The sequence below is a fragment of the Zalophus californianus genome, chromosome 2 (assembly GCF_009762305.2).
Source record: "Zalophus californianus isolate mZalCal1 chromosome 2, mZalCal1.pri.v2, whole genome shotgun sequence".
Classification (NCBI taxonomy): Eukaryota; Metazoa; Chordata; class Mammalia; order Carnivora; family Otariidae; genus Zalophus; species Zalophus californianus.
The window spans coordinates 44810394-44881984 of record NC_045596.1 but is presented as its reverse complement, the minus strand read 5'-3'; the positions used below and the strand labels follow the sequence as shown (position 1 = coordinate 44881984).

At 44.2% G+C, this 71591-nt stretch overlaps 1 protein-coding gene and 1 long non-coding RNA gene across 11 annotated transcripts; one reads left to right on the top strand and one right to left on the bottom strand.

Annotated features, from left to right (window-relative positions):
* Nucleotides 1-14949: 14949 nt before the first annotated feature.
* On the bottom strand, nucleotides 14950-42449 carry LOC113924424. 5 transcript variants are annotated; one of them, XR_003520673.2, is made up of 4 exons: nucleotides 42311-42442; nucleotides 27431-27691; nucleotides 26304-26367; nucleotides 14950-15656 (listed from the first exon to the last, which is right to left on the bottom strand). It is a non-coding gene; the product is annotated as an uncharacterized LOC113924424 (long non-coding RNA). The 5 variants fall into 5 exon arrangements; XR_003520671.2 differs by having other exon boundaries at nucleotides 27435-27691; XR_003520674.2 differs by lacking the exon at nucleotides 42311-42442 and adding an exon at nucleotides 39037-39371 and having other exon boundaries at nucleotides 27435-27691.
* Nucleotides 39503-71216, top strand: HOPX (HOP homeobox). 6 transcript variants are annotated; one of them, XM_027598250.1, is made up of 3 exons: nucleotides 39503-39877; nucleotides 63723-63879; nucleotides 70428-71216. In XM_027598250.1, exons 2-3 carry the CDS (start codon nucleotides 63736-63738, stop codon nucleotides 70503-70505), a joined length of 222 nt encoding a protein of 73 aa, XP_027454051.1. In that variant the 5' UTR covers nucleotides 39503-39877; nucleotides 63723-63735; the 3' UTR covers nucleotides 70506-71216. The 6 variants fall into 6 exon arrangements, with proteins under 6 accessions (XP_027454051.1, XP_027454052.1, XP_027454055.1 ...); XM_027598251.2 differs by lacking the exon at nucleotides 39503-39877 and adding an exon at nucleotides 39920-40136; XM_027598254.1 differs by lacking the exon at nucleotides 39503-39877 and adding an exon at nucleotides 42552-42684.
* Nucleotides 71217-71591: the final 375 nt, after the last annotated feature.

Sequence of the window (71591 nt, the reverse complement as noted above, 5' to 3'; positions counted from 1 at the left end):
AAGCTATCAGTACCTGCTAGCTACTTCTATTGGAATTATATTTCAGAGGCACCCATGCCATATCATTCTTGTTCATTTCTCTGTCCCCAGCACTTAACAGAATGCTGGTTCATAGTAGGTGTTGAATGGGTATTTTTTTTTTAAAGATTTTATTTATTCATTTGCGAGAGAGACAGAGAACAAGCAGGGGGAGAGGCAGAGGGAGAGGGAGAAGCAGACTCACCGCTGAACAAGGAGCCCAATGCGGGATTCAATCCCAGGACCCCTGGGATCATGACCTGAGCCAAAGGCAGACGCTCAACCATCTGAGCCACCCAGGTGCCCTTGAATGGGTATTTGTAGACTTGACTTGATGTAACTTTCCTGTTTGACATGTCCTGTGCCACATTCCCTCTGAGAGTGGTAGGTGACAGGGTTGAAAAGCATGAGGTCAGGTTAGTTAAAAGCATTGCTCACTAGGTAACACCCAGAGACTAAATGCTCATGGACCTTGGTGAAATGTAAGCTATGTAATGTACATAACCATGACTGCCCAGGTCAAGGGCCTCTACAGTTCTTTTCTTCATGCCCTCCCTCTTTAAAGGAATGTGTCTTGCTTATTCCAACAAAAGATGTAAAATGATAAATTAGATAATAAATTAGGACCAGAGAAGTCCAAACTTCAATTCAAATACTACTTACTGAATGTTTAACATGTACATGTTTAAGACTTCTTGCTGGGCACTGTAGGATATGTGAAGTTCAACAAGAAAACACTTCTCTCAAAGCATGTACTTTCTAATAATTGAGTGGCATATGGATTATGGTATAAATATGAGAAAAATGCCATAAAGAAGATAAAATGAATGATACAGGAAATGAAAGAAGGGAGAAATCATATTAAGTTGAATGATACGGGAAATGAAAGAAGGGAGAAATCATATTAAGTTGTAATTATCTGGATATGTTTCTTAAGGGAGGTGGTCATTTCTGATGGTCTTTGAATTTGTTACCATGGGAGGGTGGGAGGGAAGGTTTCGGAGGCGAGAGGAATGATAGGGGTAGGAGGCATGGGGCAGAGAAGTACAGAGTGCTTGGCAATCAGTGAGTCATCTATTTTAGATAGATCATACAATACATGTAGAAGAATATGTCTAGAAAGAGAGCTTTGGGGATCTTGAAGTTTCTGATGAGAATTTACAGAGAAAGGGGAGCAACTGAGATTTTGAGCAAAGGGGTCATAAGATTAGATTGGCACTGGGGAAGGTTAAACTGGCAGTGGTAGGTAAAATGGATTGAGGTGGAGAAAAAGACAGGAAGTGGGGTATGACTTAGGGGACAGTTGAAGAGATCAGTGCAGAAGTTATGAATGAATGGAGGTGTTGGCAGCAGGAACAGATAAGAGGGACCATTGGAGGAGGGACTTTGCAGAGGAAGCTACTGTAGGATTTAACAGTCCTGTTTTACTTTGAGAGAAAATGAAGCATGGCTACTTCATCTTTCCCGAATCAGTTCTTGCAAGCTTCTGGTGAACTGACTCCAGGCTTGGAAGCAAAGTGGGGACCCGGGGTCTGTTGGTTGGCAGAGTGGGTTGGAGAACTGGAAGCATCTCCCATTCTCCCTGATTCTCCATGTGGTTTAACCCAACTCACAGTCTCAGAGGAAAGAGCTAGATGAGTGAGATCTGAGAAGGAAGGTTCTCCGCTTGGCAGCCTCATCTGTGACAGAACATTGCACAATAGTCACGTATCTCTTGGAATGTGACAAAGACCAGGATTATCAGCTTATGTGTTCCTAGCCTCCTGCCCTCCACATCCTCCACCACCTAAAGAGAATTTTCTCTTGATTGCTCAGCTTCTCCCTCTCCTCTCCTCACTTAGGAGAATTCTGTCTACATGTTCTGTGTTTTCCTTCTGACACAGAAATAGGGAAAGAGAAACCAGATGGGACAACTGTGGCTTGGTTAATTCCAGGATTACCCTTTGCTCTGTAAAATTCAGGTCATGGGCTAAATGAACAATATAATAAAGAATGAAGCCAGAAGACCAAGTCAACCTATATAATAAGTAGCTAAGAGAGAAATAGGGAAAAAGAAAATGAAAAATAGCCTGGGCTGGGTTTCAGAGAACATTTGAAGGGGAGACTTGGCAAATGAAGGGCTCTGAACACAAAACATGTTGCTGGAGAGTTTCAACAGAATCTTCTAATGATAATTAAATGTTGGAATTTCTGTTTTGGTTACTCAATGTTTTATGTTTTTAATGTTTTGTTTTAATATCATAACATGCTGAGACTGGACAACATTGCACCCCCCAGCTTATATTCAAGTTGTAGACTAGCAGAATGGTTACCAGTAGGAATTCTGGAACCAAACTCTGGAATCTCAAATCCCATTTCTACCACTTAATAGCTGTGTGACCTTTGGCTAGAGACTTCCCTATGACTCAGGTGCTTTGTCTATAAAATGAGTTAACAACAGGGTCCACTGTTGTTGTGAGGACTGAGTTAATTTTTATATTAATATTATGCTCATATAATGCTCACGGTAAATCCTGGCACGCAGTTAGCACCAGATAAGCATTAGCTATTCTTTGTATAGCAAAATTTAAGATTATAAGATTTTTCTGCTTTAGCTCAACCAAGATGGTGAAGATGACTACCAGAGAATTATCCTCAGCAAAACAGATCCTAAGTTTAGGGGAAGAATAGAGGTTCTAGGTGGTTGTGATAGGCAGATTTCTAAAATGACCCCCATTTCTAAAATGACGGCTGCACTCAGCTGTACCTTTCATACCCGTGGCTTATTCATTCCATAACTGGAAGCCTGTATCCCCACTCCTGTTAACCCTTTTGCCCATCCCTCCATGCCCCTCCTCTCTGGCAACCACCCATTTGTTTTCTATAGTCACGTGTCTGTTCCTGCTTTTTGTTTGTTCATTTGTTTTGTTTTTTAAGTTCCATGTATAAGTGAAATCGTATAGTATTTGTCTTTCTCTGATTTATTTCACTTAGCATAATGTCCGCCAGGACCATCCATGTTGCTGCAAATGGCAAGATCTCATTTTTTTCGGCTGAATACTATCCCATTGTATATTCACAGACATAATATTGAGAGAAAGAAGCCAAACACAAAAGATTCCACTTATATGAAGTTCAAGTACAGGCAAAATAATCTATGGTGTTAGAGGTCAGAGTAGTGGTTTTCTTTGGGGAGTTATGATGAGAAAAGGGCGCAAGAGAGACTTTGAAGGTTCTGAAAATAATACTGATTTGGGTGGTGATTATCCAAGTGTGTATGTAAAAAGTTATCAAGCTGTATGGTTAAGGTTGGTATAGTTCACCTGCTTTAAGTGATACCCCAATAAAGAGTTAAAAAACAAGCGTGTGCTGTAGATATGTTGCTTTTACTATCCAGCATTTATTTATCTTTTTCTTAAAGTAATTTCACCCTGATTTACCACTGGGCTTCACCTTCAGGGGTTGTAGACAAGGCTGATATGTATAGGTCACATGAGCTAGGACTCTTCAATCAGAATCTTCCACACCCTGGCCACAGTAACTGGTTCAGGGATGGACATGTGATTTTAACCAAACCAATGAAATTCAAATGCAGAACTTTTTAAATTTTTTTATTTTTTTAAAGATTTTATTTATTCATTTGAGACACAGAGATACAGAGAGAGAGAGAGAGAGAGAGAGCATGAGCAGGGAGGGAGGCAGAGGGAGAAGCAGGCTCCCCGCTGAGCCAGGAGCCCGATGTGGGGCTCGATCCCAGGACCCTGGGATCATGACCTGAGCTGAAGGCAGACGCTTAACCATCTGAGCCACCCAGGCGCCCCGCAGAACTTTTTTTTTTAAAAAAGACTTATTTGAGAGAGAGAGAGAATATGAGTGGGAGGGGGAGAGGGAGAAAAAAAATTCCCAAGCAGACTCCCTGCTGAGCACGGAGCTCCACCACAGGGCTCAGCCTCACAACCCTGATGATCAGGACCTGAGCTGAAACCAAGAGTTGGTCACCCAACCGACTGCACCACCCAGGTGCCTCAAAGCCAGAACTTTTTAAACAAATCCTAAGTTTACATATACATTTACAAGAAGATGAGAGGTTCTATCAAAACATGTCAGCTTCCTGTTGTTAGGTCTAGCTCCTCAGAGGGAAAGGAACAGAAGAAGGATCTCCTAATCCTCACAGTTCCTATGCTGACGCTGTTGCCTGACTTTGAGAAACAACTCCCTCCTATGTCCATCCTTCACTGGCCTTGAGGTTGTTGCCTCCCTGGTGAAGTGGATAGGAGTAGAAAGAGTACGGTTTTGGGTTTGTCAGATGCCTCCAAGAAGACTCAAGGATCACATGACCACAACCTTGCTGCAAGAGAGGCTGGGCAATGTAAGAGTGCTGAAACAAACATATTTGGTGGCCCATGTTCTGTTGCCTTGGCTACCTCTGAGCTCAGCCATGGCTACTGTTCTCACCAACAGCATCCCTCTTGTAAGCGTGAGGTCTTGTCCTTCAGCATCCTGCCCCAGGGCCTTCTCCAACACCATGAGACCTTGCTCAGCCCACAGCCCACAGGTAAGACTAACCCCAGGTACAGGAGAATTCATGTCCCTCTCAGTAACTTCCAATCCCTGGGAGATGAAAGCTGGTGATAAAGGCTCACCTTTAGGTATAGTGGTAGGAAACCTGTACTTTCTCATCTTGATAACATACTTTCCTTCTTGACATCACCTTCCCTCCTCCATCACTCCTACTTCAGATGATCTCTCTGGTAAATTCCCTACGCCAAGTGCTTCTGTCAGATTCTGCTTTGGGGTGGAGGGGGGCTCAAACTAAGACAAGAGCTCATGGAAAATCTGGGGAGCACTAACTTTTCTCAACCAGCAGGCTGCAGGGCTTTGCCAACATAAGTAAAGAAAGGTTTGAAGACCTGGGAACCTCTTACAGAATTACAAGTTAGGCCTCAGGGGTTTATAGAGTCCTTGGGAGAGGTAGAAGTACCACAACACCTTGGCCTCCCTCCTTCATGGATACATCTTAGATTTTACTCCAAAGTTATTTTGGATTTCCATTTATTGTCTTATTGGCTTCTGTTAAAGCAGATTTTTGCTGAGAGGGCAGCCCAGGGCTTAGTTCCTTCACGCAAAGGGCAGTGGCATGTTGTAATTCTGTTGTTTTCTTTTCTGTTGAGATAATATGATCGTGTGGCTTTGATTTTTACATAAGATTATGCCCTCATTTCAGCCCTAATCTATAGCAAATCTGGTTGACACATATAAAGTCTAATTATTATTACTTAGCTGTTATCCAATTTTGGCAAGGCATGCCTCAAAGGTAATTCTAATCCCATGAGTATCTAATTGGGCCTAGAAGTTTCTGGGCTTTGCCAAGTAGATTTAAAAATTTAGATCCCACTACGTTGGTTAAATCCCACTATGGTGGTTAAATAGCTACTTCTTGATAGGAATTTCCGAGTTTCTCTGATTAAAAAAAAAAGGCAACAATTAGAAATATGTATTTAGCTTTTACTCTGTGCCAGCCCCACTGACATTGCTAATCCCTGCAGTGTTCTGGCAAGGGGGTAGTCATAATCTCCCCCTTATAGCCAAGGAAGCAGGAAGCTCACGTAGTCTCTGGTCATACAGCAAGTACATTGACAAAGCAGAGATCTGAATGTGGATTCAGTGGATTCCAGATTTCTTGCTCCTCCCTCTGTAGGTCATACTGGTATATCTCTAAGTAAGAGAGTCTATGGGAAGGAGAAAAGGAAGGAGTGTCCCACAGATGAATCAGAAGATCAGAGGGTCTCAGACTTGGAAGGAAGTTTAGAGGCCATCTATCCATACCTATGGGCTGGACACATGGGTCTGCAGAGCTGTGGGCAGGTCAAGAATCAAGGGAAGGAGTCTGGCCAGGATGTAGGGCTGGGACTATGTCCTGGGCAGGTGGTGGTGGTGATGGTGGCAATTATAAAAAATGAACCAACTGTGCTGGCTTTCCCCGAATTTTTTCACAGCCTCGAGTTGTGTGTATGTGTACGTGCACACTTGCACACAAATACACAGAATAGAATTCACCATTTTAACCATTTTAGAGTGTATAATTCAGTGGCATTCATAGTATTGTGCAACAATTGTCACTATCGAGTTCCAGAACATTTTTATCTTGCCACAAGGAAGCTCACTTCCTTTGTGAGCTGAAGAAGTCACTGAAGAAGTCACTCTTGGGGCACCTGGGTGACTCAGTTGGTTAAGCATCTGACTTTTGGTTTCAGCTCAGGTTATGATCTCAGGGTCATGGGATCGAGCCCCACTTCCAGCTCCATGCTCAGTGCAGAGTCTGCTTGAGATTCTGTCTCCCTCTCTCTCGGCCCCTCCCCTGACTCACATGGACTGTCACTAAGTAAATAAATAAAATCTTAAAAAAAAAAAGTCACTCTTCATTTCCCTCTCTCCCCAGCCCCTGGCAAAAACTGCTTTTTCTCTATGGATTTGCCAATTCTGAACATTTCACATAAATAGAATCATACAGCATGTGGTCTTTCTTGGCTGGTCTTTCCTACTTAGTGTAATATTTTCAAGGCTCATCCGTGCTGTAGGTGTAGCAGTACTTATTTCTTTTTATGTTCACAGCCTTGTCTTTTTTTTTTTTTAAGATTTATTTATTTCAGGGATGCCTGGGTGGCTTAGTCAGTTAAGTGCCTGCCTTCAGCTCAGATCATGATCCCAGGGTCCTGGGATTGAGTTTGGGCATTGGGCTCCTAGCTTGGCAGGGGAGTCTGCTTCTCCCTCTGCCTGCCACTCCCCCTGCTTATGCTCTCTCTCTGACAAATAAAATCTTAAAAAAAAAAAAGATTTATTTATTTCAGAGGGAAAGAGAGAATGAGAGAGCAAGGGGAGGGGCAGAGAGAGAGGGAGAAGGAGAAGGAAACTCCCCCGAAGAGTGCAGAGCCCAAAAGGGGCTTGATCTCCCAACCTGGAGATCATGACCTGAGTTGAGACCGAGAGAGTCGGATGTTTAACTGACGGAGCCACCCAGGCGCCCCTAGAATCATTACGTTGTACATCTGAAACTAATATGTCAATTATAGCTCAATTTTTTTAATTTAAAGTAAAAAAAATAAATAAATCAACTAATCAATCCATCATCATCCTTCCTTATCTGAGCCCGCACCTGTGCTGTTCTGAACGTGAACAGCGAAACACTCCTAACCTCAGTGAGTAACGCCTATTTCTGTGGGTTCTTGAGCTGCCCAGTGACACTTCCTTCCCTACGTCCCTGGGAAGGGCTTTCTTTTGCTCCCCTGGAGCTATTTCAAGGTTCTCTTGTCAAAATTCATTCCGTGAGAGCATTTCCTCCTTTGCTTGCATGGAATGACCTTGCCTCCAGCTTCTTAGTGAAAAGACACCATTTGAGGGAAAGCCCATGGTTCCCTGCCTTTCCGCCAGTGCAACTCTCACCCTCCTCTTCCCCTCTAGGTCAAATGAAAGAGACTTCCCTCCTTCTGTCAAGAAGCATTCTGTTCTCTGGATCCCACCTCTTCTAGCGTCTGAAAAGATCCCGCTTTCACAAGGCTCTCGGATTTCTAAATCCATCTAGGCTCTCTTTGAAGATTTTACCAATCCCTTCTTACCGCAACCCCTGAGGATTCTGAAAGATTTTCTCTCACAAGGTGTGCTCTGGCACCTTTTTCAGAATCCCTTTCTCTGCTCTATGTCCTCACCAGGTAAGGATTTGTGGAGCATCATTTTGGGTCGTTTGTTTCACGTAAACCTTAAATACACGTTGTGTACTGTTTTTCGAGTGTGGCAGGATAATACGTTGAAACTTTGTCCTGGTATTTCCTGTCACTCTTTCCTGGCCCCACTGTTTAGGCAGCCAGGCATTTTGTCCCGTTGTCTCAGGGAAACGATGACACAGCAGAATGTGAACAAAGGACACTCATTTTTGGCTTTGGAATTTCAAAATCCCAGGCCTCAGGGCAAACACAATAAATTGGGAAGAGAATATACAAAAGCCAGGCTATCCCTTCGAGACTCAATAGTCTACAGTCCAATGGGTGAGGAGAGAGAGGGGCCAGGGGCACAAAGAAAGCTCAGAGGCCAGTGGGGGATGCCATGGTGGCTGCCCACATACCCCCTTCAGGACTGAACACTCATTCCCTCCAGCTTCCAGGAACATGGACTTCTCACCAGGAGTCCCTCCCCAGGGCAGGCGAGAGGCTGCCTAGCCCAAGATTACACTCCCTCCCTAGAGACAACCAATAATGATTCTTCTGGCCTACTAGCTTTACCTGCGGAGGACTCTGAGGGGTCATCCACCTTCAGAGCCCCCTTAGGAGCTGGCAGAAGCCTCTGCTGCATCCATACCCTGATTCAAGCTCTCCCTCTGCTCCATCACAGCTGTCGTTCCGAAAAAATCCCCACCCCCACCAGCTCCTGGCGCACAAATATTCATCCACCTACAAAGGTTTTTCAGATAGGGCTTCCTAGGAAGATACACCTGTAAACTAAAGAATGAAAGGAACATGAAGAAGACCCCAGAGTTCCTGAAGCTCAGCCTCGTGCAGGAGAGGAAAGGAAAAATGGTGTGTGGCTCATATAGGTTGAGAAGGCCCGAGCTGGCCTCAGCATTCCCCACAGGCCCGAACATCTGCCAGAATAAGACAGGATCAGTGATGTGACCAGGAGGGTCCCAGTCATGGCACTGGCAGACAGTGGACCTGAAGAGGCCTTGGGTTAGGATCTGCATGGACACAGAACTGAAGACCAGATGGGAACAAGGACATCTCAGAAGGTGCCACCGTGATGGACCGGACACAGAGCACCCAAATCCAGCCCCTTTCCTCAAGATCTTGATTCTATCTACACCCCCCTGAACTTTTTCAAGAAAAGGAAATCAGGCTGGGTATGAACAGAAATATCACTCACAGGGGCACCTGGGTGGCTCAGTTGGTTAAGTGTCTGCCTTCGGCTCTGGTCATGATCCCAGGTTCCTGGGATTGAGCCCCGCATCAGGCTCCCTGCTCAGCGGGGAGTCTGCCTCTCCCTATCTCCTGCCCCTGCTCATGCTCGCTCTCACTCTCTCTCTCAAATAAATAAAATTAAAAAAAAAAAACATATCACTTACATAGGCTATGAAATCATGTTTATCAAACCTCCATCAACCTCCAAGCCAACAATCAAAACAAAAAATAAACAACAGATTGGGGGAAATATTCAACAAATAAAGACAAAGGACTACTATTTTTAACAGAAGGAGTTCACACAAACGGACTAGAAAAATTCAAAGACCCCAAACAGGAAGTGGGAGAGGAGAAATGGGCACCAAACAGTTGTAGTGAATGTCTTGGGTGGTGGGGGTGGAATTACGGAAGATTTTTACATTTTTGTAATGTTCAAGTTATTACAAACTGTCACAATTTTGTTATAATCAAAGCCAATCTTTTATTGAGTGTTTACAGTCAGACATGTTCTATTTGCATAAACTACATCAGCTTGTCTCAATGGTCTTTAGAAGCATATTCTATCTTTTCCCTGTGTGAGAAAAGTGAAGCATAGGGCACCACACAGTTAGTGGTGGAGTTAGAATTCAAACCCAGAACCACACTCTAGCCTCTGTCTTGACCAGTATGTTACATTGGCATATATTATATATGCCAAAGCAGCATATTTACCATTGTATATTTTATATGTATATATGTTTTATATATATTTATCTATAAATATATTTACGTATAAAACATATTCTATGCAGGGGAGGCATATATATAAACATGTACGTGTGTTTTAATTTGCAGTTAAAATATTTATGAGGACAACTATAGACACTAAAAATGCCAAGGACATATTACCTGAAAGGTGACCCACGAAATGTGTGTACACAGTGATATGTAATTTTCTACATACGTAACATACATCTCTGAAGAGGCTCTCATCATGGCATGGAAGACAGTGATCTTTTCTCTTTACTTGTCCAAGTGCATAAAGTAAGTACCACAAGCCAAGGGTTGAATCCGTTTATACGCAGTCCCCGTGTCCGGGCTAGACCAGTTCCCTCTCCTTCCTACACCACCACCAACCCCCCACCCCGCCCCGGCTCATCCCGCCATGCTATCATGGTCAGGGTCATTGTTCACTTCCCCCAAATGGCACTAGGAATTTGTGAGGGAACTGAATATCAGAGAGGTGAAGTGTCTTGGCCAAGGCTGCGCAGCTAGGAAGGAGCCAAGCATGGACTTAAACCAAGCTTCTCCAGGCTTCACTCTAGTTTTCTGACCCCTATTATAGTTGCTGTTTCCATTTCATCATACCACTTCCTTCTCAATCTAGGAATTGAGAGTTTTTGAGAGAGAGCAAGCTTGTGCACAAAGCATGCACAAGCAGCGGAGGGGCAGAGGGAGAGAGAGAGAGAGAATCTTAAGCAGACTCCATACCCAGCTCAGAGCCTGATGTGGAGCTCGATCTCACGACTCTGAAATCATGACTTGAGCTGAAACCAAAAGTTGGTCACTTAACCGACTGAGCCATCCAGGTGCCCCTGAAAGCTTTTTTTTTTTTTTTAATACTTTTTATTTTGGAATAAGTTTGGACCTCCAGGAAAGCTGCAAAGATAGCACAGGTTCTGTATACCCTTCACCCAGATTACCTTAATGTTAACATCTTTCATAACCATGGTACATGTCAAATTTAAGAAATCGCTGTTACTATGATTATTAACCAAACTCCAGACTTTATTCAGATTTCACCAGTTTTCCCACCAAGATCCTTTTTCTGTTCTAGGATCCATTCCAAGATACTACATTTAGTTGAACTAATTTTTCCTTTTTTTTCTCTTCTAATTTTTCTTTCATACACTAAAACCATCAAAACCCACTCTTTAATTCCAGTGGAAAAGACTGCATGAACCTGCCTGTGGTTTCCCAAGTGTGCTCAAGGAAATTTTTGCTTTTTCAATGACCATCCTCAAGAATATACAATCCAGTCAGCTCTTCCAAGTACAGGGAAAAAGAACCCCTCAGTTTAGCTCAAGGAAGGCTGTAGGGGAGAGCTCATGGGGGTTCATGGACAGGCAGCAAAGACTCAAGGCTGGGGACTGGAAGAGCACTCAGGAATGGAGTCCATTATTCCTGGTTTGTCTTTGAGTCTCTCTTTACCCCCTGCTCCCCACCTCCCCATCTTTGCCTCCTTCCACCCCTCCCTTCTCTCTCCTAACCCACTTCCTCAGCTTAATTGTCCTACAAATGCCCACATTGGCCATCTGGGCCCACAATTTTCAGGATTCAGTCTGTGCCACCAACTGTAATTCTCTCTGATTAAACCCCAGTTCATATATTCCAGCTAAACCCTGACTCTCATCAACCTTGTAAGACATTTATTACAATGTTCTGTTTACTGTGGCATAAAAAAACATTTTTAAAAAGATTTTATTTATTTATTTGACAGAGAGAGATAGCGAGAGAGGGAACACAAGCAGGGGGAGGGACAGAGGGAGAAGCAGGCTTCCCGCCGAGCAGGGAGCCCGATGCGGGGCTCGATCCCAGGACCCTGGGATCATGACCTGAGCCGAAGGCAGACGCTTAACGACTGAGCCACCCAGGCGCCCATAAAAAAACAATTTATAATGCAAGTTATCACTAATCTTTGACAATAGATCCATTAGAATCCACTCAAAAAATAGAGAAAAGGGATCAAAATGGAATTTTTAATTAAGGGTAAACTAGACAAGAATAAAATCTCTAGGGATTGTTAAATATAGCTTGCAGAGACTATCTCAAAGGATTTTGGGCAAACTGCATGGGATTCAAACATTTCTCAGAATTTCAGTGCAAACAGAATTGAGCTAATACCCTAGAAAAGAAAGTACACAGCTAATCCAAATCTGCTAATTAATCTAATAGAACATACTGGCTTTTGATGGTTTTCCCCTTTGGGAGAGGAAAAAATAACCCTGCTTATAAATCAAGATTTCCTTAAACAGACAGACTGAAATTTACTACAGTTCTTCAGGGATCTTGAGCTTCAATAAACCAACGAGAAAGTTCTTCATTGAATGTACTTACACACCCTGTTCTGCCATTGACACTTTCCACACTTCCTCTGTCTCTCCCTCCCTCCTTCACTCCTACCTGAGGGCCTACCACGTTCTCTTAGGTTTTGATGAAATAGCAGCAAACAATAAGTAACAAAGGGGTTCAGAACAGGTCACCTCAAAATATGCTGCTTTAGAATATTATTTTGAAGCCACTTGAAAAACGACAGGTACAAGGAAAGCACTCTAACCTTTCCTTTTCTTCCCGAAAACGGGAGATGAAACTCCCAGTGTGAAAGATGCCCTCCTGATACCAGGAGGAAAAAGAAAATTTTTATCACCAAAGACAGGGAGTCGAGGTTGAGGGAAATTTGTACACATAGGCCTTATTAAAATAACTCTTATCTTCTTCTAGTCTCTCCATATGTTTTAGTTACTTTTCCACAATTGAAACTCTTTTTTCCAACTTAGTATATAAGTGCACTTGGGCCTAGATACTTCTCTGGGTCTGTGTTTTCCTGTGAAGACTCCTGTGTACAGGCAAACTTTTATTAAAATTTGTACGCTCTTCTCCTCTTAATCCGTAAAAGACAATCCCAGCCAGAAACCCTAGGAGGATAGAGGAGAAATTTTACCCTCTACATAAACAAACTAGAATATTAGATATGTAACATATTTGGGGAAATATAAACGAGGGAGGGGACAGTGAGTGCTGGGGAGGGACACTGCTACTTTAAATAGAGGGTCAGGGAAGGCTCATAAGAAGGGGATACTTGAGCAAAGCCTGCAGCAGGTGAGGGAGAAAGCCTTGCTGATATTTGGGGCAAAAGCAAATGGGAAAGTGCGGGGAGTTTGAGAGCAACAAAGATCAGACCTGGCATTAGCGGGAAGCGGGCTGTACAAATGCAGGGTTGAATCCTGCCTTGTGTCCAAGTTTTTATACTTTGTGTACCATGGACTATTTTGCATTAATTTTGGTATTTCATTAAAATGGTCTTTATCTTGATTACTGAATTTTTTGGCACCTCAAGGCTGATGCCTCATGAGCTTCAGTCTTGTCCAGGCCCTGGAGTGGATGGAGGGGGTAAGGGGGGCCTGGGGGAGAGTAGTAGGAAATGTGGTCAGAGAGAAGGGGATTCTGAGGAGCTTGGTTTTTACACTGAGTGGGACTGGAAGTTGCTGCCAAAACATATTACTACAAATCTAGTGGCTTAAACAACATACATTTGTATCTTACAGTTCTATAGATCAGAAGCTCAACACTGTCTTACCAGGATAAAACCAAGCTATCAGCAGGGCTGCATTCCTTACCCTGGAAGCTCTGTGGGAGAATCTGTTTCGTTGCTCTCTGAGTGGTGCTAGAGGAATTCAGTTCCATGAAGTTGTACACCTGAGGCCCCCTGTTCTTGCTGGGGGCTTGGTGGCCCCGTCCTGCAGTTTCAAAGCCAGTAGTGAAGGGTCAAGTTCTCTCAGTCTTTGGCTTTCCTCTTCCACTTTTAAGGACCCATGTGATTAGACTGGGCCCACCTGGTAATCCAGGACCATTTCCCCACCCCCACCCCGTCCCGTAAACACACCTGCAAAGTCCCTTTTGCCATTCAAGATACCAGACTCACAGGTACTGGGGATTAGGACATGGACATCTTTGGGGAACCATCACTCTGTCCATCACCAGGGCTTTGAACAATGGAGCAATGATCCCTCCAGCTACTCTGCCAAAAACAGTTGGGGGAGGGGGAAGGGCAGGGAGGATCAGAGCAGAAACAGGGAAACTGGTAAAGATGCTGATGCAGTGGTAATTCAGAGGAGAAATGATGGTGGCTTCGACAACGGGATGGCAGGTGTTAAGGGTCAACTTAGCTGGCTACAGTCAGCAGTTATTCAATCAAACACTAATCTGGGTGTTGCTATGAAGATATTTTGTAGATGTGATGGAAGTCCCTAGTGGGTTGACTTGAAGTAAGCGAAATTACCCTAGATTGAGGGTGGGCCTGATTCCATCAGTGAAGATCCCTCTGAGCAGACCACAGAACCTGAGTAGGTTCCCGGATGAGGAACCACCTCTGCGGGTGGACAACAGCTTCACCTGGCGCCTCAGCATTCCTGCTTGCCTTGCCTGAGGGCCCACCCTGCGGACTTCAGACTCTCCTAACCAGCCCCACAATTATGTAAGCCAACTCCTTGCAATGAATCTCTTACTATGCCTCTCTGACTGGTTCTATTTCTCTTGTTGAACCACATACGGGTATAGATACTGACTTTTATGACTTAGACAGTAATTGTTATAGATACCGACTGATACAGATGCTGAAGAAATTTTGAATGTGGAGCCAACGGGATATGCTAGTGGACTGGAAGTAGGAAGGGAGAAAGAGAGGAATCAGGGATGATTCCAGGGTTTTCTCCCTGAGCATCTAGAAGGATGGCTCACTTGTCTCCTTCTAAGATAGGGCATCACTCTATCATGACAGCCACTCCAAGAGCCCATTCAATTTCCCCCCAAGGCAGCCCCTTTCAGAGAGAGGACGTGCACGGGCAGGGATGGGTAGATGAGCCTGGCCAGCCCTGAGGTAGGCAGGCTCCCATCCAAAGGGGGAAATAGAGAATAAAGTCACTGCTGGGCTCATGCCACTCATCCAGAAATATTGTGGTTTTCCATTGCATTCTGGAAGAGCAGGTCTCTTTACTGTTCTCTACTCTGAACCTCACCTCCCCCGCTGGTTTTTGCTCTGTGGGAACCAGTTTGCTAAACCCTGAGCCAAAAACAAGCAAGGAGAGCTGAATAGAGACTTTATGAATAAATGTTGCTCTGTGGGCTTCTTTTCTCCTTGTGAAAGAACAGGGTGTGCTTGAAAGTAAAAAGTGAGTTGGGTTTTTTTTTTTTTTTTAATCTTCCTGGAAGGCGGAAAAGAAAAAGATAAAAAGGAAAGAACAGCATTTATTTGTCACTTGGTACTGCTCTGGTTAACACAATGGTTGGGTCCCTGACCCCTCTCCAGGCCTCCCAACCTGGCACTGAATAAAATTGAAGAAATGAAAGGAACTTTTCCAAGAGTCTGGCAGCTCAGACAGATAATGAAGTGGCAAAGCTGTGTAGTACCAGCCCACATGCACAGGCCCCCATTTCCTCCTACCTTCCAGAACGCAGCAACCAGGGCTCCATGAATCTGCAATCCTGTTCAGGCAAACCTCCACTGCGCATCAACTGTTCACGGAGAATCTGAACCCCTACCCCTGAAGCGGGCAGGGTGGGGTCAGTTTCTAGCCTAATCATTGCCAATATAAATGTTTGAGGGGCTCTCTGATAAGTAAATCAATAGAACATCTTTAATCTGAAGGGGGCCAAATATTGTGCTTCTTTGGTTTCATACAAAAGGCAAAAGATTTCATGTTAGGAAGTACTTGGTTATGCCAGCTAGTTTCCAGAGCCTTTTCCTCCTTCTCACTCTCTTCTGTATTGGCCCACCACTAGTCAGAATCTGATCCTTCCTCCCAGAGAAGTGTCAGGTATTTGTTGTTCCTTCAAAAGCCAAGTTCTCGAGTTTCTGGTGGACTTCCGGTGATTCCTGCAGGGTCTTTGCTTTCTCTCTCCTCAAATGTTCACTGCTGAGGTAAAACCAGATGAAGTCCTTATCACCTCAGACCCGTACTGCAAAGAAAGTGAAAAATTTTTGTCCCATCGCCCCCTGCCCTTGATCTCTACAGGAAAAGGAGAAAGCCCCCAAGGAGTCAGGTTTGGAATGAAAACATGCACCACACAAGATTTTTGTGAGGATTAAATAACTTGGGCCAAAATATTTTGGAAGCAGCCAAGGGCTCTACAGGTTAGATATACAGAAGTATTGGCTGAAAGCCAACCTAGATTGACAAGCATAATGCAGATGTAAGAAGCTGAAGCAGACTCTGAGTCCCTGGTGGGTGGTAGCCAGACAAAGGATGTATAATCATGGTTTCATGGAAAAAGAAGTCTCCCAAGAAAGAGAGACGAGATTCTTGGCCCAGCAAACAAGCTCAAGAAGAGGAGAAATGGCAAGTAGCAAAGATATAAGATCTGTGGGTTTTTCTTTCTACTCGGGCTATAGATGTATGAGAGACACACTCCATGCTAAGGGCACACCCCAGGGGCCTGTGGGACAAGCAACCCCCAGAGTCCTTGCCACCTCTATCTCAGTGCATAGGGTATAGGACATCCAGAGCATGGGATCTGGGGAGTGAAGGGAATTTGGGCTTCTATACGGTGTTTCCAGACAAGATATTTGTTACTTTCTCTTAAATTTCTTTTCTGATGATCTCGTGATATGAGTGCTAACAAGAGGATTGAGCTGACTGTGTCTGTCCCACATTTCAGCTATTCCCAGAAATGCTACGCAAAGGAAAATGTAGGTGGAAAGTGTGACAGCAAAATGCCTTGGAAACCTGGGGAAGGGCACAGTGCTGGGAGGATGAAAACAAAACTAATATTTGATTGATGACTTGCTGTGGGCCAGGCACTGTTCTAAGTATTTTCAATGTATTAGCTCATTGGATCCAATTTTAGGAAGCAGGATGATTATTTTCCCATTTAATGGATGATGTAACTGAGGCACAGAGAAGTTAATTTGCCCAAGGTCACAGAGGTAAACCAGGTTTCAAATATGGATTACTTAACTGTATAATCTTCCATAAAGTGGGTATAGCATATTTCCCTAACCTGTCTCCAGTTAGAAAATGGGGAAGAACATGCCAGCAAGGGCGAGATACATTTGTTTTGACTAGGGGTAACCTATAGAGACATAGCATTACAACTTTGAAGGTTAAAATGTTTTTGGCCACTGCACCAGTAAGGATGCTTTTGGTGACAAGTAACGACATATCCAACCAAAATTAATTAAACAGTAAAGACATTTATTACTTCATATACCAATAAGTTGGATTCAGTCCAATTTTAAAAGATTGGGTCAATGATGTCATCAGGAACCAGGTATCTTCCATCTCTTGGCTTTGCCTTCTTCAGTATGTCAGTCCTGTCTACCTCATACTAACAAGATGGCTGCAGCAGTTCCAGGCACCCCATGTCAACAAGATTATACCCAGTGGAGAAAGAGTTTCCCATCAGACTCTTAGCAGACTTTACAGGTTAATTGGACTAAGCTAGGTCTCATATCTATGCTCCAACTACAAGGAATCTGAGAATGCGAGTAGCTAGAACTCACAGCTCTGGTGAAAGGACAAACTCTTCCAACAAGCAAGAGGGAGGTGGGATGAGGGGGTGTTGTGCCACTGATTTGGGCACCTACTTAGTGTTTTTATGTTTTACTTTTCTTCTTTTTTTTTAAGTTTTATTTTTTCATTGTTATGTTAATCACCATATATTACATCATTAGTTTTTGATGTAGTGTTCCATGATTCATTGTTTGTGCATAACACCCAGTGCTCCATGCAGAACGTGCCCTCTTTAATACCCATCACCAGGCTAACCTATCCTCCCACCCCCCTCCCCTCTAGAACCCTCAGTTTGTTTTTCAGAGTCCATTGTCTCTCATGGTTCATCTCCCCCTCCAATTCCCCCCCCTTCATTCTTCTCCTCCTGCTATCTTCTTCTTCTTTTTTTTTTTTTAACATATAATGTATTATTTGTTTCAGAGGTACAGATCTGTGATTCAACAGTCTTGCACAATTCACAGCGGTCACCATAGCACATACCCTTCCGAAGGTCTATCACCCAGAGACCCCACCCTCCCACCCACCCCCACTCCAGCAACCCTCAGTTTATTTCCTGAGATTAAGAATTCCTCATATCAGTGAGGTCATATGGTACATGTCTTTCTCTGATTGACTTATTTCGCTCAGCATGACACCCTCCAGTTCCATCCACGTCATTGCAAATGGCAAGATCTCATTCCTTTTGATGGCTGCATAATATTCCATTGTGTGTGTGTGTGTGTGTGTGTGTGTGTGTATACCACTTATTCTTTATCCATTCATCTGTTGATGGACATCTTGGCTCTTTCCACAGTTTGGCTATTGTGGACATTGCTGCTATAAACATCGGGGTGCATGTATCCCTTCGGATCCCTACATTTGTATCTTTGGGGTAAATACCCAGTAGTGCAATTGCTGGATCGAATGGTAGCTCTATTTTCAACTGTTTGAGGAACCTCCATACAGTTTTCCAGAGTGGTTGCACCAGCTTGCATTCCCACCAACAGTGTAGAAGGGTTCCCCTTTCTCTGCATACCCTCCAACATCTTTCGTATCCTGACTTGTTAATTTTAGCCATTCTGACTGGTGTGAGGTGTGTATCTCATTGAGGTTTTGATTTGGATTTCCCTGATGCTGAGTGATGTTGAGCACTTTTTCATGTGTCTGTTGGCCATTTGGATGTCTTCTTTGGAAAAATGTGTGTTCATGTCTTCTGCCCAATTCTTGATTGGATTATTTGTTCTTTGGGTGTTGAGTTTGATAAGTTCTTTATAGATTTTGGATACTAGCCCTTTATCTGATATGTCATTTGCAAATATCTTCTCCCATTCTGTCGGCTGTCTTTTGGTTTTGTAGACTGTTTCTTTTGCTGTGCAAAAGCTTTTTATCTTGATGTAGTCCCAATAGTTCATTTTTGCCCTGGCTTCCCTTGCCTTTGGTGATGTTTCTAGGAAGAAGTGGCTGTGGCTGAGGTTGAAGAGGTTGCTGCCTGTGTTCTCCTTTAGGATTTTGATGGACTCCTGTTTCACATTTAGGTCTTTTAACCATTTTGAGTCTATTTTTGTGTGTGGTGTAAGGAAATGGTCCAGTTTCATTCTTCTGCATGTGGCTGTCCAATTTTCCCAACACCATTTGTTGAAGAGACTTTTTTCCATTGGACATTCTTTCCTGCTTTGTCAAAGATTAGTTGACCATAGAGTTGAGGGTCCATTTCTGGGCTCTCTATTCTGTTCCATTGATCTATGTGTCTGTTTTTGTGCCAGTACCATACTTGTCTTGATGATGACAGCTTTCTAATAGAGCTAGAAGTCCGGAATTGTGATGCCGCCAGCTTTGCTTTTCTTTTTCAACATTCCTCTGGCTATTCGGGGTCTTTTCTGTTTCCATACAAATTTTAGGATTATTTGTTCCATTTCTTTGAAAAAAGTGGATGGTATTTTGATGGGGATTCCATCGAATGTGTAGATTGCTCTAGGCAGCATTGACATCTTCACAATGTTGGTTCTCCCAATCCATGAGCATGGAACATTTTTCCATTTCTTTGTGTCCTCCTCAATTTCCTTCATGAGTATTTTATAGTTTTCTGAGTACAGATCCTTTGCCTGTTTGGTGAGATTTATTCCTAGGTATCTTATGGTTTTGGGTGCAATTATAAATGGGATCGACTCCTTAATTTCTCTTTCTTCTGTCTTGTTGTTGGTGTATAGGAATGCCACTGATTTCTGTGCATTGATTTTCTATCCTGCCACTTTACTGAATTCCTGTATGAGTTCTAGCAGTTTGGGGTGGAGTCTTTTGGGTTTTCCACAGAAAGTATCATATTAGCTGCAAACAGTGAGAGTTTGACTTCTTCTTGGCCTATTTGGATGCCTTTGATTTCTTTTTGTTGTCTGATTGCTGTGGCTAGGACTTCTAATACTATGTTGAATAGCAGTGGTGATAGTGGACATCCCTGCTGCATTCCTGACCTTAGGGGAAAGCTCTCAGTTTTTCCCCATTGAGAATGATATTCACTGTAGGTTTTTCATAGATGGTTTTTATGATATTGAGGTATGTACCCTCTATCCCTATATTCTGAAGAGTTTTAATCAAGAAAGGATGCTGTACTTTGTCAAATGCTTTTTCTGCATCTATTGAGAGGATCATATGATTCTTGTTCTTTCTTTTGTTAATGTATTGTATCACGTTGATTGATTTGAGGTTGTTGAACCAACCTTGCAGCCCAGGGATAAATCCCACTTGATCGTGGTGAATAATCCTTTTAATGTAGTGTTGGATCCCATTGGCTAGTATTTTGGTGAGAATTTTTGCATCCATGTTCATCAAGGATATTGGTCTGTAATTCTCCTTTTTGATGGGGTCTTTGTCTGGTTTGGGGATCAAGGTAATGGTGGCCTCATAAAACGAGTTTGGAAGTTTTCCTTCCATTTTCTATTTTTTGGAACAGTTTCAGAAGAATAGGTATTAATTCTTCTTTAAATGTTTGGTAGAATTTCCCTGGGAAGCCATCTGGCCCTGGGTTCTTGTTTGTTGGGAGAGTTTTGATGACTGCTTCAATTTCCTTAGTGGTTATAGGTCTGTTCAGGTTTCCTATTTCTTCCTGGTTCACTTATGGTAGTTGATACATCTCTAGGAATACATCCATTTCTTCCAGGTTATCTGATTTGCTGGCATAGAGTTGCTCATAATATGTTCTTATAATTGTTTGTATTTCCTTGGTGTTGGTTGTGATCTCTCCTCTTTCATTCATGATTTTGTTGATTTGGGTCATTTCTCTTTTCTTTTTGATAAGTCTGGCCAGGGGTTTATCAATCTTGTTAATTCTTTCAAAGAACCAGCTCCTAGTTTCGTTGATCTGTTCTACTGTTCTTTTGGTTTCCATTTCATTGATTTCTGCTCTGATCTTTATTATTTCTCTTCTCCTGCTGGGTTTAAGCTTTATTTGCTGTTTTTTCTCTAGCTCCTTTAGGTGTAGGGTTAGGTTGTGTATTTGAGGCCATTCTTGTTTCTTGAGAAAGGCTTGTATTGCTATATATTTTCCTCTTAGGACTGCCTTTGCTGCATCCCAAAGATTTTGAACAGTTGTGTTTTCCTTTTCACTGGTTTTCATGAATTTTTAAAAATTCTTCTTTAATTTCCTGGTTGACCCATTCATTCTTTAGTAGGATGCTCTTTAGCCTCCATGTATTTGAGTTCTTTCCGACTTTCCTCTTGTGATTGAGTTCTAGTTTCAAAGCACTGTGGTCTGAAAATATGCAGGGAATGATCCCAATCTTTTGGTACCAGTTGAGACCTGATTTGTGACCTAGGATGTGATCAATTCTGGAGAATGTTCCATGGGCACTAGAGAAGAATGTATATTCTGTTGCTTTGGGATGGAATGTTCTGAATATGTCTGTGAAGTCCATTTGGTCCAGTGTGTCATTTAAAGTCTTTATTTCCTTGTTGATCTTTTGCTTAGATGATCTGTCCATTTCAGTCAGGGGGGTGTTAAAGTCCCCCACTATTATTCTATTGTTGTCCATGTGTTTCTTTGCTTTTGTTATTAATTGCCTTATATAATTGGCTGCTCCCATGTAGGGGGCATAGATATTTACAGTTGTTAGATCTTCTTGTTGGATAGACCCTTTAAGTAGGATATAGTGTCCTTCCTCATCTCTTATTACAGTCTTTGGTTTAAAATCTAATTTGTCTGATATAGGGATTGCCACCCCAGCTTTCTTTTGGGGTCCATTAGCATGGTAAATCGTTTTCCACCCCCTCACTTTCAATCTGGGAGTGTCTTTGGGTCTAAAATGAGTCTCTTGCAGACAGCATATCAATGGGTCTTGTTCTTTAATCCAATCTGATAGCCTGTGTCCTTTGATTGGGGCATTTAGCCCATTTTACATTTACATTCAGGGTAACTATTGAAAGATATGAATTTAGTGCCATTGTATTGCCTGTAAGGTGACTGTTACTGTATATTGTCTCTGTTCCTTTCTGGTCTATGTTGCTTTTAGGCTCTCTCTTTGCTTAGAGGACCCCTTTCAATATTTCTTGTCGGGCTGGTTTTGTGTTTGCAAATTCCTTTAGTTTTTGTTTGTCCTGGAAGCTTTTTATCTCTCCTTCTATTTTTCAATGACAGCCTAGCTGTATATAATATTCTTGGCTGCATATTTTTCTCATTTAGTGCTCCGAGTATATCATGCCAGTCCTTTCTGGCCTGCCAGGTCTCTCTGGATAGGTCTGTTGCCAATCTAATGTTTCTACCATTGTAGGTTACATATCTCTTCTCCCGAGCTGCTTTCAGGATATTCTCTTTTCTCTGAAACTCGTAAGTTTTACTATTAGATGTCGGGGTGTTGATGTATTTTTATTGATATTGAGAGGGGTTCTCTGTGCCTCATGGACTTTGATGCCTGTTTACTTCCCCACATTAGGGATGTTCTCTGCTATAACTTGCTCCAATATACCTTCTGCCACCCTCTCTCTTTCTTCTTCTGGGATCCCAATTATTCTAATATTGTTTTGTCTTATGGTATCACTTATCTCTTGAATTCTGCCCTCGTGATCCAGTAATTGTTTATCTCTCTTTTTCTCAGCTTTATTTTCCATCATTTGGTCTTCTATATCACTGATTCTCTCTTCTGCCTCATTTATCCTAGCAGTTAGTGCCCCCATTTTTTATTGCACCTCATTAATAGCCCTTTTGATTTCGACTTGGTTAGATTTTAGTTCTTTTATTTCTTCAGAAAGGGTTTCTCTAATAACTTCCATGCTTTTTTCAAGCCCAGCTAGTATCTTTAAAATCATGATTCTGAACTCTAGGTCTGACATTGTACTAATGTCCATATCGAGTAGGTCCCTGGCAGTTGGTACTACCTCTTGTTCTTTTCGTTGAGGTGATTTTTTCCATCTTGTCATTTTGTCCAGAGAAGAATAGATGAATGAGAGAACAAAATGCTAACAGGGTAACAACGTCCCCAGAAAATATACTCTGAACGAATCAGAAAATACCTGAGGCCGGGGAAAACAAAGGGAAAGAAAGAAAAAAGAAAAAGAAAGAAAAAGAAAAAGATAAAAACAAACAAAAACAGAACAAAACAAAAATAAAACAGAATATGATCAAATATGATCAGGCTGGTGCATAGATCAGTGCCACACACTAGATTTGGGGTGTATTTTGGTCTGTTAGAAGAAAGTGTTTCCCAAAATTTTAAAGAAAGAAAAACTTATATATGTACAAAAATAAGAGTTGATATGATGAAGGGATGGAATATGACTGTAAATTCGAAAATTATAAAAAATTTTATAAAAGGAATTGATAAGAAGTTGTTTGAAAAAAGAAAGAAGAGGATTTTTAAAAAAAGAGAAAAAAAAGTGAGAGAATGTGATCAGGCAGGAGACTAGAACAAAGCCATACACTTGAGCTTTAGGGTATATTTTGATGTTAGAGGAAACTGTATCTCAAAATTTTAAAGGGAGAACAATTTATATATATATGCCAAAAATAAGGGTAACTACTATGAAGGGATAGAATATGACTCTAAAAATGAAAAATAAAAATGTTTTTTAAAAAAAGGGATTGATAGATGTTGGTTGAAAAAGGGAAAAAGAAAAATTCAAAAAAAAAAGACAGTTAAAAAAATTAACTTTGAAAGACTAAAGAGTCATGGTAAAAAAAAGCCATGAATTCTATGTGCAGTATTCCCCTAGCGCTGGCGTTCTGACGTTCTCATTGTTCGGTAAACTTGGTCTTGGCTGGCTGTTCTTGCTGATCTTCTGGGGGAGGGGCCTGTTGCCATGGTTCCCAAATGTCTTTGCCGGAGGTGCAATTGCCCTGCCCTTGCTGGGTCCGGGCTAATTTATCCACTCGGGTTTGCTCTCGGGAGCTTTTGTTCCCTGCAAGCTTTCCGCACAGCTTTGGAGGATGAGAGTGAAAATGGCGGCCTCCCAATCTCTGCCCCAGAGGAGCCAAGAACTCGGGCCCCACTCCTCAGTGCCACCCCCAGAGAAAAGCAGTCACTCCCATCTCCCTGGTCTCCCATGCCCACTCCGTGCTCACCCGGCCTGTGACCGAGCGTTTCTATCTCTGGCTCCCGACCACGTGTGGAGTTTCCAAACCCAGCAGATCCCTGCGGTGCACTCCCGCGCCGCTCCTCCCTGGGGAGGAAGGGGAGTCTCCCCGGATCTGCTGCTTGTTGGGTCCCTGCTGGAGGAGCAGTGGCCCGACTGGGCCGCGGATCACAGTTTAGGGCAACCCCGAGCTGAGAGCCCGCGCCTCGGCGCCGTCTCTGCAGCCGGCTTCCCCGCTCCAATACCTGGGAGCTCTGCCGCACTCAGGCACCCCCGGTCTGTCTGTGACCCTGAGGGTCCTGAGACCACACTGTCCTGCGAGGGTGCCACCCCCCGCTTAGCCACTGCAGCGACGTCCCTCAGCGGAGCCAACTTCTAAAGGGTCCAATTTTGTGCTCCGCGGCTCTATCACTTGCCAGAAGCGGCCGACGGAGGCCTCCTCCCCTGCCGTCTATCCTCCCGAATATCGCCTCGGATTCACTTCTCCGCACGTCCTACCTTCCAGAAAGTGGTCGCTTTTCTGTTCAGAGAGTTGTTGCTATTCTTTTCTTCGATCTCCTGTTGATTTCGTAGGTGTTCAGAATGGTTTGATCCCTATCCAGCTGAATTTCTGGGACCAGACGAAATCCAGGTCTCCTACTCCTCCGCCATCTTGCTCCACCCCCTCCACTTTTCTTCATTTTTAGGTAGATGCACAAAGGACAGACCAAGGTCATGACTTAACGCAAATTGCTAAATCATAACCAAAACAACCCATAGCCAGCTCCAGGCATGTTTCTGACCTGAGGCTGGACTTAAGATCTACACAGCCCGAAACAGCCACGTTATTCTCTGAAGAGACTGTGTCAGCAGTGAAACCGCATCTGCCCCAGCGTCCCCAGGGGGTTATGGTGGCGGCCGCCTAGGGTCCCTGAGTTTAGTCCAGTCCCACCTCCTCCCCGCCTTTTTGGAAAGAATCTGTATCTGTTTCTCTCTCTTTATTCTTCAATCTCATATCCTCCTGCTCACTCTAAAGAAAAGCTGACCAATGTAGGAAAGACTTAAATTGGGTTATTCCCTCCTAATATAATTTTTTGAATACTAGAAATGAAGTTCCTAGCGGTCACTAGAGAGAAGTGCCACTATTTCCAGCACCAGAGTGACAGGAATCGTGCCTGTTAGAATTAAGTTCAGCTGCAACAGGGATATTAAACATGGCTTACACGTGACTGGGGTGAGCTTCTCTCTCATGGAAAAGTCCTGATTCAGGGCTGGTGAGAAGGCTCCAGAGCTAGGGCAGAGCTAAGGCATGATTACCTTATAGGGTTGTCATACAAATTAAATAAGGTAATTTATTTGGGGTCTAGCACATCATGCACTCTCTGTTTTGGTTCGATAATAAATAATATTGATTGAGCTTTATCTACGTGCCAGGCCCTGGATAAGGGCTCTCTACATACCAGCTCATTAATCTTCACAATAGCTCTTTGAGGAAGGAAGAGTCATTGTCCTAGTTTTATAGATGGGGACACTGAGAGATTAGCTGTCTTGATAAAAATTGCCTAGTTAGGTAGTTAATGCAGAGCTGTGATTCAAACCCAGGCTGTCTGATCCCTGAGCCCAAAGGCCTAACCACTAGGCTATACCGCCACCTCCCTGTCAAAACCCTCCCACCATCCATCTCCTTCGCTCCCCTGGCTGTAAGGCAGTCACAAGGTACCTGGGAAAACAGAGCAGGTACAAAGAGCAAATTTATAATATAAGGCAATGGAGTCTAGGTGCCAAATGAGGGGTATAGGTCAGATAAAGGAGAAGATTCACTTCCCTGGAGTGGGCATGGAAGGGGTCACAGCGGAAAGGGTGGTCACGTTGGGTTATGATGGACATATGGGATTTAGAAGAGTGGAGGAGAATGGGCCAGGCATGAGGAATGGAGTGGGTAAGGCTTGGAGGTGGGAAAGGAAATAGCATGGTTAAGGAATAACAAGGAAACAATCTTGGCTAAATCATAGGATTCTTACAGAAGAATCCTGGGAGAGCAGTTTGGAAATAAAGATTGGAATTAGATTAAGAAGGAATTGGAAGGTCATTCTAAATAGCTGAACTATAGTCAGTAGACACTGGGTAGTCACAGGGTGTGTGTGGCGGCGGCAGGGGTGGGGGGGTTTGAATGGTGAAATCATGTGATAGAAGCAGTTTCTTTAGGGATAATGTGGTGATTGCAGGAGGGGTGACTTAGAGACATGGAGGCTGGGACTCTAGTTAAGAGGCTTTTGAAATTATCTAGACATGAGGTAATGAGAACTTGAAATGGAGTGTTAGCACAAAGCATGAATGGAATGGCAGGGATGTGAGAGACAGCACTGGAACAGAATTGAGGGGCTTAGTGACTAGGTCTGGGAGTGAGGGAACAGGAGGGGTCAGGGATGCCTGCCAAAGCTGGGGTGGTGGGAGAACATTGTTGTTAACAGAAGCTCTAACTCTTCTAGTTAGACAGGAACTCCATTTGCCATCCATCCTCTGCAAGGTGTCTGTATCCACTTAGAATCTTCACATACTTGCCATTTAACAAAGGTACCTGGACCAGATGGCCTCTTCTCTTTCTTCTTTGCTGCCAAGTGTTACTTCTACCAGGGAAGACTCTAAATCAGAGGGGAAAGCATAGACTTTGGGTCAAAGAGATAGGAATTTATTTTTATGTTTTTTAAATGAACGTACTTTTTCTTTTTTTTTTTTAAGATTTTATGTATTTGACAGAGAGAGACAGCGAGAGCAGGAACACAAGCAGGGGCAGTGGGAGAGGGAGAAGCAGGCTTCTCGCTGAGCAGGGAGCCCAATGTGGGGCTCGATCCCAGGACCCTGGGATCATGACCTGAGTTGAAGGCAGACGCTTAACGACTGAGCCACCCAGGCGCCCTTCTTTTTTTGTTTAAGATTTTATTTATTTATTTGACAGAAAGAGATTGAGAACGAGCAGGGGGAGTGGCGGGCAGAGGGAGAGGGAGAAGCAGACTCCCTGCTTAGCAGGGAACCCGATGTGGGGTTCAATCCCAGGACCTTGGGATCATGACCTGAGCCGAAGGCAGACGCTTAACCATCTGAGCCACCCAGGTGCCCCAGAGATAGGAATTTAAATCTGCTCTATCCATTACCAGCATGGTAACCTTTCTTAATTTCTTTGAGATTCAGTTCTCTTTAAAATAGGAGTGATAATATCTACTTGATGGGGTGTTGGGGGGATAAGATAACAGAAAGCATTTAGTACTGTGCCTGACACATGGTAGATGCTCAGTAATAATGGCTAATATGCTGAGCTTACTATGAGCATGTTCTAACTGCTTGACTTATCTTCACTGTTCATTCCTCACAACAACCCTATGAGGAGATACCACTATTACCACCAACTCACAGAGAAAGAAATGAGGTGTGGAGAAGATACAGAACGCACTAAGATCACAGGGACAAATATGAGGCTGAACCAGGGCTTGAACCCAAGCAGTCCAGCTTCAGAATCTGTATTCTTCACCACTACCTTGCCCTTAAAAGAATATTGTTTATGGGACGCCTGGGTGGCTCAGTCGGTTAAGAATATTGTTTGCAAAAAATTAGTGCGAAGCTATTGTTAGCACTAAAGGGATGCAAGAGTAGCAAAAACCTTCCCTCTAAGGGGAATATTAAAATACATAGCCAGAACAGCAAGATTACCAACATGAGAGAATGGCAACTGGTCATAGTTTGGAGTTGGTCCTTTAGGGCCCCTTTGGTTGCTGGATCCTGGAGAAGGTGAATAAGGGGGAGGTCCCAGGGGAGGTGCAGAGTTCAGTGCCTGTGGTAGGTCCTCAGGAGGACAGTGGCTTTAAATAATTCATCCAGAGATTTCAGTATCTTAACTTCCAGTATGGCAGTATGAGTGTGTCCAGCAAAATAACAGGACTGGTTATCTTTTACCAGTGTTCTCTAGTCAACCTGTGAACAAAACACAATGATTTTTTTTAAAAGATTTTATTTATTTATTTGACAGAGAGAGAGGGAACACAAGCAGGGGGAGTGGGAGAGGGAGAAGCAGGCTTTCCGCTGAGCAGAGAGTCCGATGCGGAGCTTGATCCCAGGAGCCAGGACCCCGGGATCACGACCCGAGCTGAAGGCAGACGCCCAACGACTGAGCTACCCAGGCACCCCAAAACACAATGATTTTTAAGGAAATCCTCAGTGTTGAATATTATGTGTTTTATTTATTATTAATACCATGTTTACATTATTTAAAAAAGATTTGAGGTGCCTTGTAGTAAAAACTCTAAAAATAAATCATTAAGACATGTATAAATAATAAACATTGTGAATGTAAAAGTTTTATAACTGAAAACCTAAACTAAGATGAACTGAGAAATGGGATGAGTTTCCTAGTATTGATTAGGAAAATAGACCTAAATGCTCAGATCCCTGTGCTTAGAATTCAGGTGTGCAGGACCAACATGGCATCTTGATATGAAGATGCGAAGCCTGAACTTATTTTCTTGCTTAGAAAGAGGTCCACACCATATGCTATTGCACCCGAGTATCCTACAATCAAAGCAAAACACACCTTACTTAGATATACTTCTGCCAAGTAAAGAGGCAATCACAGTTTTAAAGTGAATGACTAAAGAGAAAAGAAGGGAAAGGGTATGCTTGGTACCTCTGCAGGGGAGCTTGTAATTTGCGTTTGCTTTTTGCTTTAATGGCCTGCCTAAGCATAAAATGCTGGTCTGGGTGGAGTCTTGAACGACCTTAAATAAGATAATTTGCATGCCACTAATTTTCCTGCTCTCAAGTATAGGACCAGCCAATGATATGCAATATTCTCTCATCAGAGGAAAAACCAAGAACTCTGCAAATACTACAGAGTGTTATGGGGCCTACAAGTCTTCCTGGGGAAGCAGCCACATAAGATGTCTGGGAGTCTGTCTGGCAGCACCTTCCTAATTTAGGAAAGACCGTAAAGTTTGCTATTATTGTTTGCTGGCTTAAGACTAGACCAAAGAATTGCAGAGGGCTTGTTTCCAGTGGAGTCTCTAATCAAGAAGATCGCAGCTTTCTAAGACTAGAAGGAACACCTCCTATACCATTTTTAGTATTGATACATGTCCTGATTTTCCCAGACCTCACCGCCCAGTGGGTAAAGTGACTGATTGCATTGCGATGCCCACCTGCTGACTGGGGCTTCATATCCCAAAGGTTCCCCCTCTCATTTCTGAGACTCTCCAGGGGGTGTTTTAGAAACACTAAGAACAGGCCTGCTTCCAGTCGGTATCTGCTAGGCCTTGTCCTTGTTTGCTGGGCATCTGCTAATTCCTGCCTCATCTGCTGCTTCCCCAGTGACTGCAGAGCAGAGGGGAAAGTGGGCATCTGGCTTCTGGGAAGACGGGAAAGGGATGTGGTCGTGAGAATCTGTCCCTGGGTTTGCACAAAACAAAGTTTTAGTTCATGACATGGCAGACACTTGGCTCTAGTCCTGATTTGTTATACCACCTTTGCTATACAGGTCACCTTGGTGCTTTTTGCTTCAAATTCCTTTACTAAAAATGGCAAGAATCCTCACATCTCATAAAGATGTAGTGGAAACTGGCTATTTAAGGCTTGGACGGTATTTTGAAAACATCAAGTACAAGATAAGTGCTCGGTCAGGAAAACCAAAGATGTGTGGCTTCCCTAATGAAGCAGCAGGAGGTGACTGTCTTTCTTTTTGCTTCAAACATCCAAAGGAAATACATATTTAAATGTCTGCATAATATTAAGAGAGAACAATTTCACATTGCCTAAGTCAAGAAATTGTTCTTTGAGCCTCCTTAAATGAACTAAGTTGCTGCATAGATATGAGGCCCAGATTCCAAAGAGGATAAGGTCTTGAAAAATCTTAGGCAATTTGAAGTTCTATAACTAGTGACATTAGGATTATAGAGAATTTGGGAGGGAATGAGTTTCTATAACCAACATCTGATAATGACATTTAAAAATATTTATTTATTTATTTATGGACATTCTAATAAAAAACACCGTTAATCCTAAAATACTGTAATGACATCAATAGCCTTAATGAAAACCTTTCCTTAAAATTTGAAGGTGTTTAGGAGATAGGAGAGAATGGCAAGGGCCCTGGAAAGAAGATAGAAAATTTGAAAATGTTACTTGCAATTGGGTGCTACTGTCCCATTCATACTCTTAGAAACCATATCAAAAGAAGCTCCTTCCTTCAGAAAATAAGACACATGTTGTGGGTTGAATGCCCCCCCCCCCCGCCCCAATTCACATGTCGAAGTTCTAACCCCAGTAGCTCAGCATGTAACCTTATTTGGAAATAAGGTCACTGCAGATATAATTAGTTAAGATGAGGTCACGCTGGAGTAGGATGGGCCCCTAACCCAATAGGACTGGTGTCCTTATAAAAAAGGGGAAATTTGGACAGAGACACATGCATCAGGGAGAATGCCATGTGAAGATGAAGGCAGAGATGGGAGGGATGCTTCCACAAGACAAGGGACAACAGAGAGTCCCAGCAAACTGCCAGAAACTAAAGGGGAGGCATGGACCAGTTGTTCTCTTACAGTTCTCAGGAAGGATCAACCCCGCTGACATCGTTATCTGAGACTTCTAGCCTCCAGAACTGGGAGACATACATTTCTGTTGTATAAGCCCCCCAATCTGTGGTACTTTGTTATGGGGGCCCCAACAAACTAACACATCACATTACACCCTGTTGTTTGACCCTGAAGAATCAGAGGTAACGTGGAGAAGAAGGGGTCGAAGGTAGTGAACACTAGGTTCTTCAGGACATATTTCACTAATTTAGAGATCTATTGGGTTAACATCATTTTCTTAAAATACAAAAATTTCTTTTAAAGGTTAGGATCATCAGTTATTCATATCTTATGGCATATTGTATTTTCCAAAGATGGCCACAATATCTCCCATCCCACATTGCTCTTCTGGAAGCTTGCAATTTCTCTAGTAGGAATTAAGAATTCTCCACTAATTCCCCTTGAGTTAGGTGGCCTTGTGACTCACTTGTAACCAATGTGAGAATGTGGTAGAAATCATGCCACATGACTTCGAAGGCCATGTCATAAAAGTTGATGCTCCTCCCTTGCGAGCTGAATTACTTGCACTGGCACGCTTGGCCACCATGTTGTGAAGAAGCTCAACCAGCACTTGTGGAGAGACTGCATGGAGAGACCTTGAGACTACAAGAGGGAGAACCCCAGTAAGACCGCAGCTTCTCCAGCTCCTCTGCTGTTCTAGCTCCAGCCACTGTCTGATTGCAATCGTATGAGGGGCCCCAGACCAGAATCTCCCCACTGAGCCCTCCCTACATTCCTGACCAGAGAAACTGGAAGAGGTAATAAAATGATTGTGGTTAATTTAAGTCACTAAGCTTTGGAGTGATTTATCATGCAGTACTAGTTAATGGCCACGGCTTAATGCATGACTCAGATAATCAAATTTCTTGACTTTTGAATTAATTGTTCCAGACTTTAATTTTCTTTAGAAAGGGGTGGGAAGGGGCGCCTGGGTGGCTCAGTTGGTTAAGCGACTGCCTTCGGCTCAGGTTATGATTCTGGAGTCCCGGTATCAAGTCCCGCATCAGGCTCCCTGCTCAGCAGGGAGTCTGCTTCTCCCTCTCACCCTCCTCCCTCTCATGCTCTCAGTCTCTCATTCTCTCTCTCAAATAAATAAATAAAATCTTTAAAAAAAAAAAAAAAAGAAAGGGGTGGGAAACACAGGAGAAAAATAACTTGGTAACCTAGAAACATCTACTTTGAAGGTTTCCCCAGAGTCTGGTGGGCAGTTTTGTGTGCCACCGAAAGCCAGCAACATCGCTGTCCTTGGCATCCTGCCCCTCATTAATTTAGGATGTAAATATGAAGGAGGCACCATTGGATTTGAAACCAACGATCACACTAATGTTTATGTAAATCAGTAAATTCCTGATTGGAGAGTTCTTTTTTTCTCTCCTCCCAAATGTGTCCTAATTACACAAAATTGTGCCATCCACTGCCTTGGACTAGTTAGTTATCCCTGGTGCCAGAGTCTTGCATGTTGAATTTTCCAACTTCTGCAAACTTCTATTTTCAATCAGGATCTGGCACTAATTCTAATGTTTCTCACTTCATTTGTGGTGGGGGTAGGAGGGCCGGGATGGTAAAGACGGTCACACTTTGAATAATCTCCAACCCTTGGCACCTTTCTAATAGGTGCCCCCTCATGTTGTTAGTGCTGACATAGCTCTGCTCAACTAGGAAGGACCATTTTCCCCAGTCATTTGTTCTTTTCAGAATAAGCCTGGACCCCTTTGACACCTTCATGTTCCAAATACTCCCTATCAGCCTGCGGCTTGTTTTCTATGGTGTCTTTGATTAAAGCCTTCTTCTATCAGGACATTTGAATATATAATTCCCTTGCCTCTCTTTTGTTCTGGGAGTTCTTGCTTGCTGCTTCTGGTCTCCAAGACAGCCCTCAGCCTCTACTGCCAGGGATCAAGACGCCTGTGAAATTCACCCTTGGGCTGCAAAAGGCTTGCAAGGGAGTCTTTGGAAAACATTAACTTCTTTTCCTTTTTCAGCCCTGAAACAGTAGTTGCTGGGAAATAGTCACTCAGAACACAGCTATTAGTTAAGAATCTCTGTGCACAATAGCTGAGGGGCAACAAGGAAGCTGAAAAGAAAAGGCTTCATAATCCCTTATTTGTGACTCCTAAGTGGTAGCTGCTAAAAGTGACTTCTGCAAGCAGGCAGCAGCCTCTGCCATTTACACTTAGACAGATAATCACAGGGCTGGGAGAGACCTTAATCCAGCTTTCTGCATTAGCCAGGGCCTGCAAGGCTTTCTGGATTGTTCCAGAATCCTCAAGTGTTGTGCTCACACCTACCCTTGGAAAGGTCAAAACACATGGGGGGAAGGAGCCCTCTCCTCCTTGGAACAGAGGCGCAAACACATTACTTTTGTCACCCAGTCCTCTCTTTTCTTCCTGAACAATCTTTGGGTGGATATCAACCCTACTCCTCAAATATCACATGAGGTGGTGATCATTATCTTCATTTCACATATGAGGAAACTAAGGTTCAAAGAGGTTAAATTACTGGGGTGCCTGGGTGGCTCAGTTGTTTAAGTGTCGGACTCTTGGTTTCGGCTCCAGTCGTGATCTCAGGGTTGTGAGATCCAGCCCCACATTGGGGGTCTGTGCTCAGTGTGGAGTCTGCTTAAGACTCTCTCTCCCTCTCTCTCAGCCCCTCCCCCTTCAAATAAATAAATAAATCTTTAAAAAAAAAAAGGAGTTTAAATTACTGACTACGATGTAAGAAAACTAGGATACGGTGACAAACCATCCCAGTTTGCTCAGGACTGGGGGGTTTTCTAGGACATGGGATACCCAGTGCTAAACCAGGACAGTTCTGGGAAAACCAGGACCATTCGTCACCATAGGTCTGAGCCAGGTCCACACCGTCTCCAGAGCCTTCCCTCTGAATCCTGGTACCACCCTAAATTCTCTTCAGCCTGAGATTTGGCCTTGGGACAGACGGGGTAACTATGGGCAGCATCATGAAAAATGCAGAGTTTATTTCCCTTTGAGTCAAGGAACAGAGTCAGTGGTGTTGATGTGAAATGTGAATGAGCAGTCAAGAAAATTCTGGAGACGTCTTCAGTGCTAAAAGGTAAAAGTAGTTTCATTATGACACAGGGACAGGACCTGTGGGCAGAAAGACCTGGCTGGGGTTGTGAGGAGTGACTGATCATGTAAGGTTTTCTATCCTATGGAGGGGAAGGGATGTTAGGGCCTCAGGAAATTGAGTCTGGAGGTTTCTGGAGGTCTGACTGTTGGTAAGACTGCTTTTTTTTTTCTTTTCTTTTAAATCATTAAGACTGTTGTAAAGTGTTGGAGGCTCATGTCCTGCATGACTGTGATCTCTATTAGTTGACCATTGGTTTTTCCCCTTCCTTTGTTCTTGGGCAGTCAGGAGTGCCTGAAGAATGTCACAAATATCCCATCTGGGAGGGGGGTGTGGGGTGTTCTCTTGTGCTTTGCCTTCAGCCTGCCTTTTGCTCCCTCATCCGTGTCATCTTTGGGAAGTCAACTCAGGACACCAGGCCCTCTTGCAGGTTATTCAGAACCCACTGGAAAGACTAGTCTGGGAGCTGACTCTCCAGAGAGGTAAAAGTCATATGCAAGAGTGTACACCACCATTTGTGTAATTCCCCACAACAGAAGCCATTGTACAAGAGACCTTAAATCACTGCCCACTGCCCTGCCAGGGCCTCATTACAGAAACCTCAGAGAAGGCCATAGAGGAAGGAGGTTTTTGCTGAAATGTGCAGAATTGTGCTGAATTAGTTAACAAAATCAGACTAGAGCATATTTTTGCCAAAAGCAGAAATTAACTTTAGACATTTTTTTTTCAGGGATGATATATGTACAGTCCTCCCTCCCTCCCTTCTTCACCCACGCACCCCCCAACCCCATCCCTGTAAACTCCCCCACCTTGGGGGTTTCTCTTTTAAGATGTCTCCCTAGACTGTAGTGGAAAGTCAGGCACTGACCAAACACATGCTTGAAGCATGGTAACTGGAGCTGAGTCCTGGTTGCTCTCCCTGCTACACACACACACACACACACACAAACACACACACACACACACACACACACATGCACGCATATACACACAGCCAGGTGTTACCTCTAATTACTGGATCCCAGGAGGTTTGGGGAGGCCCAGGTTGTTGAGGAGGGGGACTAGGGAGCCTCAGGGAGCGGATCTTTACCAATGGTAGTGAGCGGAGGGTTTCAGTGTCACAATAGTTGCTCACATTGTACCTGATGCTTCCTCTCATTTCTCTCAGCCCTTAGTGGGGGGTCCATCCTCCCCTGTGGCTGCTGGGGTTCCCTCCTCTCCACCCAGTGGCCCCTGACCCTCTCCCCTTGGAGGGCAGAAGATTAAAATGGAAAGGACCTCAGAGGGATCATCTAGTTCAACTCCCTCCTCATGCAGACTGAGGCATAGGGCATGGGAGCTTCTGGAGTCACATGCTGAGTCCACCCTGTGGCCTTGGAGGTGGAGGGGAGGAGGCAGGAAGGAAAAGGTCTGAAGCTGTTAATCAACACTGTTCTCTCCCTTCAGCTGATCCACAATTTTAGCCCAAAGTATGTTCAACCCTTTGCCCACAGTATCAAGCATACATTTTTTGTTGTTGTTTTTTGGTTTGTCTGCAAGCTTTATATTTTTGTTAGCTCCCCTTTTTTCCTTTCTTCTTCTGCTGTGTTTCCAGGCAAAATCACTCACAGAAGAAGTCAAGTATCTTAAATAGAGGGAGCTTGGGAGAGCGTACCCCTGGGGAGGAGGTGGAAACTGCTCTTACTCTCCTCCTTGGGGCTCCAGTGAGTCACCCTGACAAGTGGCCACAAAGGTCATGCTGTGTGGTGATTGGTAGCATGGACTAGGCCTGGGTTTGACACCCAGTCAGGCAAGTTTTTACCAAAGGATTTTCGTTTTCTTCACTCCAGCTCCCCACCCGCTGCTTTCTAAAAGCACAGGGCCCATCCCTGAAATTTCATGGGTGTGGGGACTCTCTTTCCTCACCCTGTGTATTAGGGGATGACAATCAAGCTGAGGTGGCCCCAACCTGCAATACCTTCCTGTCACTCATGGAAGGTCAGCCTCTTAGGTGAGGCTCCACCCCTCTTGGGAATGTTACCCCACAGCTCCTGCTGCCATCCGTGAGTCCTAATGCTGAGGGAGAGGAGTGGACGCTTTTGGAGGTGTTCGTGGGTGAAGACAGATGCCCCCTCCCCCTCCCTCCTTCCGCAGGTGGCTGATGCTCCCCATTACCAAGGGTCTTCCCCTCCTCTGATCAAGAGCATGAATGGGGTTTCTAGGGAAAATGATGCTTTGTGACCTCCCCGTTCATTAGACTCTGGATGAAACAAAATGGAATGAGAGGAGACTATGACTTTTAAGTCAAAGAGCAAAGGCAACACGGACCACACCCAGTCAGAACAGCCTTCCCCAGGCACCTTCCGCAGTGGGCGCTGGGCATGGGCCACAGCATCCTAACTCCTAGTCATCCACTGACTCAGGAATCCACCAGGACAGCGGATGAATTAGGTAAGATGATGGAATCCACACTTGGAAATAAATACCTGCAGTTCACAGAAAGAATGACCTAATCACTACCAGTTCACAACAAGCTAGAGTGTGGTTCTGTTATAACTCTCAGTCGCTCCTCCCCAGGGAGTGTGTGAAACCCTCTGCCAGGAGCAGCCAAGGGAAACATCTCCAACCCAGGTTAGCTGACATCCTTTTCTGCATCCAGGTTCTCTGTCATTGCTGATCCTCTGCTACTGGCCACGCTGGTTTGCCTCCCAGCCAGGCTGGGCCCAGGAAAGGCCCGCTGGGAGTCAGCACTTCCACACTATCTCCGCAAGTTCACACCTTGGGGGGTAGAACTTTCAGATGGTATATGCTTCTATACTCTGGTCACCCTTCTTCCTAATTTGCTTCTGTCCAAGTCAGATTTTGGCCCTGGGGAGGTTTATATCACTCATGATAACTTTTCTTAAATGTCTTTGGCAGTTTTCTGCTCCCCAGGGAATGGCTTTTCTCTCCCTCCATCATTGCATGCTCCTCATACATAAAGTGGCCTCCTGCACTTCAGTGATCTCTGGCTTGGAGCAGGAAAGAAACTGCTGCCCACGGTGCAGATATCACCGCCTTCTATGTAGCTCTTCCAAACACTCCCATTTGCTGTAGCACACGGGGCTTTAGGTTCACTATTTTGTGCCCACCATGTGTGGGCTCCACAAAGATGACTAAGGAAAATTGGGCTTATTGTTGTAACTATTAGCAGCAACTACCATTTATTGAGCATATACTATGTTCTAGGCATTATGCTAAGTGCTTTACATATATTATCTCTAGTCCTTTTGGCAAACCTATTTTATAGATGAGGAAACTGAGTCTGAGAGAAGTTGTATAACTTGCCTTGGCTCACATCGAAGGGAAGTGGCAGAGGTGGGACTTGAATGCAAGCCTGCATGATTCAGAAGTCCATACTCTTTCCTTTCCACCATTCTTTCAGTCACTCAACACACACTTATTGAGCACCCAGATACTGTTCTTTTTTTTTTTTTTTCTTAGAGAGAGAAACATGAGCAGGGGGAGAGGTGGATGGAGAGGGAGAACCAGACTCCCCGCTGAGCAGGGAGCCGGATGTGGGACTCAATCCCAGGACCCTAGGATCACGACCCAAGCCGAAGGCAGATGCTTAACTGACTGAGCCACCCAGGTGTCCCCCAGATACTGTTCTTTTCACCACATCTTTCATCCTAATTCTCTTGATCTGAATGGAGAGGAGAGTTCTTGAAGCCCACCACAAGGAAAAGGTCTAGAACAGTGAAGAGAAGGAAAACAAAATTGCCTATCTGCGTGTTAATTTGAAATTTGCTCATCACCAGGAGAAAATACAAACTAGGTGAGAATTGTTGTATCAACCATCTGTTTCCAGTTTACAAATCCGAAGCAGTAGCTGGAGCTCCCAGATGCAAACGTGGGAATATGGGATTCCAGTGAAATATAAGAGACAAGGAGAAGGGCAGGAAAATGAGTCTTAAACCCTTAGAGACTGTTTGGCAACCTTTTTATGCTTAGTTGCAGTATTAGGCTTGATGTTTCTGAGAACTAATAGCATCACCAATCCCATCAGACATAGGAGAAGATAAGAGGCTGCTAGATTATATGCTATTCCTTGGATATGCCGAAAATCCGTGGTGATACAGACTTATAATCTAAGCCCATAGACAAAGAAATCACTGTAGCCAGCTACTTCCCTTATTTGTGGGTTGTTGAAATAGTTTTAATTTTGCTGAGAGTCGAAGTAAGCTTTTTTTCATTAAAAAAAAAAAAGTGCCATAGCCAAAGAGAGCTACTAGAGTGAAGCAAAATTCTCATGGCCTGGAGTGGTCATGATGGATTTAGCCAGTGTGGTGGCCATTTGACCCCGTTCTCTGCAAAGAGACATCACTGGAAGTCTGCTGATGGCTTCTGGAAAGACTTTTCTAACATAGAGGTATACTAAGGAGAAAGCCCATCTCCCCTCCTACTTGTCTTTGATTTTTTTCATTTAAGGATGGGATATACCAAGCTACCACATCAACATTGCCACCATGACAGGAGGCAATGCTATCACACTGAAGACTTCAAAATGGAACACAGAAAATGCCTGTGTTCTTGGTAACTTTATTGCACCACTGAGCAACCTGAAACCACATACCTGCAGAGTTCTTAAGTGATATCAAACTGCCCTGTGATTTCTGCCTCTTTCAGTTTCATCTCCATGATACACTGGATAAAGAGGAATCACTTGAAGCCAACGCATTATACAAGAGGGAAAGAAACATGTGTGAACCAAGAGGAGACGACTGATTCCAGAACTTCTGTCTGTTGGGTTGCACATGCTTCAAAGGAATTTAGAAACGAAGCAAACAGCACGTATCTGTTGAGCACCTACTATGGGCCAGACACTGTGCTGGATGTTGGGGTTACAAGAGTGGGCAAGGTGGGCAAGGTCACTGAGGTCATGGAAGTCATATTCCAGAAGACAGATGATAAACAAACAAATAAGGATAGTTGAAAACATTCTGAAGCAACTTTCTAAATATTGATTCCAATCAGTCCTGAGTGTAAACCCAGACATCATCATCACCATCATCATTGTCATTGTCCTCATCATTTGTGCCAGGCTCTGTAGGTGTCAAATGATAAACAAGATATAGACCCTGAATTCAAGAAATCTGGGAGGCAAGAATACAGATTTGGCCATAGAACAGTCAAAAGTTAGGCAATGAATTAGGCAACAAAAGAATTCTTCTGGTAACCAAGGTTGGGATAGGCCAGGCCCCCTGTCTCTGCTATTCTCCCACACATGTTTTATAACCATTCCCCCCCTTTCCCAAGAGAGAAAGAAATATTCTTAATGATTGCTGTTCTTCTTTCATATATAGCCGCTGTTCCTGAGAGAATCAAGCGGGCTTTTTCTTTGTCCAGTGAAGTGAAGAATATAGGCTTTGTAATCCGGGTGCAACTTACCAGTCTGCGCTACGTACCAGCAAATACTCACAGATACTCCCATAAATGATCTCACCAAACCCTGTCTCTCTTCCTTCATCCTCTCAAAATCATACCCACCTAATGTGTTTAGCAATGCTGCAATTGACTATTAACTGCCATATCTAGCTATAAAAAACAGATAAACATCGGCTAACTGGGTCCCCACACCCACACACATACCCTCACCCTCAGAAACGTTTCCACTGACGATCACAGGAACCACGGAACACTTCTCACGTTTAGAGTGCATCTTCCCACAGCCTGGCTCACACACTGGCTTTTTATTTGAGCTTTCATGGGGAATGTTTCAACTCTTAGATAGGAATTTCATTAACAAAGGAAGGGGAGGGGAAGTCAGGAGGAAAGTACAGACGCAGAAGAAAGAAACTAAAATCGTTTTTGAAGGGGACCTAAAATTGTATCATCCTAGCCTGGACCTCCCCTATAACTGTTCTTTATTTGTCCGTTCTGTGCCTGGAAAAAAAAAAAAACCCACACACACATTCACCACAGCTTTTCATTGATTGGGCAACTGTCCAGGCGCTTAACTTGGCATCCAGCCCACAGAGCTGTGAAATCAACCTCACCAAGCCTAGGGTTTAAAATACGGCAACATCTAGCTGGAAGCCCATTCAAAATAAGGAACTTGGTGCAACAGTCAGGGTCCTTTGTTTCTTCCTTCCTCTCTCAGCTGCATCTCTCATGTAATCTTGGTGAAGAGTCTTGCCTGGCAAAGAAAGAGATCAGGGACAAGGAGGTGGTGCCGAGAAAGTTCCACGAAACTCAGAAGTCGCCACCTGCCTATCAGACTCGAAGAACCAGGAGAGATGTAACCTGGGCATACTTTCAGCTCTTCCCCTGCTGCCCACACTGCAGGTTTTTCAGGTCCTTGCTTGAGCGTGCACTCACAGGCGTAAATAAACGTGCTATCAACAACGCGCGTCAGCCACCCAGCTATTTAAGTGGGCTGGCATCAGCAGACTCGGCTTCCAAATCCAGAGCCTGCCTTTGCCACTTCCACGTAAGTAACTTTCAGAGGTTTGCCTTTATTGCAGAAGAATGAAATCGTGTAGACACTGGCCTGCAGTGCTGTAGTTGCCGTATGTGCTAGTCTGCTGGGGAAAAGGCAGGGCTGAAGGGCAGAATAAAAGTGAAGAGCTGCTCCCAAGCAGGGAGCCAGACAGCCCGGCCGGGTGGAAGATAGCAGACCCTTGCAGACATGCAAGGGGTTAGGGGAACTGGAGGCAAGGTGGAGCCCATTTTGGCCTTTTGGCCAGCAGGTGAGATGTCTTTCTTGCTCTCTCCTCTCTCTGGAAGACACTTTGAAACCCGTGTTTGTGTGACTGTGCCAGATGCGTATGAATCTATCATTTAGAAGCTGATGTTGCTATTACTCATCTCGGTCTCAAATCAGACATTGTATTATTTTTTTAAAATATTTTTTTGTGTTTGGTAGAAGGGAGTAAGAGGAGGTATCTCTGGATGAAGCAGAGGCGGCTTAGTGGAGGATCTGTAGTGCTATTTCTTGTTATGTCTGGTTCTTCTAATACTTATTTACAACAATGCAAACATTGATCTTGTTTAAGATAAAAAGGAATCTCATGCTCTGGCGTTTTGAGGCAATGGAACACAGTGGTATCCAGGTATTTAGGTGAAGTGTTAGGTATGGTGGGATAAGAAACGTTGAATAAAGAGGCACAGCCCTCCACATAACTTAGGTGAGAAGGTCTTGAAGAGGAGAGGAATGTGAAAAGTTCCCAGGGGACAGGGCAGCACTGCCAACTCCACAGGCCTTTTAGTGGAGCAGGGAGAGAACAACATAAAGGTACTGAGGAGAGGGGGAGGGAGGAGGAGAGGGAGCAGACAGTAGAGGAGTTACAATTGGGCATCATATTAATAAAATACATGTAGGATATAATAGGAATAAAGCATGACATAAATTCCATAGTTCCTCCTTTGGGGTCAAGAACCTGGTTTTTAAGAATCTGGCGAAAGCCAAGGACCTTTCCCAGGTAGTTCGCCCTGCCCCCAACATATACCTTGACACTCATTTTCTGGAGCCCTAGAACTCCACGGACCCCCAATGGATGCATTTAAGCTAATGTATTATTTTTAACTGAGCTAAAACTGCTGGCTAGGAACCTGCAGAGAAGGAGTGGGGAGTTGGCCACCCAGCTGAAGCTCACTTGTAAGTAAGGTCTGTTTCCCATCAAGCCAGGGATGAGAACCAGAACCAGTGAAACCCCAACCTCTCCCTTGACACATGAGGCTAGGGAAGCCCAGAGAGAGGGTGGGTCTGCCCCTGACCATACAACCACCATGTCCCATGGCCCAAGGAAGACAGCAGCAGGATCTCAGAGGAAGAGGAACCCCTGAGACCACACTACTGGGTCCTCCAAACCACACTTGCGGCTCTAGCTAAGACAAGGTATCTGGGGCATTTGAAGCAAATTCTCGGAACCCAGACACACTCGGGGCAGCCAGCGGGAAGAATTACTCAGAACCTCAAAAGTGCATTATTGACGGATTGTGCTAACACGTGAGAAGGGATGTTTCAAAACGAAGGCTTCCTTTTGTTCCCTCCAAAAATATCTGGGATAAGCCAGAGGATTATATGCCTTGGGAGAGTGGCAGCCGACACACCAGGCTCTCTGCTGAGATGCCGGGGGCGGCCAAGTTGTTCTTGCAGGATTGAGCTCGAGTTCTCAGCCCTGGAATGAGTCGATTTGGCACCGCGGGGGCTTTTCATTATGAATTCTAGGTCGGTCCTGGGCACCAGCATGACAGGGTGACGTTTGTCTCTGTGGCTACTGCTGTTCTCGTCTGCCCCTCACCATGGCCCCTGTGTGGGGGCAGGGGTGCCCACGGGACCACCCACCTCCCCTGCTCTGCCTGTGCCAGCTCCACGTGTTAGGTGGTTTCTCAGCTCCCTTCCAGTCTAAACGCATCTGATTTCCAGGGTCTCATCCCCTCGGGGCTTTGCTTCTCTGTCTCTGGAAAACTTATTAAAGTTATGATGTTAATAGACGATAATTGTTTAATGAGTTATGTCCCAGGATATTAAATAGGTTCCAGCAAGATAACGTATCTGGGAATTCTTTGAAATGTTATCTAAATAGGAATTACCATTTGGGGCAATCAGGAGGATCAAAGTTTTAGGCCAAATGTATAATCCCAACTGGTAAAAATTCCAAGCAACTTGCTGGGGGAAAATATACCAGGATTGGGGGTTTGGAGTAGAATTCCTCAAATCCCATCCCTCAGGGAATTCCCTATGGACTGTGGGGCCTGACAGAATGCTTTGTCTGAATTGGTCTATTTTGTGTTAAATGCATTCGTACTTATTGGAGACCGCTGCATTTATCTTTGTGAAAAACGGAGCGCCACCTTAAGAACACTACAGTGGAGATAAAAACGTCAAGAAATTCTGCTCACAGGGCTTTAGAGAAATTACCTGGTTCCCCCTCCTGTGTGGACGCTGCACTGGCAGGGCAGCCGGCCTAGCCTCCGTGACAAGGAGCCTCCTTCCTCGGGGACCCAGGCCTGCAGCCGGGGACAAGGGGCCCCCTCAGTTCCTGGGACTCCGGGCCTTTGACAGCCCTGTCTTCGGGTGGAAGGCTGAGATTGCTGCAGCGGTCGTTGGCAAGTGGCAGTTGCGTGTGGGCGTCCTGCCTGTGAAGAGGGGTGTGGCCAGGTGTGTGATTAACCCCACCCCCACCCCCATTAGGGAAGCAGAGTCTGCAGGCGGCGGGAGCCCAGAGCAGCTGGGCAGCCCGAGGGCACAGAGTCTTCCCTGGTGAGCATAGCATTGAGGAGAGGAGGGAGAAGGTAAGCACCGTCCTGGCTCCGAGGAGACGGGGCCCTTAAGTCCCCCAAGTTCCGAGGAAAGGATTAGGCTATTGGCATCAGGCGGCCAGCCCACACTGGTTTAAAGCTGCTGTCGGCAAGCCTGATGTTTCTTCCTCTGGCCGTTCAGAGCGTCACCACAAATAATTTTTTGAAAAATGAGTGGCATGATTGCACAGCTGATAAAATAGATTTGTAGAACAGTGACAGAATTTCTGCCTTCTTTGGATGGCTTTTCTTTGAACATGTGCCCGGCCCGTTTGTTTTCTTTTTTTTTTTTTGACAGAGAGGGATGGGGAGGGAGAGAACACAAGCAGGGGGAGTGGGAGAGGGAGAAGCAGGCCTCCCGCTGAGCAGGGAGCCCGATGTGGGGCTCGATCCCAGGACCCCGGGATCATGGCCTGAGCTGAAGGCAGAGCTTAACTGACTGAGCTATTCAGGCGCCCCATGTTTTCAAATTCTCTTAGTATGGAATGGTTTAGTTCACTTGGATATTTTTTTAAGACTGTGTCATGACCTAACCTAGATTAATTTTTAGATGTTGTCAATGGCTCCCTCAAACTTTTGAAAAGCCAAGTGAATGGGGATGGTCAACAGAACTATGCAAAGATGAAACTGTTGGCAGAAGGATGGTGTATGGCCCACAGTAATTTATAAAGTACTTACCTGCCCATTTAAAAGCCAGCACCTGAGGATCCCAAGGCAGCCAGCCCCTGGACCACAGCCATCCTGTCTGCTCGCCCTTGGGCAGGCTGGTGGAGAACTGGCTTGAGGCTGTGAATATAGGGGATTCTCCTGATGCAGGGGGTGTGTGCACCTGCCCTCTTACTGGCCCTGGCTCCCTTGACCGCCCCACCTTTCAATGACTCCGATGTGGATTTGGCATTCCAGTGCTGTTGATTCTGAACACACATGGGGTTTGGGTGTGTGGATACGTGACCAAACAGGTACAGGTCCTGCTGTCCTTTCTATTTGCTGGGAAACTCCCTTCAGCGATCTTCAAGTGATATGTTAAACACTCTTCCACAGAATCCCAGTGTAGATAAGTCCCAGCAGACAGCAGTCTAGCCTAGGGAGCAGAATACGGGTCTAATGTTCAGGAACCTGGGTCCTATTTTCAGTTCTCCTTCAGCTGTAATGGAATTTTAAAGCAGAGGAAGCCTGAAATATGAGTTGTCCCAGTGGATTATTGATAGCACCCCCTTTCATTTTAAAAAATACTTGGCCTGAGCCATAAGCTACAAGGTTTATGAATACCATACAATACATAAAGGTTCAAGAGTAAAGTGAATTGTCTTGCATCTTAGGATTAGTTGGTGGCTGAGCTGGCTCTGGAACTGAGGCCTCCCCACGCTTTATTCCGGTCTCTCTGCCAAGTCACTCACTCCCTCTGTGACTCAGGTTCCCAGTGGGAAGCATTGTATCCGTATAGCCCAGTTGGGGAGCTGGTATATTTATATTGGCTTGCCAAACAGAAGTTCAACGTGAATGCTAGGGGTTCAAGGAATTGTTCATCACAAGGTCAAATTACTCTATTTGCTTCAGGTTCTAATGTTAGCTTATGACCATGTTTGGATAATGATAGAAGCTCATTTAAAAGTAGAGAAGTGGGGTGCCTTCGTGGCTCAGTTGGTTGGGCGTCTACCTTTGGCTCAGGTCATGATCCCCCAGTCCTGGGATTGAGCCCCACATTGGGCTCCCTGGTTGGTGGGGAGTCTGCTTCTCCCTCTGCCCCTCACCCAACTCATGCTCTCTCTCTCACTCAGGTGAATAAATAAAAATCTTTAAAAAAAAAAAGTAGAGAAGTTAATTTTTGCCCATCCTCATTTAATTTCTTGTAATTTGCTTCTGGTAGTTTTGATAAAATGTGGCCAAACATGAAAACCCTCCAGATCTTTCAGAACTACTCTGTTCTTTGATGTTGAAAACAAAACCAGAAACAATCTAAGGCAGACATTGATCAGTTCTAATCTCTTAATGTGTCCTGGGCAGTAAACTAACGGCTGCCATTGTAGCCGCTAGATCTAGAGGATCACAATGGAAGTTTCCTGGAATTCTTGAGGACATGATGGATCTGCTTGGATAGTCTAGTCTTTACTGCTGTATTTTCGTGTCCTTCTTATGTGGTTTCTCCCTAAGAAAATTTATATAAACAATGTCCCTAGCTCTTATGCCCCTCACTCCTTTCCAAATTTCTAGTCTACTGGTGCCCAGGAGTGAAATCTATTTTAGAAAATACTCTAATTCGATAACTTGTGCTTGGAAGTGTCTGTCCCTTTATTATGTGTTCTTCATGCTCTTCCTGGGGAGTGGAATGGCATCCTTTGGAGGTGGCTGGCATTGGGGTGAATGAAGCAGGACTAAAGAAAGGGGGAGGTCATCTCCTCTTTCATTAGTATTATACCTGGTTCGGGTTCCACAATTTAAAAGAGAGTCTTCTAGTCCTTGGAACTAGCTCAGAAGAGCTTCTAGATGACTGAATAATAATAAAACCAAATCTATGAGCAAAAGGATAATTGGATAAGAGCCACTTGATATTGGAGTTGAAAAGCTTGGAGGTTGATCGCAGAGGTCAACCATCAGCGATTCACCTTGCCAGCTGAGAGGAAACAGACCAAGCCCAGGGACTAGTGTAGGCTGCAGCATGAAGGGTACTGAGTGAGCCAGGAAGTTGTCCCTCATTATGCAGAAAAAAAACACCTTAGAAATTATACAGGTAAGCTCTGAAAGGTGGGGCAGCCCAACAGTCCTTTAATTTTTAGTCTTTGTTTTATTTTGAGGCTCAGATTATCATATTCCTTAATTTGTGGTACACACAAGACCCTTCTTAGGTTTTACTTCTCATTCTATTTCTTCCGCTCTCCCACTCACCCTTTATCTTGCTCTCTCTCTTAACAACATATTCTTAAGATCTTCTTATGTTACCAATTATATTTCAAATATTTCTAATACATTGTTTCTAACTGCTTTTTATTGGTTTCCTATTTCTATGCACTCTTTGCTTATTGAATTCTGTAGTATTGGACATTTCTGCTGCTTCCAGTTCTCACAAATGATGCCATAATGAATATACTCATATATATTGTTGAGCACCCGTTAGATCTGGTTGATGGGAAAAAGGGGAAGGGAAAGGGGTGGGCTAGGTGGCTCATGTTTTCTCTAAGCAATGAGGAATATTGAATTGTCCATGAGAAATGGAGACACATGATATCAAAAGTCCTAGCCTAACATTTCAGACATTTAGAAGTTCTTCTGAGTTCCTTAGTACTTTACTAAGACTTGAATAAGAGACTGAAATAATATTCTGGAACGTAAAGAGTGTGACCTTCAGTGATCTTCCCTTCTCAACGTCATTTCCTTCAACTTGAGCTGGTCGGTTCTGGAAGCATTTCAATTCTCCATATTGGCCATTGATTACCTAGACAAAGCAAATGAAATGTTCTAAGAAATCTTATTAGTCACAGGGGTTGAGTGAAGTTTCTAAAATGTTTTGCTATTTTAATGTTTGCAAAACCTGATGACATTCAGTTGCCCAACATTAGATCCTGAGTCACCAAGAAAGGGATAGGAACCTTAATAGGGATACCTTGTATTTATATAGTGTTTATAATTTATAGTGCTATTCATAAACATAATCCATCTTATCAAATCCTACAACAACCCTGTGAGATAGTGGGGGTAGGATTACTGTAGCAGGTGGGGGTAGCTTCAATGGTAGATGAAGAAATGGAGGTTCAAAGCAATTAAGTTGTTCAAGGTCACTTGGAGATTTAAGTGACATCGCTAGAAGCAAAGTGAGGGTCTTCTGAGGCTCCATCCAGCCTTTCTTTTCTTTTCTTTTTTAAGACTTTTTTGAGAGAGAGAGAGAGAGAGAGAGAGAGTGCACCAGCGAAAGAGCATGAGTCAGGGGGAGGGGCAGAAGCAGACTCCCCCGCTGAGCGGGGAGCCCTCCGAGGGGCTGGATCCCAGGACCCTGGGATCATGCCCTGAGCCAAAGGCACACGCTTAACTGACTGAGCCACCCAGGTGGCCCCCCATCCAGCCTTTCTGCAACACCTCTCTAATGCTCAGAGAAACGACCTACAGTAAGTTCAGAGTTATCCCCTGAGCTGGGCTTTGTAAAGTATCTGTCCTTTTCAATTATTGTGTGATGTTAATAAGAAGGCTCCAGCTGCACACCATTAGTTGAACACCTGTTCATAAAAATAACTGGGTAAAAAAATAAGGCCCATATAACTGAGTCTCATGGCAACAAGCATCATGCCTGGTTGGACTTTGGCATAATTTGGAGTCCTACAAAGTACCAGGTGCTTGTCATTTTATTCATTACCTAATTACAGTCATAAAATAAGAATGGTGGCTGGACCATAAAAAGTAATAATTGATTCAAGTATATTTGTGTAGAGATAATTCCATTCTTCAAAGAGTCTTTTCTAGACATTTCAAAATGCACTAACAGCCTGAGGAGGTCATGCCTGCTTGCATTAGGTTACAACGGCCTACAAACAGGCAGCCTAACCATCTACCCGTCACACATGCACAGTACCAGGGAAGTCCCTAACTCCTGTTCCGTACTGTGTAATTAGGGCTCAGGCAAAAATATCATAGAACCCACTATACAGTTTTTAAAAAATAAATCCTGATGAAATGTCCCCAGAATGACAAATGAACAGCCTTTTTCAGAGCCAGGCACTGAGAATACGAACCTCTTCAGAAAAAAACTCTAATTTTTTTTTGACATCCTTTTAAAGTGAGTAAATGGCTACAGAGCACTATGACAATTCTACTTGACTCTCAGTTATCTGTGTGTGGCTTCACTGGATTAGATTTTTAAAATACCAGACTGATTTCTATCATCAATGTTTAAGTTTTGAAGCTCCCCTTCTCTTCTAAGAAAGAAACCTATTTCTCCCTACCCTGCAGCCTATTGATCTAACTAATTTAATTAATGTTCTCCTAAGTCAAGCAGAATTAGGACACTAAATGGGTTACCCAAAATGAATAACTTAAAACATAGGATATTTATAGGGGTGCCTGGGTGGCTCAGTCGGTTAAGCACCTGACTCTTGATTTTGGCTCAGGTCATGATCTCAGGGTCCTGGGATTAAGCCTGGAGTTGTGCTCCTCAATCAGCTGGAGATTCTCTCTCCCTCTTCCTCTGCCCCTCCCCCCTACCCTTCTCTCTCTAAAATAAATGAGTAAATCTCTTTTTAAAAAAGGATATTGGGGCACCTCGGTGGCTCAGTGGGTTAAGCGTCTGCCTTCAGCTCAGGTCATGATCCCAGGCTCCTGGGATGGAATCCCGAATCCGGCTCCTTGCTCAGCAGGGAGCCTGCTTCTCCCTCCACCTCCTGCTCCCCCTGCTTGTGCTCTCTCTCTGACAAATAAATAAATAAAGGGGCGCCTGGGTGGCTCAGTCGGTTAAGCGTCTGCCTTCAGCTCAGGTCATGATCCCAGACTCCTGGGATCGAGCCCCACGTCGGCAGGGAGCCTTCTTCTCCCTTTCCTCTCTGCTTGTGCTCTCTTTCACTATCTCTCTCTCTCTCAAATAAATAAATAAAATCTTTTTTAAAAATTTAAAAAATAAAAAAGGGTATTTATAACCTGCCCTTTTGACTTGTGCCATTTTTCCTCTCCATAAACTATTTAGAAAGTTGGTCTTTATGTTATTTGCTTCTAGCTTTAGTAGTGCAAATTTCTCTGTGTTCAATGGTTTTCTTTAGAAAATATTACGATTTTTCCCCCATAGCAGAAATCGGCTTGTCTGATTTCTTGGTGTATTAGGGCGTGAGACATTGTCAAAGAGATTTGATAATTCAATTTACTTCACAAGTCTCACCCCTCCTGGATTATCTGGTTTGAAAGGCCCTGAGCACATGGCTGTGCCCGTGGAAATCTCTAGGACAAGCCGTTTTTGTTCCTTTGTTTGTATTTGATCATAGGACCAAACTCTGTTTGAGATGTAATGAATATTCACAGTTACTAAGCATTAGCACAACCATACTAACAATACCCAAAGCAGGCAGAGACCCAAGCATATTCACCCCATCAGACATATTTCTATCCTACCTATTCAAAGTGGAATAAAAAATGAAAGGTCAGGAAATTTGAAGCTATAGTGTATTCTCTGATCTGTAATCACAAAGCTGCAACTATATGATTTCTTAAGAGCAAAAAGCAGCCTCCTGTTCACTACCAAGGTTAGGAGTATGAGTTTCTGTCCTCCAAGATTCTAACAGAACTGTGTCTTGCTAATCTGTAACAGCAGTACGGATACCTAAATTCAACAGGAATATTTTTACTATCCCACATGTAAGTGAGAAATTGAATGTTTTACCTATAATAAGGGGACCAGATATCCAGGTTTGCCTGGGATGCTTCTGATGTATGCTGTTGTCTTGGTGTAATTAATCATAGCACCCCGTTTACACATAGATGTTCCAGGATAGATGGCAAATTATTTGGTCACGTTAATTTAACAGACAGGCTGAAAGTAAAAAGCACCGTGGTTCAAAATGTTTCATGGGTGCTTCAGGGGTCCTTTGAAGTAGAAGCTAGGAACAAAATGTTCAGCAAACCAGGGACATAGGCTGGAATAGGCCACTGTGTTTCCCTTTCTCAGGCCAGTGACATTAGTAAGCTGTTGTCGAGGAATAGCACGATCATTTAAACCCAGGCCAAGCTGAGCGTTAGAATTTTAGAGGAGAAATGATCTCAGAGGTCATCTGGCCCAACATCTTCACTTTTCTGGATGAATAAATTATTACACTCCTGGAAATGCGAATGTCATTTTATAGTTTTCTAAGTTATTTCCTGAGCAAAATCTCACTGGATCACAATTGAAGTAGGCAAGGAAGGAAGTTTTTAGCCACATTTTATAGAGAAGAAAACTCAGTTTCAAATAAGTTAAAACAAACAAACAAACAAAAAACTAAACACCTCAGCCAAGGTCCTGTGACTATTAAGTAGAGGAGCTAAAACTGAAATGCAGGTCTGACTCTTTTCCCAGTGCTCTTTCTAATATCCCATACCAGTTTGATATTTTCATTCATGAATGAGGATTTAAAATATGTCCCTTCCATATAATCCAATAAAGATACACAACACTCCCTCTGTAACTAATGCTGTACACTCAAAATAATTTTATTTCTGCTTCTCTTTCTCCTCCCACCTGCAAAGAGCTCTGGCCAACAACTGAACTGTTCTGGCCTGACAGTGCCTCTTGGTGGCTGGCCCAGGAAATGCAAGGCCCCAAACCTTCCCTATCCCCTTCTTCCTTGGCCCTTGGGTAGAAGAATGAGGAGGTGAGGACTGTGCCCAGTAATTCTGGCTTTTTCTTTATCGTTCATTAATTACGTCTCAGACAACTTGCTTCTCACATCAGTGCTTCTCAGCATTACCCTTCTCCCTCCTTCCCCCTCTTTATTTCATCTCTGACCCAAATACAGTTCTAATGATTATGCCTTTATACGATATGGCAAAGTCCTACTTTTTGAAGTGAAAATGAAGTTCAATCACCCTGCATCCAATATATATTCACTGCACATCCCACAATGTGTCAGGGACTGTTCCTGACTCTTGGGATACATTAGACTTGGGCTTTAAACCTTTAGCCTCCTCCAAGTTTCCTGAACCCCCTTCAATATCTGCAGCAGAACCTCATTTCCCTGAGCCAAGGCTTAATTAAAACTGCTGTTTCTTAAGCATTTGCCTTCAAAATGAAATGATAGCTTATTAAATTTCCCTAGGATACTTCAACAGGATGATTTTCTACTTCTTTTTGTTCTGTAACAAATACATAGCAGTTTAGATACACTCCCTCCTGTGGGTTAGCTTAGTGTTCTATCTACAATGTATAATGTTCTGTCTAGAGAAAACTTTTTCTGAATTCGTAACAATCATTATAGAGACAGCTTTTTGGAAAAGCAACCTGAACAATAGGCAGATCTCCCATGAGGAGATTATGGAAGTGGGGTTGCCTTCTTTCATTTGCCCATTTATTTCTAAGGAGTTTGACTAAATCCTCCACTTATTTCAGAGCACAAAGAAACCCAAGGTTTTATTATTGTCTTTAATCATTTCCCCCATATTTCTACATACAAAGTTTTGACTTCGAGCATGAGTTGGGCTACCAGTGAAAAGAACTCAGCCAGTATACCAAGAATTTTACGTCCAGGGTTAATTAATGATTAATTCACTCCTGGAAGTCCTTCCCAGACAGTGCCCCCTCCCTTTTCATATCTTGCTATTTTCTGTAAGTAGCCGTAGAAAGTCTAGACCACTGAGGGACCTGGTTCAACACCTGTCTCAGGAGATTCCTTAATCAATTCGACAAAACTCTGTAAATCTAGGGAGTAAGTAGCAGCCATAATCACTAAGATCCAGCTGATCTGGTTGAAGCCAACCTTTCTGTTCCATTCTGTCAGATGCTGACACTTTTTCTCATTTGTCCACTATATTATTCACATAATGTCATCATTCAATTATGTTTGTACCAATTAAAGAAGAGGATGTGGGGAAAAGAAAGCCAGCCCGGCTGATGGTGTTGGTAGTATTCACTGAAATCACTAGCTGATCCATTTCGCTGGGTCAGAGCTATGCCTGGTCACCATGTTTCTGTTTTGAAACATGCTACAGGGAGGGAGACATTGCTGCCAGACTGGCTCTGCCCCACAGGGGAGCCGGCACAGACGCAGGACATTGCCTTCCTTTTGTCCCAGGAGGCACCACCTGACTTTACTTCTCCTCTTTCCACAACCAACCTTCAAGGCTCTTGGTCTACATGGCTACTTCATGCGAAGAGGAAATCTAGTGTAGTGGCTAAGAACATGGATGCAGAAGCTAGACTTTCTGGGTTTGAATCCCTGCTCTACCACTCACTAGGTTTGTGTTTGGGGAAAGTTATATACATCTCCTGGGGAAAAGTATATAGGTTTCCATTTGCATCATTTACTATGTGTGTAAAATGGAGTCAAGAAGAGTGCCTGTCCCATAATGCTGCTTCCTCTGATGGTTACATGAGCTAACTCATCTAAGACGAAGAACTGGGCCAGGCACAGAGTAATTGCTCAATAAATATGTTGTTATTGTGCTAACAGGGATGAGATTTCTGTATGCAATTCAAAAATAGGAATCAGCTCTGTGCTGTTTCAGACAGTGGGGACTAAAACATATTAGAAGGCTGGAAAGTTATTTTTTCCAATGTAATGTTTTGGTTTTGAACTTGGTCAGTCCTGGTTGTTGAAAACAATGTCTTTCCAACTTATGTCCTAAATCAAGTCATGCCAGATGCCATTGGTTAATTTCAGTTCAGCACATTAGTTATGAGCACCTATTCAGTGCCAGATACTCCTAATGAATGCTGGTGAGATACAAATGTATAAGACTTATCCCCCACAGAAGAGCATATCACTTAGTAGGGAAGACAGGCCGGGGAACAAATTATTTTAAAACAATTTCAATTTGGTTATTATTCTCATAGGCCAAGACTACCTGGAAAAATCTACTCACCAACTCATAGAGTATCTGTTCCTGCTTATTTTTAACTCCTCACTACTCATCTTCTGCCCTATTAATGCTTCCTCATTAATAGATGCAAGGATAAATTGAGAAGTGTCAGTAAGAAATGAGAAAAAAAATACCAACAACTAAATTCAAATCAACACACAGTGTAGAAGTGCTAATGAGAAAACATGCTAAAGATAGGACATCCTCACCCCCACCCATCCCTACCTCATTAGTTTTGAGAAATTCCATCCAGGGATACATCTTATGACAAAGCAATACAGGCAGCATTTGATTTTTTTAAAAAAGGTTCTGATTTAAACCCTCATACTTTACCATTCCAGAAAAAAAATTTTTTTAAATAAATTGCAGCCCATATTGGGGAGGGTATGTGCAACGGTGAGTGCTGTGAATTGTGCAAGACTGTTGAATCACAGATCTGTACTTCTGAAACAAATAATGCAACATATTTTAAGAAAAAAGAAAAAGAAGAAGATAACAGGAGAGGAAGAAAAGGGGAGTATGTCAGAGGGGGAGACGAACCATGAGAGATGATGGACTCTGAAAAACAAACTGAGGGTTCTAGAGGGGAGGGGGGTAGGGGGATGGGTTAGCCTGGTGATGGGCATTGAGGAGGGCACGTTCTGCATGGAGCACTGGGTGTTATGAACAAACAATGAATCATGGAACACTGCACCAAAAACTAATGATGTAATATATGGTGATTAACATAACAATAAAAAAATTAAAAAAAAAATCTGCAAAAAAATAAATAAATAAATAAATAAATAAATTGCAGCCCAGAAAGACTGAAACTATAAACTGTTCTTACCAGTTTGCCACCCAGGAGACGCCCCACTGAATGCCTAGCTCACAGTCATTGAAAGAACAATAATATCGGGGCGCCTGGGTGGCTCAGTTGGTTAAGCGACTGCCTTCGGCTCAGGTCATGATCCTGGAGTCCCGGGATCGAGTCCCACATCGGGCTCCCCGCTCAGCGGGGAGTCTGCTTCTCCCTCTGACCCTCTTCCCTCTCGTGCTCTCTATCTCTCATTCTCTCTCTGTCAAATAAATAAATAAAATCTTAAAAAAAGATTTTTTTTAAAAAAAGAACAATAATATCTTCTGTTAGCAAGCACTTTACAGTTTAGAAATACTTCCCTACAATAATATCATATGAACTTTACCACAAAGCTGTGAGCCAGGTGAAGGTGTGTATTGTATCCCTTCTTCCCATTGAGAGAAATGGAGGCTTGGCAAAGTGATGTTTTCTGTTGTTGTTTTTTTAAATTTTTAAAAAGATTTTATTATATTTCGGGGCACCTGAGTGGCTCAGATCATGATCCCAGGGTCCTGGGGTCGAGCCCCACATCCGGCTCCTGGCTCAGCGGGGAGCCTGCTTCTCCCTCTCCCTCTGCTTCTTCCTCTGCTCATGCTCTCTCTCTCTCTCTGTCTGTATCTCTGTGTCTTAAATGAATAAGTAAAATCTTTAAAAAAAGATTTTATTATATTTATTTGACTGAGAGAGAGAGAGAGAGCACAAGCAGGGGAAGAGGCAGGGAGAGGGACAAGCAACCTCCCTGCCGAGCAGGAAGCCTGATGTGGGGCTCAGTCCCAGGACCCTGAGATCATGATCCAAGTCGAAGGCAGACACTTAACCAACTGAACCACCCAGGTGCCCCCAAAGTGATGTCTTGAATAATCAGTACCTGGGACATCTAATTGTTTGTACTCAGGACTATATTAACTCAAATCTCATTTTGCTTTTAATTCTGCTGGGTTTCCTGGAATAGAGGGGCTTCTAAGGCAAGACGAAAGCAAATTGAAAGAGGAATGCCTGGGAAGCAGTGCGCTGAATTAGCAACTCCACACAGCACACCTAACAGTGCACATCAGATATGCAGAACGTAAAAGAAGGCAGCACTTCATATTTTTAAGCCTTGGATTTCCAACGACCAAGAGAGATGCCATCCCAGAGCAGGGCTGAAGCCTCGAAAACCAAACCTGATGACACCTGTGCCTGACAAAACCCCGGGGGCACAAGAGGTCCTTGGGATGGCGTGGGCACTGGCAGCCGGCTGAGCTGGCACGTATTCAAGGACAAGTTGGCCTCTCAGTCTTCCCACCTCATTGAGTCAAGTGCAGCATGTTATGGGAGGACAGGTGCTTGTCGTTGTGTGAGTTGGCAGGGGTTCTGCATGCACCTGAAGCTATTACATTGAGTCCAAAATTAAGAGCTCAGATCTTACTGGACAAACTTGAACAAATCTCCCCAATTTATCAGTACCTCGAACAATGGAGTCAGAACAAAACTTTAGAGGGGCAAGTCCATTATCCCTGTGACCTTGGTGTCAAGCAGATACCAGGCTTTTCCAGGAGACATGGGGAGGTCTGCAAGAAGACTGCAGAAGCAGCTAAGGGAATGAGGCTGGAGAGGTCAGCAATGCATGCCCCACACGGGGAAAGACTGGCTGCCACCAGTGCCAGCCCTTCACTAAAATAATGGACAACTCCAATTAGAGCTCAACAATCCAAACTGGTGATCCAGTGATATCTTAGAATCTCTGACATCAGTAGAGCCTCAGGAGAATATATATTTGTTAAAGATTTTATTTATTTGAGAGAGAGAATGAACAAGCCCAAGCAAGTGGGGGGAAAAGCAGAGGGAGAGGGACAAGCAGACTCCATTCTGAGCTTGGAGCCTGATGCAGGGCTTGATCTCATGACCCTGAGATCATGACCTGAGCCCAAATCGAGTCAGATGCTTAACCGGCTGAGCCACCCAGGTGCCCTGAGGACAATATATTTTAAAGGTATAAATCAATCTTGTTGCTCTAGATACCACAAACTGCCTTTACTGCTAATGCCAGAATAAAAGGTAGGATTCTGAGTCTTCCTCTGATGCTACAGACAAGTTAGTAAACCTTTCTCAACCGTAAAACAGGACCAATTCCATTCTGATTACTTTGAGAGGATTGTGAGAGACCTAAAGAACCAATAGCAACCTGATATGAGGAAATCTTAATCTCAGGAACAAACTGAGTGTTACTGGAGTGGTGGGGGGTGGGAGGGATGGGGTGGCTGGGTGATAGACATTGGGGAGGGTATGTGCTACGGTGAGCGCTGTGAATTGTGCAAGACTGTTGAATCACAGATCTGTACTTCTGAAACAAATAACGCAACATATTTTAAGAAAAAAGAAAAAGAAGAAGATAGCAGGAGAGGAAGAATGAAGGGGAGTAAGTCAGAGGGGGAGACGAACCAGGAGAGATGATGGACTCTGAAAAACAAACTGAGGGTTCCAGAGGGGAGGGGGGTGGGGGGATGGGTTGGCCTGGTGATGGGTATTAAAGAGGGCACATTCTGCATGGAGCACTGGGTGTTATGAACAAACAGTGGATCATGGAACACTACACCAAAACAAATGATGTAATATATGGTGATTAACATAACAATAAAAAAATAAAAAAAAAAAGAACCAATAGCAACCTGCTTCTGAACTGGAGTTCAGCACCCCGTGCTCATGTGCAAACACTTGAGCACATTATTTGGTTTTACATGTTTATACCGTTTTAAACCCACAACCAAATAGTCTCTTTTACACTTCCTGTCTATCCCTACATCCTTTCTTCTTCGTTTACTCAGTCATTTTAAATCCATACCTGTTGTTTTCATTCAGAGACTTTGATATTCACTTTGCAGGGGTGGGGATGAGAGGGTAGGAAATTGATATGGTTAACATGTTATTTTTTTTTTAACTTTTTTTTTTTTTTGAGTGCAGAATCAAGTCCTGACTTCCAGGAACTCTGTAAAAGGGAAAATAGGAACATTTTTAGCATCAGACAGACAAAAGATCTACTAAAATTGGTTTTCCATACATCTTTTGTATTGTTTTTGGTGACCCATGGAAAGAACAAGCTAGCCTAGAGACAGACCCTAAACTCTCAAAAAATACCTCAAATCTCCTGCTGGGCTGAAACAGGAAATACTTTCATACAGTAAATAGTAAACATATGGAATTTTTTAGCCCCAAAAACTTATGCAAGCTGAATACATAAATAGCTGAAAGAGGTTTAGGTATTACTCATGAATGAAAAGAATACATAACAATTTTGGCAAAAATTAAAAAGTTTGACAGTATTGATGAGGATGTGGGGCAAAGGAAATGATATACATTGTTTGTAGAGTATAGTTTTGTTCAACAACTTTGGAAAAGAAGTTGATATTATGTTGTAAAGTTAAAAGCCGCATATCTTGGGGCACCTGGGTGACTCAGTCGGTTAAGCAGCTGACTCTTGATTTTTGGCTCAGGTCATGATCTCAGGGTTTGAGATCGAGCCCCAAGTAGGTCTTCCTGCTCAGCAGGGATTCTGCTTGAGATTCTCTCTCCCTCTGCCCCTTTTCCCACTCACACACACTCTCTCTATAAAATAAATAAATCTTAAAAAAAAAAAGCGCCACATATCTTATGACCTGTTCCACTCGTGTCTACCCTAGAGAAACCCTCCTAGATGCACTTCAGAAAGCAAAATGTTCCAGGACACCTGGGTGGCTTAGTCGGTTAACCATCTGTCTTCGGCTCAGGTCATGATCCCAGGGTCCTGGGATCGAGCCCCGTGGCAGGCTCTCTGCTCAGCAGGAAGCCTGCTTCTCCCTCTCCTTCTGCCCCTGTTCATGCTCTCTCTCTCTCAAATAAATAAAATCTTTAAAAAAAAAATGTTCCAAGAGGCAATGTTCATAATAGCAAAAAACTGAAAACAATCCAAATATCCACCAGCAGGAAAAGACATAAATAAATTATAGTATATTCACAAAATGGAAACAGCACTGAATATGAATGAACTTCTGTATATGCAGAAATATGGTTGAATCTTGGAAACATGTTGATAGAAAAAAAGCAATTTACAGAATAATTACATATAATACTACTTTTACACAATTCAAAAATATACAAAGCTAAAATAATGTTCTTTTAGGGATCCATACATATGTGATAGAACTAATTTAAAAATCAAAGGAATGATTAATACGAAAGTCAGAATCTTGATTTCTTCTGGGAGCAAATAAGCTGTAAGGGTGGGATTGGGAAAGAAATACAAGTAGCTTCCATAGTCTTGGTAATGATTTAATTTTTAAACTGGGTGGGGTTCACTAGTGTTAATTTATTCTTCATAGCTTACATGTATATTACAAATATCCTTTTAATACCTAATGATCTTTGAAAATGAAAGTGCGTGGGGCGCCTGGGTGGCTCAGTTGTTAAGTGTCTGCCTTCGGCTCAGGTCATGATCCCAGGGTCCTGGGATCGAGCCCCACATCGGGCTCCCTGCTCAGCAGGAGACCTGCTTCTTCCTCCCCCACTCCCGCTCTCACTCCCTGTTTCCTCTCTCCCTGTGTCTCTGTCAAATAAATAAATAAAATCTTTAAAAAGAAAAAAAATGAAAGTGCGTACTTCCCTAATCTTCTAGGTGGACTTGATGGAAAATAACTTCCATGCTTTCCCTGAAAATGTAATTTGGTCCCAATAATCAGATGAAATTCTGGGCAAGATGGATCATTGGTCTGATCAGGGATATCTTTTTAAGAAAAACTAGACTTCCTAATTTCAAAATAATAAATGCTCATTATAGAAAATGGAGAAAACCAGAAGAAAATATAAAGAAAAAATTTTACATCATCTGTAGTCCCTTAATTTAGATATAATCACTGTTAGCATTTTGTTGTATTTTTCTCTAGTTTTTTAAATATGTAAAGCTAGAATTGATAATAGCATTTAAAAATATATTTTTCTATTTCTATTTGGAATTCTCTTTCCCTGAAGACAGTAATGATACTATGTGTATATGGTGTATTCATAGTCTAATGTTCAGTTTTAAGTTCTATTATACAAGTTGCCCATATAAATGATAGCTTAAATTTTAGCAGTTCTCTCACTGGAAACTTTAAGAAATAAGAGAAGGACAATCATTTGTCAAGTTTGCCAAATATTTTCCACTATAATTTTTGGCTTCTAAATCAATTACAGGTATTTGTACAAAGAAATGGAATTTTTCTTTTGATGACCTGCTTTCTTAAACTCTGATTTAAATATAAAAATACATTTTTCTGGGGCACCTGGGTGGCTCAATCGTTAAGCGTCTGCCTTCAGCTCAGGTCATGATCCCAGGGTCCTGGGATCGAGCCCCGCATCGGGCTCCCTGCTTGGCGGGAAGCCTGCTTCTCCCTCTCCCACTCCCCCTGCTTGTGTTCCCTCTCTCACTGTGTTTCTCTCTGTCAAATAAATAAATAAAACATTAAAAAACATTTTTCTGAAAGATTTTTAAAGGGTTTTATATTATTTCTAAATTTTTGAAAGCAGAGGGAAATTTCTCTTAATAATTCATAATTTTATTAAGCTTTTATTTATTTGCGTGAGAGAAACAGAGAGAGCACAAGCAGGGGAAGGGGCAGAGGGAGAGACAGAGGGACAAGCAGACTTCCCGCTGAGCATGGAGCCCAAGGTGGGGCTTGATCCCAGGACCCTGAGATCACAACCTGAGACAAAGTCAGAAACTTAACCGACTGAGCCACCTAGGTGCCCCAATAATTCATAATTTTAAAGGCAATTTCCCCATTCGTGACTATACATACAAAAAGATTAATAACATGGTGTCTAAATGGATTTTTTTTTTCTGGTGCGTATTTGTATATTTTAAAAACTTTATTCCTTTAAGTGCGCCTGGGTGGCTCAGTTGGTTAAGCATCTGACTTGGTTTTGGCTCAGATCATGATCTCAGGGTTGTGGGATTGAGCCCGGCATCAGGCTCCGTGCTCAGCAAGGAGTCTGCTTGGGATTCTCCCTCTCCCTCTGCCCCTGCCCCCAATCTCTCTCTCTCAAGTAAATAAATAAAATCTTTAAAAAAAAAAAACACCTTTATTCCTTTAAAGCCTCCTCAACCTATCATCTACTCAACGTTGAGAGGATATACAGCATCAGAGGTAGAAGATATTTTAATGCATTTTTACAGGTATAAAGTATAAGAAGTTCTAAACATTTATCATTGATTTTAATGATTAAATTACAAAATCTTGTAAGAGCTGAGATACTTTTTATATCCCTTCCCCACTGGATTCCTAAAGTGGATTCTGATTCAGGGGGACTGTGGGGGGACTGGACATTTCTACAGGTGATTCTGAGGCCCAGCCAGGCGTGAGAGCTACTGCTCTAAGCTTAAGGACATTAATCAAACAAAAAAACAAAAACCAAACACACAAATAAAAAACACATACGAACAAAGCTCTCTTTTGAAAGCAGACCTCCTGTTAGCCTAGAGAGGCAAATCAATATTCCACTCCTGGTTGTTAATTTTTTTAAAGATTTATTAATTTTTTTTTAAAGATTTATTTATGTATTTTGAGAGAGTGAGAATGAGAGAGAGAGAGGACATGAGAGGGGGGAGGGCCAGAGGGAGGAGCAGGTTCCTCGCTGAGCAGGGAGCCTGATGCGGGGCTCGATCCCAGGACTCCAGGATCATGACCTGAGCCGAAGGCAGTCGCTTAACCAACTGAGCCACGCAGGCGCCCCAAGATTTATTCATTTTTTTTTGAGAGAGAGAGAGAGGGTGGGGCAGAGGCAGAGGGAAAGGGAGAGAGAGAATCCCAAGCAGACTCTGCGCTGAGTGTGGAGCCAGATCCCAGGATCCTAAGATCATGACCGGAGGGGAAATCAAGAGTCAGACGTTCAACCCACTGAGCCATCCAGGTGCCCCCTATTTGTCAATTCTGAGACACACTGACAGCTTGGGTGATGCCCCCTGCACCCTGTCCAGAGTAGTTCAGTAAGTGATGAATGAAGAGCCTCCACTTCTCTTGGGGATAAGGAAGCACAGTATTGTCCTCACTTAAGAAAATACAATGCTTCAAGAGCCCACTGCTTCGTGGAAGTCCGGAATGAACATGAAGGAAATTTGGGCTAAAGAAAATTGGGAGATGGCCCTAAAAAATGATTCCACTGCTTTTTTCTCTTTTGGCCAGCTCACCATGGGACTGTTTTTGTTTTGTTTTGTTTTTTAAAGATTTTATTTATTTATTTATTTGACAGAGACAGTGAGAGCAGGAACACAAGCAGGGGGAGAGGGAGAAGCAGGCTTCCCGCCGAGCACGGAGCCTGAATGCGGGGCTCGATCCCAGGACCCTGGGATTATGACCTGAGCGGAAGGCAGACGCTTAACGACTGAGCCACCCAGGCACCCTCACCATGGGACTGTTGATAAGGAGTATCTACCACCGATAACCATTTGGTTTGATACTAGAGGTCAGATGCCTGGGAGAGGAAGAAGATAGTAAATGTGAGCTCATAGCAATCTCTGCAGGTTACTAGTTTGTAGCACTCTCCATGAGCTAGTTCATTCAGGGAAATACCTTTAAAATAACTCTAGGGTTAGGGGACAAGGGTAAAACTGCCTAACCAGGTGTTGGGTTTAATTTAGGAAAAAGACAGCTGTTTTCATTTAACCTCTTGAAAAGGTTTATGCATTGTCTTCCCCCAACCACAAGAGAAAACACAACCACAGGACAAATTACTCTTTGAATGTTCCGTAAGTTATGAATATAACCGCAGGAACAACAGAACTTGCGTTGAGATTAAAGTTTAAGGAGCTTTAAAATATTTTTAGTTCTTTTCATCTAAAAGTGTTTAGATTACCTTCAGAGAGGCTTTTCAACAGTTTCCTTACTGGAAAGGGTTGAGAAGCTTTATAAGGCCAAGGTTACCAGGGTGATTTGGTTTTTAAATTTCCTTGAAAAGAGAGCGAAGGAGAGAAGAAATGAAGCAACAGCTGTAAACACTTGTCAACCGAAGAGGGCTGAAAGAACAGAAACTGAGTTTTGTGAAGAAACAACAGATAGTTCTCACTCTAGAGGTCAGATCTTTCATCCTCATGTCTAGAAATCAAGCTTGTTTGTTTGGTGTACCTTGGAGAAGTAGGTACTTTCGAATGGACCTCCCACAAGTCTCCTTAGCAGCCAAATGAGTCCAGTGGCCGTCAGCCAACTAACCCAAGGAGGACTTTAAAGGCAACCGGAAGCTACCCGTGAAACCTCAAAGTCCTGTAACAGGAAGCCACACAAATAGAAGAGAAAACGCACCTGATTAAATGTAAGGACAGTAGTAGCCGTTGAGTTATGTAATAGTAAGTATGTAACAAAAAGAGATAAAGAAGTACATGCAGAACAGTCCTTGAATCTGAGTCCAGTTTAGAAATCTACACACTTGGTTAATATTTCTGAAGGACTGAGAATTCTACAAAGCAAAAATTTTCACTGAAAAGAGGCAGCATAACTGTGTCCATGGAATTAGATGGAAACTTTCCAAGAAATAAAATCAGCGGTAGTAGTGTCCCCTCTCCTATATTCTTTCAGGCAAAATGAGCAGTGGTGGGTGGTTCCAGGGGGCAGCTTTGGCTAGAGTTCGTATCCTATGAGGACAATCAGTGCTCATTCAAAAGCCCCTGCCTTTATAAACTGTTGCCCTCCTGATCTTTTCTGCCAAACTAAAGACAGAAAGGCCTGCTGAGAAGGGTCTGGCTGAGCACAGGACTGAAACCAAAGCTAAGGCTTTCCCTTCTAGGGTGCTGGTCATTAACTGGGCAACGCTGGGATAGTAAGTCTTCCTGTGCCTCATTCTCCTCGGCTGTTCCAGGAGAGGACTGAAAACGTTAATCTCCAAGGTTCTTTCCGGCTCTGAACTTCTGGGTCAAAGAAAAGGGGAGAGAGGTGTCAAGAGGAGAGGAGGCGTTTCTGACCTGGCTCGATCTTGTGAGCACCGCGATAGGAATCACTGGTACAGATTTTTAAATGGGGGAGGGGGCATATAACTCACCTAAAAACAGAGATTTCCTGATGACCTGACAAGTGCCTTGAGCCCAAGACTCCCTCACAGTAGAATGGCTTCTTGGCCTCCCTGCAAGCCTCTTCAAGTGACTCAGAGAGGTAAAGACATTTGTTAGGGAGCACAGGAGGCAGGTCACAGTAGAGAAGGTCGTAACAGCATCAGGGACATTATGCAGGCTCATGGGCAGAGTGTGGCTCCTCCCCAGGCACAAACCACATCAAAACCTACTCAGGATTGTACTGGATGATTTTGCAATTGTTTGTTTCAACAACAAACCAACCTGATTCCCACACTTGTGCTTCTCTTTTCCTGTCGGCAAAGTCGAGTCCTGACCTGTCTATGCCAAACCCTCCGCCAAGATCTTCAAGACTGTAACTTCGGATACCTCAATACATCTTAAATTGGAGGAGGGATGCACACCTGTTTTTTTTTTTTTTTTTTTTTTAGATTTTATTGATTTGACAGAGACAGCGAGAGAGGGAACACAAGCAGGGGGAGTGGGAGAGGGAGAAGCAGGCTTCCCGCGGAGCAGGGAGCCCGATGCGGGACTCGATCCCAGGATCCTGGGATCATGACCTGAGCCGAAGGCAGCCGCTTAACGACTGAGCCACCCAGGCGCCCCTGACTTTTTTTTTTTTTTTTTTTTTTTGGCCCAGTTCCGAGGCTTTTTAGATATGGAGAGGATGAAGCAGGAAGTCATGTTGCCCAAAATCTGCTAGAGCGATGTTCGGTTCTGAAGTAAGGAAATACAAGAGACCTTGAAGCTGGTAGTGAAGTGGGCTCTCTGCCGTAGCTACGCAACGATGTCCAGACAACGCAGGGCGGCGACGAGCCGCGCTGACTGGAGGCTGTGGATTCTGGGCTTCGGAAAAATGGGGGTGGCGGGGCGGGAGGGATGGCAGAGGAGCTTGCAGATTGCAGAGTGACTCGCACAAGCCCTCCGGTGGACCCTTCTCCTGATGCTCGGTTCCCGGTTTTAGCAACTCCAGGAGTATCCGACAGCTCGGTGGACGCTATCTCCACCTCTGTAAGAGGAAGAGATAAAAAGTGCCGCTGCTGTTCCCCAACTTTAAGAAGTAACTTCCGTCCTTGGGGTCATTTCTTTGAAGTGGGGGTGGGGTGTACTGCCCTCCTTGGCTATACACCACTTTAGAGGCAGAACGACGCACGGACCGGTGAGGTGTGTCCCCCACCCCCGCGACCTATCGGGACTGTCCCAGGACAGCTCCCTCTCCCGGGTGTGGGGGGAAGCTTTGAAGGCGATTTTCCAAAATCGCCGCCGCGCTTCCTGCACTCCTTCCTTAGAGCCTCGGGGCCAGGAGGGCGCGGCGCGTCATCTTCCTCCCGCCGCCGCCCCGGGCCCGGGCCCGGGCCCGGGGGTGGGGGGAAGTTGCCTAGAGAACCGGCCCCGGGCAGGCCCGGAGGCCCGAAGACGCGCGGCTCAGCCGTGAGACCCTCGGGAGCGCTCGGCCGGGAGCCCGGGGAGGCGCCCGCGGCCGCCTGCAGCCGCCGGGGACTCACGCGACCGTGCGCCCGCGGGAGGGACGGCCCCGCGCACGGAGGTGCCCGGCCGGCCGCTCCCCGGATCTCCGTCCCTCCCTGCCTGCCGCCGCGCTCACCGCCGCCGCTGCTTTCTTCCCCGCAGCCGCGCCAAGACCATGTCGGCGGAGAGCGCGAGCGGCCCCACCGAGGACCAGGTGGAGATCCTGGAGTACAACTTCAACAAGGTCAACAAGCACCCGGACCCCACCACGCTGTGCCTCATCGCGGCCGAGGCCGGCCTGTCGGAGGAGGAGACCCAGGTGAGCCCGGCACGCCACCCCACCCCGACCCCTGCCCGCCGGGGACGTCTCCAGCTCGCGGAGTCCCGCTCGCCCTCCCGCGATCTTCCATCGCTTCTGCCCGCACCCCGGGAGCCCGGACGCCGCGGCGCTCCCACCGCCGCCTCCCAGCGTCCCGGCTCCGCGCCCCCCGTCTGTCCCTCCAGCCGCAGCCCGCGGCCTCCCCCAGGAACCATTCAGAACCCTCACGATCACCCTTTCTTCTCCGCGCTAAGCTGCTCTCCCCGTGGGCCGGGAGAAGCGCTCTATTTTCCCTCCGGCTCCGGAGCTGCGTCCCTGGTCCCCTCTCGCCTCTCTGCCTCCTTCTCCCCCCCACCCCCCCGCTCAATTTCTCCCCTGGGCTGTGAGCGAAACCTTCGGAAGAGGTGCCTTGTGCGCTCTCTGAGCCTCCCGCTCTCAAATCTTTTCTCGACTGAGAGTGTCAGGGCTGGAAGGGACTTTAGCGATCAGTTATAAATTCAGTCCTCGGTTTGGCAAACAAGGAGCCTGAGGCCAAGAGGGAGAGAGTTGTCAGGATGGCAAGAGTGTAGCTTGCTCCTTGATAGCTTGCTCTTCCCACCGTATCACGCTGCAGCTTCGCCTTAGCTGCAGATAGCCAGGGAGATTTCACATTTTAAAAAATTCCCGGGCTCTAAGATGTAGTCTTTTTTCTGGAGTTTTCCAAGAAGGAAATCATCTGACATCACAACTGAGGGGAGTGGAAGCAGATGTCCCCTTAAGTGCGCTGATTGATTTATCTATTTTTAAAAGCTATGTTATTCCGAATATTGTTTAGGGTAGAGAATGCAACACTGCCCATGATTATTAACCTCCACGTGCAATGTTGGCTCCTTCACCTGACTTCAAACAAACAAACCCTATCCAGAGTTTACTCTGACTTCTATTTTCCCCTTGGTCGTTGAAAGACAGTTATGCATGATAATACCATTTGGAACTGCCCTGGCGTCTCTCCCACGGGAGCCCAAAGCGCTTCCACTCCTCTAGTCTCAGCTTTAAAGCAGACATGTTCTTATTTTTCCCATTTTACAGACCAGAGCATCAGGCACTTTGACCTCTCCTCACCTTGAACCCTACTCAGCTGAGGCTTAAGAGCTTGTAATGGGTGCTCCAGGATATCCTAGAACCAAGACCCTGGACCCCAAGCCTAAAATGATTTTTACTAATTAAGCCAGATGCACTTTGGAGAATTTGCCCATAGAAAATCCTCTCATTCCTAGGTCAAATAGAAAGTCAAGCATATCTGTTTTTAGCAAAGGGAACAGCTGTCAGACTAACCAGAACCAGAACTTAATGGAAGGTGATTTAATGTAACCCAAGTCCAGCAGTTCATGTTTCTTGGAACTCCCCGAGGAGGCAGCTTGCTGAAGCTTTCTCACTTAAAATCCCACACTATATTTAGAAAAGAGGAGTGATCAGAGAGATAATAATAACTTGTCATTTAAAAAGGCTGTGGGTTTACTGTGGGCACGGTACCAGCTAGGGGTCTAAGCTCCTCTCAGCCTCTGCTTTTCCCACGGTAAATCACCCTTACCTGTGAGGCAGAATAATTATGTTGCCCTCTGTGATGGCTGATACTTGCCATGTATTGTGTAGGGAACCCTCCAAGTAGTAAATCATTTGTCTGTCACAACAGGGCCGGGCGGTAGGTAGCATTAGCCCAGTTGGACAGATAAGAGAACCAAGGCCCAGAAAGGTTGAATAACTGGCCCAAGGCCACAACTAGGAAGTAACAGCGAGGATGTGAACCTTGGCAGTCTGCATCACAATCCGGACTCCTCTCACTGCCCTGGTGTCTTCATAGAGAGAAAGAATGGGAACAACTGGGGGATAGAGGGGACGATTGAACATTCCATTTCTGTTGTATTTTTTCCCAGAAAAAAAATATGTATTACATGACAGGCATCCCAGCTACGTTCAGTCTTTTCTTGAGATTCACCTTCTATTAAAGCACTGGAGTGAAATCAGGTGAGGGGCAGGAAGAAAGGGCGCCTGATTCTTTTTGTGATTGAGGTCCACCAATTCAGACTTCTGACAGCAGGTTCACCTGCGCCCCCTCCCCCTGGCAGGCTCTCCCCATTGCCCTTCTGCCACTGTCCTCAGGTGAACAAATGATAGATGCAACCCTGAAATGAGTGGGTGTAGGGGTGAGTCAGTCTCAGAGCAGGGCCCCTGGCTTCCTTTTCCTGCCATGGGGCCAACACCTTCTTCCTCTCTGAGGCTGCCACAGTTCTGCTTGCCCCTCTGCCTTCCTGTGTAGACCTGCAGGGAAGCGTCAGAGACCCCAGAGCTCAGAGGGAGGCCAGGTTTAGCAAGTTCAGGGGAAGAGGCTGCCTCAGGGTGTCACTCCTTACTTGGTTGGGTCCCATTTTCCAACTTCCCATCCTTTCCACCCAAACTCTTCCAGCTCACCCCACCCCCATGTGCACTGCTTGGTAAGAATGGTTTCTTCTTTAATCTTCTCAAGCAACATATATCTATTTTAGAGAGGGGGAGGGGCAGAAGAACAGGGAAAGGGAGAGAATCTTAAGCAGACTCCATGCCCAGCGAGGAGCCCAACATGGGACTTGATCTCACCACCCTGAGATCATGACCTGAACTGAGATCAAGAGTTGGATGCTTACTCGACTGAGCCACCCAGGTGCCCCCTCAAATAACATTTATATTTTTAAAAGTGTCTTCCACAAACAATGAATCATGGAACACTACATCAAAAACTAATGATGTAGTGTATGGTGATTAACATAACAATAAAAACATTTTTAAACAAGTGTCTTCTGGAGATCTAATGCCCAATGTTGAACTTTCAGGCATAAATAAAATTATTTTAATTTATAGCAGGCTTTGCAGGGAGTCTTCAAATAACTCCATGAAGGCCAGGGTCTGCTGGACCTGCATATAAGCTGTGCCTGGTATCAGCATATCCCCTGTTTCTAGTCTCTATCTGTGTTGCCCCTTTTTCACAGGGAGAGATCTCCAAAGCCGAAATAATATTTATTTCTTATGCCTGATCCCTCACCCCTAACACCACCCACCTCCAGGATTGGAGTGATATTCTTCTTTGTCCTAGAACAAGTAATACTTTAGTAGAAAAAAATAAGCACGAGATGCTCCTTTGAGCTAATGAACAAGAGCTGATTCACACTGCTGATACTTTGGCAGGGGCAGGAGGGACTGGAAGTTTGAAACATTCTCTGGGGGCTTTGATGACCTCTTCATGACTGTCCCACAGTAGGACAGTGTTCTCTGCTATTGGGGGGACACCTGTAGGAACCAGGAGTGAGGGGAACGGAGCTTTAATGTTAAGAACTTTCTAAGTTGCATTTGCTGGGATCCTAGAATGAGTTGTTTTTTTTTTTTTCTCATGACAGTAATAAGCTATCTCCTACATTTGCATTAGATAACCCTTACAGAATCCCAACCCCTGTGTCTTTTATTATTTTGAAGTCAGTGTTAGAAGGGGCTGGGAAAGGTCTTTTATCAATCCCTGGGGAGGTCGGGCAGATCTGGCATTTTCTAGAATCACAAACTCAAGCCCTGTGTAGCCAGTGTTGGTTCCCAGTATCTTTATCTCTTCTTAATGCCCTGGGACTATTCCCAGAACTCCGTGGTTTTAGTTGTTGGACATTTTATCAGTGGAATAAAGACCTCTAAAGGTCTCCCCCTGAAAAGAATGAAATGTTAGCTACTAGCGAAAAGGACAAGAACAATGTTATTTTGCCTCCAGCCCTCCCCATCACAGTGTCTAATTATCATCCGTTCACTCGGAGTAAATAAATCTCCATCAATGGGGTGAGGTAATGAGGGCATTCATTTATAAGCCAGTGAGGGATGAATGTCTTTCTCGGGGGATGACTGGAACAAGGAAGAGAACAAAGCCAGGTGGAAAATTCGTATTGATGTGAGTGAGATGTGGTAAGATTCAGCTCTGGAGGGGAAAAGAAGCAAGCAAGGTGTTTAATGGTTTTTGTTGGACAGCACCTGGTTTGCCAAAATGTTATATATACATACCTGATTTAAAATATGTATCTTTAGAAAATCGTTCTGTTTTTCTTGAATCTCGCCCCACCCCCCAGCACTAGGGCTCACCGTGTTAGGCATTTGGACACCAACTCTCCAGTTCACAAATGTGGTCCTCGCTGAAGTTATTTTTGGTAACTGTACATTAATATTCATTACTAGTATAAAGATATGGGTGGCTCTTCTGAATGAGGCCAGCTCAAGCATTTTGTCTTAAATGAATCCTGGTAGAAAATGAGACTTTCCTCCTCCAAGTTTTAATTAGTCAGTCTTTAAAACTTTGCCATGTATTCAGCTCTAGTAACTGGAAGTCCTATTGAATCAGACTTTGTAGTCTCAAAACCCCCGTGGAGCTACCTCATTAGTGAAACTGGAACCACGCTGCTCTCACACCAGACTCCAGAGTTACCGAGACACACGCGGATTACAGAAGAAAACGCACCTACCTTTAGCAGTGGAACTTTGGTTAAAGCCACCGAAGTTAGCGTGAGCTCTCTTCTCCTTAGGGCTAGTGATTTCCAGGAGTAGAATATGGCACCTGGAGAGCCACTGCCCCAAACAGGTAGTCTGCTGCCCTTGGCTTTAGGTTACTTATCTCTGTTGCCACCTCACGGTACAAGACAACTGACCTTGACGGCCACGTAAGGCATTTCAATGTGGAAACTCTGTTACAGTTACGGCGAGTTCTAAGTATGGTCCCATGCTCTTCAGCCAGCTTGGCATTGGTGCAGAGCCCTAAATGGCCCTTTGGCCCCACTCCCTCTGGCTCTACAGACCTCGATCCCTAGAAGCACTCCTTCCCTGTGGTTCTCACCCTTTCTTCTGATCTTGGGCTTAGGCTGCACTGCCTGTCATCTCCCTAGATCTCTGCAGAAAGGAGACCTTCCCCAGGAGGACCCTAGAGTCTACCCTCTTTGTCCCCAGGTTGAATCTGCAGCTGGCCATACTAAGTCAGAGCCCTCTGGTTGTTTCTAACCATCTCCATCAGCACATCCCAGGTCTGGGGTCCATCCCATAGCTGTGTTCTTTCTGCTTCTTTTCTGCCCCCATCATGTGCTTAGCTCTGGAATAGGTGAATTATAAAAACCCCAGAAGGGACAGTAAAGACCCCCTAAGCTTTCCTCTTCAGGTACAGTTGAGCTGACTGGTGCTGTAATTTAAGGGGTTTCTTCAAGTTCCTGTAGCCAGCTATCACCATAGAGCTTCCTACTGGCAGGGCCCAGGCCTGCAGAGTCCCCGGTGGTCACCTACCCAAGCAACTTGCCTGTTTGTCCCAGTGTGACATGAAAATATCATCATTCCCAATGTTTGCCATGATGTGTGAAAGGCTGGGAAACACAGGAGAATAAAGCCTGAGGTCTGACTTCCCACAGGGCCCTCTGACTCATCTTCTCCCATGAGGATCAGTGCCTGCCTCTTCTGTTTCCTCACTAGTCCCTCTTCAACATTGTTTTTTAAAATCCCCAGTTTCCTCCTGGCCAACCTGATCCACACCCCAGCCTCTTCACCAGCATGGGTCTCCTTGTCTCCTGTGTGCAGAATCCCCCATCCCTCGTGGCATAGTAAAGACAGCCCCACAACATAGAAAAGTGTTTTAGCCCTCACAAGGTACGATGTCTAGAAGCATCCCATCTGGGGCCTTCCCTAAATCCATGGTCTCTTTTGTGGGATGTGACTATTCGGGGCATACAGAGCTGGAAGATTCTGAGTAAGCTGGAAGGCCCACTGTTTCTTCTCTCACTGCTCAGCAGCCCTGCAGCAGGAGAGTTTGGGCGAGCCTGCCCCATAGATCCCCAAGAAGGAGTGCCTGGAGCTTGTCCAGGCTCAGTTTTCCATCCATTTTACTTAACAAATATTTACTAAGCACTACCAATGACCAAGGCCCTTGATGAGATCAGCACACATTGGTGAGACATAGTAGCCATAGAGATTTATCTGGGGGCATCAAGGAGATGCTTCAATTTCTTTCATTCATTCAACAAACACTGATTAATCTATGTTATCCCTTGTGCGAGGGGCAAAGGATGCAATCAGTGATGATAAGATGAATAGTGTCTCTGCTTTCATGGATCTTACATTCTAGAAAGATGTGTAGACTAAAAGCAAGTGAATAAACATAGTAATTACAGATAGTAAAAGTTCTGTGAAGGTAACAAAGTATTAAAATAGAGAATAATGAGTTGGATGGAGAACCTACTTTATGTTCTCACAAAGTGTCTAGGGAAGACTTCATTGAGAAAGTTCTGTTTAAGCTGAGACCTGAGCATGAGAGGGAGATCATCAGATAAAGAATGAAGACAGAACATGCTAAGCATCGGAAATAACATGTGCAAAGGTCCCGGGGCAGGGAAGGTAAGTGTCGCAGTGAGAAAAACCATCCCCGTGGACACATTCCTTTCTGGTTGGGCCATAGGGGCTACCTTTTAGAAAAGGAAGGGATGTTCCAGTTTGCCAGTATGTGACAGGTAATTTTGCACATTTCCCTCCTCCAGAAATGGTTTAAGCAGCGTCTGGCTCAGTGGCGGCAGTCAGAAGGCCTACCCTCAGAGTGCAGATCCGTGACAGACTGAGGAGATGGTGGACGCTGGCAGCTTCCCTCTATGAAGACCATCCGCCATTTCTCTCCTCGGCTTAACCAAGCTTTTTGGTTTTTCAGTGTAGTGCTGTGTGTTTAATTGTTAGCTGTCCTGCTATTTAACACAATGTTGTATTTTTTTAATGTACATAACCAGAAAAGAAAGTAACCCTAGGAAGCTATATGTAGCTTCTGTATAAAGCAGTGGCTTGGCTGGGAAGTCTTGGGGCTTGCCTTTCCTTTTGGGTCTTGATAATAGATGGTGTGAAAATCATCTAAGTTTGCTTTTGATCATCACCTCCCAGTACCAGTTTATTTTTACCATCCATTTCAGAGTGGCCAAGGCCTCTGTTGAAAAGATAACATGAGGGGGAAGCATTTCCTTCTGACTCTACTTCCCTAAGTTGTTTTCCTTATGTTGCAGTAATACACTGAGATTGAGGGAGAACACAGAGGTATATTTGAGTCCGATTTCATAAAGCAGTTCCTTGGATTATTAGCTGCATTCACTTGGAAAGAACCCAGTTAGGCTGGGAGACAGAAACTCCAACTGGCAGAAAACCAAGTAACTAAGAAAAAGATCCACAAAAGTCTTCAATTTACCTTATTTAAATGTATTTGTTAAATTTATTTTACCAAACAAAATGAACTGCTTTTTGTCTCTGAAATGATATGCTAAATAAAAACCTTTTTTGTTGAAAATGGACTGGGCCCTGTGCAGATTTTTAACTGAATAATATATGTACCAAAGAAAAACAGAATAGCTCCAACATAGGAGCAGACTGACAAAAGAGCTGTCATTTTTCAAATCCTTGCTACTCAAAATGTGGTCCTGGACTGCCATCTGAGAAAGGCAGAATCTCAGAATCCAATCCAGACCGACTGAATCAGAATCTGCATTTTAAACAAGGTCCCCAAGTGTTATATATGGAAGTGTGAGCAGCATTGTTGTCTTACCCGACAGGCAGTTTGCATCCATCTTCTATTATAGCACATTATTTTTTTTAAAAGATTTTATTTATTTATTCGACAGAGAGAGACACAGCGCGAGAGGGAACACAAGCAGGGGGAGTGGGAGAGG

Coding starts and splice junctions, on each gene's coding strand:
- HOPX (XM_027598250.1), top strand. CDS start 63,736: ATGTCGGCGGAGAGCGCGAGCGGCCCCACCGAGGACCAGGTGGAGATC. Junction 63,880..70,427: donor TGTCGGAGGAGGAGACCCAG/GTGAGCCCGGCA, acceptor TCCCTCCTCCAG/AAATGGTTTAAGCAGCGTCT.